This window comes from Osmerus eperlanus, chromosome 4 (genome assembly GCF_963692335.1).
Source record: "Osmerus eperlanus chromosome 4, fOsmEpe2.1, whole genome shotgun sequence".
In the NCBI taxonomy this organism is placed as follows: Eukaryota; Metazoa; Chordata; class Actinopteri; order Osmeriformes; family Osmeridae; genus Osmerus; species Osmerus eperlanus.
In genome coordinates this window covers 4356744-4428832 of record NC_085021.1, presented here as the reverse complement: position 1 = coordinate 4428832, position 72089 = coordinate 4356744, and the positions used below count along the sequence as shown (strand labels likewise).

Sequence of the window (72089 nt, the reverse complement as noted above, 5' to 3'; positions counted from 1 at the left end):
CGACTTCTTTGTATGGTGAGCTTGTAGTGGGACATCAAAAGTATGGTTTGGAGTCTGTTAGCACGAACAGTTTAACTTATTTTTTTAAATAAAAGTTTATAGCCTGTTCTCCTATTCTAAAATTGCCGCGGGGCAGTTACACGACAGTAAACAAAAGCTGCAAGACACCCAATGCAACTGCCACGAGACACTTGCGTACCACTATCACCAGAACAGTAACTGTCATGTACCAGTGGAGGCGCTGTCACGTACCACTAGCTACTGTCATGTACCAGCGGAGGCACTGGCATGTACCACTAGCTACTGTCACGTACCACTAGCTCCACTGGCACGTACCACTAGGTGCCAGTAGAGGCACTGGCACGTACCACTAGCCACTGGCACGTGCCAGTGGAGGCACTGGCATGTACCACTAGCTACTGTCACGTACCACTCGCTCCACTGTCACGTACCACTCACTACAGTACAGTTTTGGTTCTAACCGCTACTGCAGTTTCTTGGGGAATGATAGGCTACATAACAGATACAGGACAAAGGCCGTGAGCAAGGGCTGGTTCCGCTTGGCTTCTAATTGGTTAAAAGGTTTTGTATCTGCGTAGGACATATGAAATGATGTGTCATGGTAAGATGTATGGACCGTAAAATCCTCTAACAAAACTTGGTTAGAAGGTCAGTAATTTAAGGGCAGGATTCCCGGTACTGTAAAGTCTGTTAACAAGTCTCGTTTCTGGTTCGAACGATATAAAAACTTAAATTAATGGTTGTAGATACGCACGTGATTAGTAAAACGTTGAAAGACACGTTAAATTGAAGTGTAAGACTCGAGCAATGTTTCCCAAGGACTAAAAACGTATTATGATAAATTACAGTCATTCAAGTGCTAAATTCATATGAATAGAGATATCTTTTAAAAAGATAATTAAAACTTAAAAGATAAACAACCTGTGAATAACAAACAAAAAAAAATAAGGAACTGACTTTGGATATTAGCTGTTCCAATTTTTTTTGGCTAAATGTGCATGCAAAAATGGGGAGCCAATCTAGTAAATAGAATATGCCATTAGTCATAAATTTTAAGACTGAGAAAGATTTACCACGGAAAGAACGCAAGGCAATGTCAAAATTATTGAAAACGGACCCACACTTGAAACAAGTTTCAAATACAAGTTTAACAGACATGTCGCCTAGGGAATGGATGCTCACTAAAGTCGGATTCTTTTATGTTGAACCATATTTGACTAATCTGTTTAAATAGACAGACGGACGAATAGCGTTTGAGGGCACGCTTGATAAACACCAGTTGCAGATTGCTCTAAAATATCTTATTGATAATCTGGCTGTCAGTGATTCTGATTGGGATACTGATTACATGCGCGAGGTTTATATCGCCTGGGAATTGATGGGTGATCAATGGCCAGCAAATATAGCGAGAAAGGAGAGAAGAATGAAAAAAAAGCTAAGTAAATTTACAAATTTTGCTATGGAACAAAATGAGATGTCTGCTCAGCCTGGAATGCCTATAGACAAACACACCACAGGCGCTGTCAACTCGCTGTACCCTCAAATATCCGCTTTCAACGACCCCCCCGCTTACGACGATGAGATGAATGACATTTACGACTGGTTGTTTCTGGACTCCGCGTGAATGGCGTGATCAATGTATTAACATGTGGCTTGATAATTGCAACAAGGCTTTTGATAATGCAAATAGGAAATTTAAAGGTGATAGGAGACGGATCCAGGATGAACAATTAAAATATACCAAAGAAATTTTACAGGCAGAATTCAAAAAGATATTTCACCTTTTGAAACAGAAGAAGACTATTGACGCTCATATCGATCGTTTTACTGGTGTGTTGATGGACACTTTCGTTGGTGCAGTAGAAGCATATCAACACAAGTATAATGTCAAATTGGATTCACAATCCCCAGTTTCCCCCAAAGATATAAACGGTGTAGTGACATGCATCTCAGAGAATGGTTTACTAAAATGTCAACAGGAAATTTTGGACTTGCTACAGTCTAGAACAGGTGAACATCAACGTAATGGACAAGGTACTTTTATAGGCCCGTTATTGACACTTGGAGATAAGGTTTTGGACCGCCCTTTATCTTTGTCAGAAATTTCTCGCATTGCACAGGACGCCCCAAAGCCATTTATACACCCCAAAGCTTTCATAAATTGGTATACGGCTGTTTTGATGCATTCAGGTTTACGTGGAAAAGATTCACGATACATTCTAACTACATTAATGCCAAACGTAAAATTAGAAACATTGATAGAAGCTTGTCCAACTTTATCTGTTGAATTTGACAGCCCTGGGTTACAGGAATATGACCGCGATAGTGTCAATCCATGGTTGACGCAGGCGCATAAACAAGACCACATTGCTGAAGTATCTGACTTCTTACAAAAACACGAATTCCAGGAACATGACGTGACGCAGGTACTAAATTGCAAACGTAAATCAGATGAGACCGTTTCCGCATATGCTAATCGATTTAAAAAAAACATGGAAAGATGACGCTAAACTAGACATTAACGACGCTGAAGATACTTTTTTTGTTAGCATGTTCTTGAATGGATTAGATACTAGATCAGCCTACACTTTTTCATTAAGTTTTCATTAAGTCCAGTGAGATTGATGAGAAAGATACGGGAATTGGAGGCAGTTGTATTGTTTAATGTTCAATCGTCTCGATTTCAGGCAGTACAATTGGACCTACCCTTGACTAATAATAATGAAGCGGTATATCAAAATTCTGGGGATCAGAGGAATGTACGTTTTAACATGGACAATTCCACCCCAAATAGAGGCTGTTCCAACTTCAATAGGAATGGACAAAGACCATTCCGAGGAAATAAGAGCACGTGTCGATACTGCCGCAGACAAGGTCATCGGTTCAGAGATTGTCTCTTAAGAATGCAGGTGAAGAGAGAGGTGTTCATGCTCAAAGAGAAACTCGCCCCTCCCTACCATAGAATGCTACTCCTCAGAGGCCGACCATGGTACCGCAAGACACACAGCAGAAAGAATCATCAGCCAATTTGATGTAGGATAAGTGATGCTGTGTATCGATGGATCTGGACAATGTAAAATGTATCATTAATGCTCCACAATTTCATGTTTCAGATACACCATCTGAAATACCACAATTAAGTTTGAGTATTGCAGGAAAACGAATTCCTTTTTTGGTTGACACCGGAGCCACCATATCCTGCTTAAGGAAAACAGATATTGACTGTCCTTTGAGTAAAAATACTGTCCAGTCCGTCGGCATCAGCGGTAAGCCGCAGATAGATCCTATTTCACTCCCATTACAAATTGATATAGATGATTATAAATTACAACATTCTTTCATTGTAAGCGCAACTTCTCCTATGGCGTTATTGGGAAGAGACTTGTTGAGTAAATTGAATGCAACCATCTTATGTTTGCAGGATGGGATCGAGGTCCACATACCCCCGAATAAGGCTTATCAACTATTCTCCAGTACTAGACAGATGAGCCACATAGCTAAATCTATTTTAGGGGATGTTGATTTTGTGAAAACGTTATCCACCATTAGTGGTTTTAAGAAATTGGCCTCTTGTAATGTAGCTGCAGCTGCTAGGATTGTTAATTTGAAATCAGTAGATTTTCCTTTTTCAGATAAACTTATAGATCCTGAAGTTTTACAAAAAGTTCCAAGGAACATCTTTATCTCACCACATGGGATTCTGTTATTGTGGAAGACTGTTTCTAATAACATTGAGCCCTTTGTGTGTGCAGTTAGGAATGATTTTTCAGATGTCCCTCAGTTGATGGATATGTATAAACAATATTTAGTGAAATCCCCTGATACTGAGGAATCCTATAAGAGTTTTGTCATCTGGACGTATGGCTTGGAACATACGCATTTCTTCATAAAAAAATTACAAACTGACATGAAACCACAGATTCGTAATGATGGTACTTTTAAAATATAATTATGTGCACCATCTGTGTTACGTGAGGTGCCTTCCACTTTATGGGCACTACACGCAAATCATGTGAGACTATTGGATGTACCACCTTATGAAGCTAAGGTTAACATGAGTAAATATCCGGTTTACATCAAACAATATCCTTTATCCAAAGAAAAAGAAGAGGGGATTAAACGTGTTATTGACAGTTTATTACAGCAGGGCGTTATATGTAAAGCTCAGTCCCCAAATAACACTCCTATTAATCCAATCTTGAAACCAGGCACTAACAAGTATCGTTTTACACAGGATTTGAGGAAGATTAATGAAGCAGTCATCCCTATTTCACCTATAGTACCTGATATTAATTCAATACTAACAGCATTACCAGCTGACTCTAAATGGTACAGAGTTGTCGATCTCTCATCGGCATATTTCTCAATTCCAATACATAAAAACACCCAACCATTATTTGCATTCACCTTTCAACAACAACAGTATATTTGGACACGCCTTCCAATGGGTTATGTTGACTCAGCAGCAGTTTATAGTGCAATGGTTAATAGGCATCTGGCACAATTATCACTCCCATGTAACTCGACCTTATTGCAATATGTGGACGACATTTTAGTGGCGGCAAGAAATGAGACAGAATGTGTCTCAGATTCGACAGCTCTGCTGAAACATTTGGCAGCAGGTGGACACCGGGCCTCACTTGCTAAACTCCAATTCTGTCAAGAATCAGTAAACTACCTGGGATACATCTTAAAGGATGGCTGTCGATTTTTGTCACAGGAAAGAGTGAACAGCATTAAGGACATTGTACGACCAAGGAACAAAACTTAGATGTTGTCTTTCCTAGGACTGGTGAACTATTGTAGAAATTGGATAGCTGAGTATGCAGTCCATGACGCAGAATTGCGCAAAGCCACACTCAAAGACTCTCCTGAAGTCATTCAATGGAATGAGGAAATGAAACATGCCTTCCGTCATATCAAATATCTCTTGTGTACTGCTCCTGCACTGGGATTACCTGACTACAAACTGACTTTTCATATGTACGTTGCAGACAACGGTGAAATAGTATCCGCAGTTCTGGGACAGGAACATGGAAATGAAGTTAGGCCAGTAGCCTATTACGGTAAAATGTTGCCACTTATCGTCAAGGGCATGGTTCCTTGTTTAAGAGCCGTTGCATCCGCTGCTTTAATGGTGGAAAAGGCACAAACAATAGTTCTTGGACACCCCATAATATTACACACTTCACATACCGTGAACATTATGTTAGTGAATATTACGACACAACATATGACGAGTCAAAGACGTAGTAATTATGAACACATTTTGACAGGAACTCAAAATTTGATTATTTCCACGGCCACACACACTAATCCAGCTTTGCATCTCAAAGCTTTATTGCATGGAACAGAACCAGAGGATGTAGCTCCTCATGATTGCATGGATATTATTAATTCTACATCCAGTGTAAGGACAGACTTGCAACAAACAGCTTTGGAACATAGTGATTTTGTCCTATTTTGTGACGGTTCAGCAATGCGCCCAGATGATAAAACTATTCTTTCCGGATATTCCATAGTGGATAATTTAGGAAATTGTATTGAAGCCCATATATTACCTGTTTCTTCAGCTCAAGCAGCAGAATTAGTAGCGTTAACTAGATCTTGTTTATATGCCAAAGATAAATCGGTTACCACATATACCGACTCCAAATATGTATTTTCAGTGGCACATGATTTCAGTAAGATTTGGGAAAACAGAGGTTTTGTAACTACTGCAGGAAGACCCATACAACATGCAGATTTAGTAAGAGGACTATTAGATGCTATGATGTTGCCAACTAACCTTGCCATAGTAAAATGTGCGGGTCATTCAAAGGCAGATTCTGATATTGCCAAAGGTAATAATTTAGCCGACAAGCATGCAAAAGATGCAGCGTTAAATGCTTCCTTCCCACCGTGGATGAATCATTCTTTCATGAATATTCAAATTTCAAATCCTCCGTTTACCATTGATGATTTGATATTGTTTCAGAATCAGGCAATGCCATCTGAAGTTCTACTTAGGGAGAAGAAGGGATGCGCAAAGCACAACGATGGTTTATGGAAAACTGTAGATGATAGAATAGCATTACCAAAAATTGCGTATGAATCCTTAATATCCTATGTACATGGCGTTACCCATGTGGGGTATAAGAGTATCATGCACTATATTTCACAATTGTTCTTTACAATTGGACTAGAACAACAAGTTAGAGATTTTGTTAAAACATGCTTAATCTGTGCTCGTTGTAATCCACACGTCAATCCAGCTAAAAGAGATAATTTGCCGAAACCTGAAGGTCCATTCCAACAATTACAGATAGATTTTACTCACATGCCCAAGTGTCGAGGATTTTCGTATCTTTTAGTGATAGTGGATCGATTTTCAAAATGGCCAGAAGCATTTGCGACAAGAAAAGAAAACGCTCAAACAGTAGTAAGGTTTTCCATCGTTATATTGTTACTAGCTAGCTTTCGATGTGTCAATCCCACTGTTGTGTGTGACTATAAACTATGACAGTGACACCCGAAGTGCGTTCCTTATATCCAGTTCAGGCCTATTCCATAATTTTGTTTGATTGCTGTCACGGCAGAAAATCCCGCTTGATGTTGGAAATGGAAGCAGGGTTTTCAGTGCTTTAGTGGCGATCTCAGGATAGCCTTCATCCAAAACACCGATAGAGTTGTTGTCTCAAACAGGCTTCATTGAGTGGTAACTATCACTTGTCATGTGTCAAGAGGAAGAGCATGATACCGTTCAATAAAGCCCACAAACTTGCTAAAAAATGAGTAAACACACGTCTTTGCGGAGCTTTTTTGCTCAGGGGAAAAGGCCCGCAGAGAAGGAGAGAATCAGGTCATTTTTCAGAATAAAACGTCTTTCAGACTCAATTAAAAGGAAATAATGTTATTAATTCTTTTTTGTGCGGCCCGGTACGAAATGACCCACGGACCGGTACCGGTCCGCGGACCGGTGGGCACCGGTTGGGGAACGCTGCTCTAAAGACCCGGCAATTCAATCAATTTCCCGGCACATTTGCAATGTAATGCAATGCAGATGTGCACACCGCCCCCTACCGAACAAGATGGATAGCTCGGTCAGCAGGGAGCTGAAGAAGAGCGGCTACTGACGTCACTCTGCTGCGCCGCTCAGAATGCTTTTTCGTTCATTTTGCATTTCTGCAAATGCATTTGAATTTGAATTGTGGTCACGATTTTGCAGCCACGTTCTTAAAATGAAAATGCATTTCTGGAAATGCATTTGAATTTGAATTGTGGTCACGATTTTGCAGCCACGTTCTTAAAATGAAAATGCATTTCTGGAAATGCATTTTAATTTGCAAATTTTACTATTTCTAGAAAATTTGTCTATTTCTTTTTCATTTTAATTAAGTGAAAGATTCAGCACTCTTGAAGAAGAAAATTAAAATGCAAATAGGATGATTGATTACTAATTTCATTTATGAGTCAAATAATGCAGCCACATTCTTGAATTTTGGTAACGATTTGCTTCCATATTAGAGTGGAGGGCAGCTTCGGATGTCCTTGAAAAAATATTTCTAGTTTGCCAGCATTGCCACAATTTTCGCTCTTCATGCTTCATTTTTGGATCAATAGATAGCTAATTTTGTGCTGGTCGTAGACAGTTGTCTGTTGAATTCAACAGACGTACACATTTGTTCAGAGCCCCACGAAAGCGAGACAAAGTCCAACTCTCGCCCCATAGAGACCAATGCAAATCTGGTGACAAAATCGTCAGAGAAAGCAAAAAGAACAAGATTTTGAAACTGCCGGTAGAGTCGTATTTCTGACCGCACAGAAATATAAAGGGCATCTCTGGTTTCGAGTCTTGGGTCTCGGAAAATATCCTTATTTTTGGGATTGGACGTATAGTTTTGCGTCTAGGTCAACTTGTTGGAGGTGTGGATGCTAGGTAAATGTTCGTTTTTCTCTCTGCCTAGCTCGTTAGCCATCACAGCTGCGCCATCACCGTGGCAACCAAACAAACACGCACCAGGAAAGCAAAAGGAACACGTTTTCGAAACTGCAGGTAGAGTCGTATTTCTGACTGCACAGACATATAAAGAATATCTCTGGTTTAGGCAGAGTCTTGGGTCTCGGAAAATATCCTTATTTTTTTAATAGGACGTATAGTTTTGCGTCTAGGTTAACTTGTTTGAGGTGTGGATTCTAGCTACATTAGTTATTCTCTCTGCCCAGCTCGTTAGCGATCACAGCTGCTCCATCGCTCTGGCAACCAAACAAACACGCACCAGGAAAGCTGAAGGAACACGTTTTTGAAACTGCAGGTAGAGTCGTATTTCTGACTGCACAGACATATAAAGAATATCTCTGGTTTCGGCAGTCTTGGGTCTCGGAAAATATCCTTATTTTTGGGATTGGACGTACAGTTTTGCGTCTAGGTTAACTTGTTTGAGGTGTGGATTCTAGCTACATTTCTCTTATTCTCTGCCCTCAGCGCGTTAGCAATCATAGCTACACCATCACCGTGGCGGCAGTGTCACTGTGTGACAGACACGCACCACTCAGTCTCTCACACAGGTGATTGGTGCGTTTACTTGACCATGAGAAACCCGATTACTAGCAATTGTCGGTTTATGCCAATAATACGATTACTCCGTTTACATGTGTAATTGGGTGTGCTTTGCCTTCGGCAAGGGCATTGTGCTTTGATTTGACAATGATCGCTACCAGTGAGCTTTTTATGAATGAGCGATTTCCCCCTAAATAAATGCTCAACACTTCAACGGGGGCTTATTACTTGAAAGATGAATTATTTACTGTGTCGTCTCAGTTACACTATCAGGGGTGGGAAATACTGTGATTTGCTAAAGTAGGCAAATGGCTAGTAGAACATAACATTTCATAATAATTTCAGTAAATCAAGCAGCGCTGCAAGACCCAGTGAAATGTTGTATATCCTACAGCTAGCATTGGCTTACTCAACTTCGGTAGACCATCCTCAGTATTTGCAAGCTAGCTAAACTTAGCATATACTATATCTAAAATAATTTTGTAGACATAACAATGGATTTAGTTACTAAATGTTGGTGTTAACTTTTTATTTTTTCTAAAATGGTCCTAATCTCTATGACAAGTTTTTCCCTTCTCGTCATTGTAGTATGACCCTCTGGATGCCCCGTACCTGGGGCTGTATAAATGTATCAGTGGGTTGTCATGGAAGCAGTTCAGTAAATATGCCAGCAGACTAAAGACATGCCGTTGTCCGTATCCATTTGTAATGCAAATTACCACAGTGATATCTTCAGGCATTTAGCCTACTCATTCATTCATTAATAAAGAACCCCCTTTGAAGATTATTCTAACAACAACGTTACCGGCAGTAGCTATCTCAGATGGAATCGCGATTCAAACAGTAGCCTACCATCTGGTACTGTAACTGAAATATGCCCCCAATAACGTAAATAAGCTTGACATTAAATTAGCTGCACGGTCTGTAGAGATCTTGGGAGGAAGCCCCTTTTTTGTGTTTTGCTAATGCAGAATTCGGTCAAATGAAATCGATAGACGTAATGAGTGGCACATAACGTGAAATAACATTGGATTTTATTTTGTTTGAGTTTTAATAACTTGTCCAGTCGGGCAATTAGCCTAAATTAATATTCCAGACTTGCCCTACAAAAAAAATCCACTCGTCTCGGACAAGCCTTAATGTCGAGCCCTGTAGCTACATGGCTAGACTGTTGATACAGATCAGAAACCATCATATCTTGGACACCCAAAATCAGCGAATCTCACAGGCAAATCAATTACATATGAAGGCCTTTATATATGGCTACAAACTTCTGCCCGGCGTCTAGCTGGCTACTTGTTACTAAGTAACAACTTTGTTGCACGAGCATTCTTTCTTAGCTACAAACTTCTGCCCGGCGTCTAGCTGGCTAATTGTTACTCAGTAACAACTTTGTTGCAGGAACAGTCTTTGTACATTGCGAGCTAACAGTGTCCGGTAGGCTACTTCGCTATAAATAATGATGTCGCTATAAATAATTATGTTAAACCGAGACCACTCAGCCCTAAAAGAAAATGTAAGGTAAAAGAAACAAAAGAAAGGTTTGAGGTTAGGCTACTTAAATAAAATAGGCTAATGTAATAAGAAAACTGCTAACCCAGATAACACAGTTACGTTGCCCTTACGTTGCTGCAACGTCACTCGATGACCAAACATACGTTGCCGCAACGTCTTTGGCGACGTTGCGGGACCGTGCATCTGTGGGACGCCAGAACGTAACCGCAACGTAATCTTGTGACGTTGCCAGTCCGTAACCGCGACCTCCTAGCAACGTCATTTTCCGACGTTGCCAGTCTGTAACCGCGACCTCCTAGCAACGTCATTTTCCGACGTTGCCAGTCCGTAACCGCGACCTCCTAGCAACGTCATTTTCCGACGTTGCCAGTCTGTAACCGCGACCTCCTAGCAACGTCATTTTCCGACGTTGCCAGTCCGTAACCGCGACCTCCTAGCAACGTAATTTTGTGACGTTGCCAGTCCGTAACTGCAACGTTAACTAAGTAACCTATATTTCTCAATTCTACTGCTTATATTGGGGCGGTTCATATGCAGACCTCATTTGCCCAAAATGCTACTTGTTCTTGTATAATAGGCTACATGGTAGCCAACTTTAGGAGGTTTGTGTGATGTGTAGCCTAACTCCAGCTAATCATAAACAAGGCAGCATTTCCATGTAACATTGTCATTTTATTTCAAACAAAGTGCCAAACAGTGAATTAAAATCTTCTGCCAGTCCCCGCTACAGGTCCTGTCTGTAGGCCCTGACAATGAAGCACAAAATAAGTTAGTGTTCTATCAACATAATTGCACGTGTAAAAAGGCGCTATACAAGTCATAAAAAAATCACATCTAAAATAATATACATCATCAAAAAAACATGTGATTCTAGATTTGTGTCACATAGCCATGTGAAAGGTTGGATATGGAAGCTGCAATCATGATTCATTCACCTGGCTTGTTTTGAACGGGCTGCCGGGTTGTGTTTGAGTGTCTCCTCTATGAGGAGCTCCACAGCTTTCTCTCCCAGTCCCGTCTTCCACTTCATCACAGCGTCTGGAATTAGAAGTCATGAACTTATTATCAGCACCAATGTGAACGTTGAACGCTGCGTGTAAGCCATAGTTCATGGCATCTCCAAACACTTACCACTCTCTTTCGCAACTCCAGCACCTTAAGGCGCTCCTCGCTTAAGGCATCTTGGAGTTCAGCCTGTGTTTGGGCCACCAGTAGGTCCATCACTGGCACTGGCAGTGTGTCTGCCCTGTAGTCGCCTGAATAGGAGAGCCTCTCGCTGGTTCTCCTCCAATGTCTCCATCTTCCGGAGCATAACCTGTAATGTGTCTGTCATTAAAAACAAGTAAAACAAGTTTACAAGAGTTAGCATGATTGGCAAACACTGTGGTTCTTCTAGATTAGCTGTAACATTTATGTAAATAACAAATGTTACCTTGAATGGTTGTATACAAAGCATATATTTTTTTGAGTGTCTTATATTTGCACTTGCCTGGCTGCCAGCTGTTTTCCTGGGCCCCCAATTGGTTCACCTCCACCAGACCAGAGTTGACATCTAGGGGTATGGAATCTGGTGATGCAAAAGTTTTAAGTCATGCTTTTGCTTCAAAACATAGCATTTAGGTTGCCATGGCTCATACAATTATTGTCACTGTTTTAAACGGTCATTCATTACTTTACCATCATTTCCCAGGGACACAGTGCTAGGCCGTGTGACGGTGGTAGGATAATCTGTACAGAAATGAAAATGGAATGTAGTTTATGTACATAGTTATAGCATATTGATATAAAAGGAGTAGCATTGCACATATGTGATCGTTCGAAAGCAGGGCCCCACATCGTAGCGTCGCACATGTGTGATTCTGAACATTCCAACCGACTGTTTTCCGATAGACAAAAACTATATGACAAACGCTATAATATGGCTTCAAAATTTACAATTAGTAGGCTAACACGTAACACTAGCAGGTAGTAGCATTGCTACGAGTATTATGCTAGGTTGCTAGGTAACGGAAGCTAATTAAAGCAACCTAGCTGCCGTTTTGGAAAAATAACTGGTGGAAGCGTCGGAAATATTTAAAACTCACGCATCTAAAAGGTTAAAACGAATAAACTTATCCCAAAAAAGATGTCATGTACAAATTGGAAAAATTAGTGACATGATACTTTTATAGACGCCATTGCTGTGATTAAAACGTGATCAGCCACGCTAGCTCCACAGTCTTTGAAAATTCCGGGCTAAATAAACTATTTTGGGACAAGGTTTTTTAACAGTTCTGAACGTTTATTGTCACTGATTCTTTTGTGGGTGATTTGTGAGAAGCTAAACTTTGAAAACATGTAGGCCTATGCATTTTCAGTATTTCAACATAACTTTCTGGAGGGTTTAACCTCTACTGTACTGTAGCTATCGAAATCCTAACGTAAACAATGTGAATCTGATAGCACATAAACAGGCTAAATGGCCTACATTTCAAACATATACGTATAAGTATGCCCCATCAAATTTCTTAAAATATGTTTATATATTTCTGTAAAGAAACTCACCTTTGAAGTAGCTAATTTCCAGTTGAAATCCAATGCGTACAAGACGGTGTTGAACCCCTGCAAAATCTCTTCTGAAACCCCAATTTGAGCGATGCGTTGAAATGGGCATGCGCAAAGTTGTTGCTCAGGGGCAGACTGAGGGGCAGGTTTGCTAAGGAAGAATTGTAATATTCTGTGATGACTTGTCTTTGGAAATGAAACTCTTAAGAGTCGCTTACCTTTTGGTCACATTTAACAATTTTGTATCACAAAAATTATTGGAGAACAAATTTGCATTGTGTGTCATACAGCTTTGGTGTGCTATACAAAGAATGTTTGCTTAATCATGTTACACATCACACATTGATTGCTTTTGTACATGTTAATAGTAAAGAATGAAAGACTAAATTATATTCCAGATTCAGTCTTATTTATTAAAGCTATGTTTCTGCATATGAGAAAATTGATGACCAATGACATGCTGGGGCTGAGCTGCACATGAATTACATGCATTGTCTACATTTATACGTGCTGGGTGCAACATTTAATATTGTGTGTGATTGAAATTCATGTAGACTATGGGTACATTGCAAAAGTGTCAGAACTGAGAGCAGTCCAGTGTGATCTCTCCATCTCTGGATAAACCACTATATGCACTCGAGATCCGTTGTCCTGCGACCAAAGAGCGACTTAGCCGCAACTTAACCCATGGTACCAAAATTAATGTATCCAGCCGACCAAGGTACAATGTCTCGGCAACGTTGTCCACGGGACCAAAAAATAACGTAACCAGCCGACCAACGACGTCGCGGCAACGTTGTCCACGGGTCTAAAAATAAGGTAATTAGCCGACCAATGTACAACGTCGCGGCAACGTTGTCCATGGGACCAAAAAATAACGTAACCAGCCGACCAAGGTACGACGTCGCGGCAACGTTGTCCAGGGGACCAAAAAATAACGTAACCAGCCGACCAAGGTACGACGTCGCGGCAACGTTGTCCAGGGGACCAACAAATAACGTAACCAGCCGACCAAGGTACGACGTCGCGGCAACGTTGTCCAGGGGACCAACAAATAACGTAACCAGCCGACCAAGGTACGACGTCGCGGCAACGTTGCCCACGGGTCTAAAAATAACGTAACCAGCCGACCAAGGTACAACGTCGCGGCAACGTTGTCCAGGGGACCAAAAAATAACGTAACCAGCCGACCAAGGTACGACGTCGCGGCAACGTTGCCCACGGGTCTAAAAATAACGTAACCAGCCGACCAAGGTACGACGTCGCGGCAACGTTGTCCAGGGGACCAAAAAATAACGTAACCAGCCGACCAAGGTACGACGTCGCGGCAACGTTGTCCAGGGGACCAACAAATAACGTAACCAGCCGACCAAGGTACAACGTCGTGGCAACGTTGTCCATGGGACCAACTGGCAACATTCCCTTTATAACGTAGCTACGACGTTGCCAGAAGGTAACGTCGCGGGTTACCAACTGAGCACTTACTGGCAACGTTGCCGCAACGTCATGTGTTAGCTGGGAAATCATTCTCTAACTATAGGCTCCTCTATATCTTGCATAATGAAACATAACGTTTTTTAAGTAGCCTAATCAAAAAGCCTGCGCTTGCCCTCATTGGGTGTGCTTTGCCTTCGGCAAGGGCCCAACCTTTGTTCTCTCACATATATATTATTTATTATTGTTTATTTTCGCCCCCCTAAGGATCAGTCAATATTTGGACTACATACACAACGGCGGTGTCAAAAGGTTCGTCTTGGTAGCGATTGCGTTGGTTGTATTTTTATTTACGTTCCGTTGCATGGTTTAAGTAGAAATTGCGTTTTTGTGGTGAAAAGTGAAGCTAACGGTGGCTAATTTGCTAGCCACAGTCACTGACGTTACTAACGTCACGAAAACACGCGTGACTACCTGTAGCAGAACATTCGTTTCACGTCTGTTAACTTGGGGGATAGCTAGGCTAACTATAGCTTTACTGCAAGGCAGCTGCAGAAACGCCACAAGCAAAGAGGCCAGGGTGATAACTATTTACTCATTTTACTTTGTGATGTGAAACACAATTATGAAATGTAATGTACAATATTAGCTGATATTATTAAGGAAGTAGGCCCACATCTACTTTTGGAAACGGTAGTCTACTATTTCACTGAAGCATTAGCATCATGACATTAGCCTCTGTTGCCCGGGCAACACATACTACAGTGGTCTATGATGCATCTGTTTTCAATCTTTAAAATAAACATTCCTCACAAATACATTTTCGTTGTAGGATTTATTATTACATTACAAGTAAACGATTTGTGGGTGAAATTATCATTACCTGTGGTTTCAAACCAGTGTTGCTCACTGCAACGCTGTAGCCTACGCGAGACACTACAAAAACATCTACACAGCTGTAGGAAGTCAAACGGCGACAGAACATGTTCGGCACTCCCCTTACTTAAATCAAAAGTCTATCTAACTGCTAACCTTAACTTCATTGCCACAGCCTAAACTTTGTCAATCTGTTCATGAAAATAATTAATTTCAGCCTAAACCGTACAACGGAACGTTAAATCCAATTCAACCAACGCAATCGCTACCAAGACAAACACAGCAGTAGTCTACTGTACTGAAGTAGTACAATTTTCCGGGGCAGCTTCTCCACACAGGGCTATATCGCACTTTGCATTGTTACTGACAATGATCGCTACCAGTGAGCTTTTTATGAATGAGCGATTTTCCACTAAATAAATGTCAAGCTTATTTACGTTTTTGGGGGCATATTTTCAGTTAGAAGATGGTACTGTTTGAATCGCGATTCCATCTTCTACTGCCGGTAACGTCGTAGAATAATCTTCAAAGGGGGTTCTTTATTCATGAATGAATGCAATATGAGTAGGCTAAATGCCTTAAAATATCACGAGAAGGGAAAAACTTAAAAGGACGTTTACGTCATAGAGATTAGGTCACTTTTTACACCGGTCTGCCAAATTTATTCGTTTTGATTCAACGATGAGGATGCCTTTTGCAGGGGAAATGAGAAGATCTATTTCATTCTACACTTCACTCGTATTTTCAGTTGTAAATGAGCAGCAAAAAAAAAATGCTTTTAAATCTATGTAATCTTTATAAATAATAAGTATGCATTTTTATATAAAATATACAGAAATATCAGTTTTAAAAATGTCATTCAAAAACGGACCCCTGTGCAACCGACGCAAGCAAGCACACCCTACAATTTCCCCAGAAATTGTACCCTCTCTAGTTAGTTATGCGATTACTCAATAAACGCGTCTACATGATTCTTTTTATTAATCGTTGTATGCTCCACGGACAAAACTTGCACCATCATCCTTCTGCAACAAAGTGTCGCTGTGTCTTCCTGTATCGGCCCTACTGCTGTATGTTTCATTCAATCAACACATTGAATCCTACAAAAGCCGAGTAACGCACTCGATGGTAGGCTACATCTGCTACTGCTATTACTATCCCAACTATAATTTCAGCTGTTAAAACTATAATATTCTTGTTACGACTAGCTAGCCTACTTCTTCTGTTTAACAGTTCAGTTTTCAGCTTCTCCCGCATTGTAGGCTATTTAAGCTCTTAGCTTTGTTAGATGATGCAGTTCAGCTTCCACACTGCCTCTTTTGTGTGACTCACACATTTCTGAAATTAATTTCAGCTTTCGGGTATTTTCTCATTTCTGTATTTTCAACAAAAAAAAATATTTCAGCATTCCAACGCATTTTCTACAGGAAATGCACTTTCTCTCAAATCTCAATGAAACACTGACACTTTCTCTTTCTCTCTTATACATACACAAACCACAAACTGATATACATTTCATTAAATGAGTGATGAATGAAACTATTAGTTTTGGCATCTTCTGAAGCGTGTTGGCGACATACAGAGCAGTACATTATCAGATTTGTCTCGGCGTAAACTAACCAATCGCGGGACTCCCCATTGTCTGCTTTTCTCCATCGTTCTTTAAAAAAAAACGTTTTTTAACTTTCGCCTCTTTGTCAACTGGTTTCTCAGCGGACCTCTTAACGCCTGCGATGTAACGCCACATTTTTTTCAAGTGTCCGGGTGAAACAGTAGGCTATGCTATTTTTTTTTACCCGCCACGGTGGCCGGTAGGTGAAGCGAGTTTAGCCACAACACAAAATCACCTGCATTTGGCTGGTGGCGGGTGCTAATTTCCATCCCTGTTTTCCACGCTGGCGAGAACTGAAAGATTTAAAAACTTTAAAAAGAAATGTAACCAATACTAACATGCTGATACTAAGGTTAGCCATGTTAATGTTCAATATGATAGTGTTGTGTGGGTTCTTACTTGTGAATGCGGTAGCCTACTCTGAAAAAACAATGCTGCTCTCTCAAAAGCTCTCTCTTGTATACAAAAACAGAATGGAGCTGAAAAAGTATGCAGAAAGTTTTAGATATCCAGCTATGCAAAATCGGTCGAGCATTAGACACAAAGTGGGTCGCTTTAAGTTTTAGAACCGTAGCAGCATTTTAAAACATCAGCAGAGGATCGATCCCACAATGGTATTAAATAAAAAACATACAAAGGGACTTGCGAAGTACTTATCTTCCCAATGCGTTTGTGAACAACCTTGGCATCATGTGCAATGCATTGCAAGAGTAATCCCAACTTTCAACCGATCTTCAAAGAAGAGAAAGTAGCATTATTACTAGTGCTGTCAGTTAAACGCGCTATTAACGGCGTTAACGCAAACCCATTTTAAAGGGGTGATTGACTGGGTTTTATGGGTATTTCACACTGTTCCTTAAGGTCTCTGAATAGGGTATGTAACATTGGTTGGGCTGAAAATGGCCCGGGTGATGTTCTATGCCCCCTGATACATCCTCTGAAATTTTCCTGGGAAAAAACGCTAGGTTTTCTCCTTTTATGGTATGCTAATGAATATATAGGTCAGCTGTGCGCTGATTGGTTGGTTTACAACAAGTGAAGCTGTTGAGCAAAGACGCAACACGGCCAACACTCACTGAAACAACGAAGGTGGAGACTTGAAATAAAAACGTATAAATGAATCGATTGTGTCTACACAACACTGTTTTCAACAGACTGTTTGTCTATAACATAGCTCTAGCGTAGCGTGCAAGCAAACAGGATCGACTTAGGTGGGTAACGTTAGCACTAGCTATAGCTTACCAAACAAACTATCGTGATTCAACTCAGCTTCAGTTAGCTCTAGCTATCTTGCTGAAAAATAGATCTGAACAAACATGCATCTTGAATTGTAGATTTACATGACAACACGGGTTATTTATTTGAATGAAACACAGTCAGGAACAAGAAATAACGTTAGCCCCATTGCCAATAAACTAAATCATCACACATTCTACCGATGCTAGATACAGGCAGGATACGTTAGCATTACTAATAACTGTTAGCGACAACCTCACACAGCTTGCGGTTGTGATGAACCTAAGGTCGGAACAGCACCTCTTTTCAGCAACAGCTTCATAGCAAATCCTGCTTTACATTGTCCCAGATTTTCAAAACTCTCCTCGGTGACATGGTCCGAGCAAATTAATACTTAAGCGTCGTACTTAATAGGGATATTCCCATAGATAAACATCAGCCATGCCTGTCTAGTGTCTTGTTCTTTGGGAAGATAGTGAAAAGTGTCAGGATTCCCGGTACAGCCTGGAACATGAAGGATTTAAATTATTTGTGTCTATTCCAATATGTAATGATGGTATTCAATGACACAAGTCTGTGTTCTAGAAAGAGTTGTCTGGAGTCGCAGAGGTCCGATAATATCAGATTTAATGCAGCAGTTGGAAATCAACAAGTACAGAGCTCTGGGGTTGTCTACGTTTTTCCTACCCGCAACAGAGTTTGGGTTGGTTCACGAAGTCCAACTGGCTATCTGTCCCTGCCTCAGCATATATTATACAGTGCAATTAAAACAGAAAGATGAAAAGAGGGTTGAGCTTGTTCTCTCGTGCATCAGAGAGTTGTTCTTGCCGACGCATTCCACCTGCTCGGGTGCCGTCTCAGCCCGGTTTCAAGGTTGCTTCTGAAATGGAGAGATTATATTGCTATATTCACTAGTGCACAGTGCCCGTGATGCATTCGGTGAAGATGCCACAAATATTAATAACTGGGATTATAGATAGTCCCAGCTAACACATGACGTTGCGGCAACGTTGTAGCAACGTCCCAGACAGCATTTACATCTGTGCCAGATCCATTTTCAAATCAGCAAATTTGGCAGCAGTCGCACTCACTATGCAGATCTGCACCAAATTTGCGCCAGACCTCTGTAGCAATTCTGGCTGTGACATTCCGTCCGGCGGTTGCAGCGCCGATCCACGGGAGCTGCGCAGACCAGACGCGCCACAACTAACGGAACGCTTTTCCCACCGCATAAACCTGCCACTCTGACTGCAGAGTGGAAGACCGCAGGCTGCACCGTCTTTGTGATTGTTGGTAAGTGCATTATTAGTAGGCCTAAGTAAAAATGTAAAAGGAAACTGGTGTTGATGTCATGTTAGTCTGTTAAATATTTATATTAAACATAAAAGTTTACAAACTTAGTTTACACCACATTATTCTGACAACCTCAGACGTACGTGCTAGGTTCTTTTAAACATCCACAACTACTGTGAACATAAGGCCAAATCAGTTATCTTTGCTTATTATTTACCAACATTGCTGAATATCATGTCCATTTTGTGTTAGCTGCAACATCGTAGCCATGTTAGCGCTAGCCACTATACACACTCTTTTTTCTCTGTAGCTAGCCTAGCTGCTAGTACTACACTGCGGTGATCGCTGCTAGCTACTGCTAGCACCCACTTCTCGTCCAAATACATTAACTAGTTCGGACGTCAGTACCATATCCAAAGTCTCACTGTATTATACACATAATCTTCAACATCAACACACAATGAAATTTAAATGAACCGGTGTATATTCCCGTAACAGATGTTTTTTTTATGCTGTAATGTTCTTTTTTGCCTGTTTAAAATAAAAATAAAACGTTTGAAAATTACAAATTGCGTGGGTATTTGTTTGGCCCTTAATTGTCTGATAGCCTAAGTATGAATCACAGACCAGGGCCAGATGAGCCCTTGATGTCAGTCGCGGATGTGGGCCAGATCCGCACCACACGTCATGGCATTAATAACTGTACTGGGCCACTTCTGGCCCAGATCTGTCTCTGATCCGTAATTCCAACCTGTTCCGGTATTGGGCCGTTGGAAAGGATGAGCCCGGTCCAGGTCCGTTTAGCGGATCTGCGCCAAATGCTAATGAAGACCTGGTCCAAATCTGGCCCAAACACATTTTGCTGTCTGGGGTTATAAAGGGAATGTTGGCATGGACAACGTTGCCACGACGTCGTACCTTGGTCGGCTGGTTACGTTATTTTTAGACCCGTGGACAACGTTGCCGCGACGTCGTACCTCAGTCGGCACCTCAGTCGGCTGGTTACGTTATTTTTTGGTCCCATGGACAACGTTGCCGCGACGTTGTACCTTGGTTGGCTGGTTATCTTATTTTTTGGTCCCGTGGACAACGTTGCCGTGACGTACCTTGGTCGGCTGGATACATGAATTTTGGTACCATGGGTTAAGTTGCCGTTAAGTCGCTCTTTGGTCGCAGGACAACGGATCTCAAGTGCAATATAGTGGTTTATCCAGAGATCGAGAGATCACACTGGACTGCTCTCAGTTCTGACACTTTTGCAATGTAGCCAGTCTACATGAATTTCAATCACACACAATATTAAATGTTGCACCCAGCATGTATAAATGTAGACAAGGCATGTAATTCATGTGCAGCTCAGCCCCAGCATGTCATTGGTCATCAATTTTCTCATATGCATAAACATAGCTTTAATAAATAAAAGACTGAATTTGGAATAGCTATAATTAGCTATAATTCTTTACTATAAACATGTACAAAAGCAATCATGTAAAAAATCAATTGTGTGATGTGTAACATGATTAAGCAAACATTCTTTGTATAGCACACCAAAGCTGTATGACACACAATGCAAATTTGTGCTCCAATAATTTTTTTATACAAAATTGTTAAATGAGACCAAAAGGTAAGCGACTCTTAAGAGTTTCATTTCCAAAGACAAGTCATCACAGAATATTACAATTCTTCCTTAGCAAACCTGCCCCTCAGTCTGCCCCTGAGCAACAACTTTGCGCATGCCCATTTCAACGCATCGCTGAAACTGGGGTTTCAGAAGAGCATTGGATTTCAACTGGAAATTAGATACTTCAAAGGTGAGTTTCTTTACAGAAATAGTTTTAAATATATAAACATATTTTCAGATATTGGATGGGGCATGCTATTACTTATATGTTTGAAATTGAGGCTATTAAGCCTGTTTATGTGCTATCAGATTCACATTGTTTACGTTAGGATTTCGCTAGCTAGAGGTTAAACCCTCCAGAAAGTTATCTTGAAATACTTAAAATGCATAGGCCTACCATGTTATAAGGGATGGGCGAAAAATGCCTTGTGAAGCTTTGGTGGTTACTTCCTGATTGTGCCGGCCCAAAGAGCCGAACTACCGGCGCATTGAAAATGAAAAGCGTCATCTAGCAGCTGTTTAGACTGGCTGAATAAGGCGTAGTGGTTGTCTCCTTCTTTGATCTGATATTAGTGCTCACACATAAAATGTTGTGATACATCTGTAGGCCGCTAGAATTGTGTCATTTTCTCACAATAAAAGTTAAAGAATATCTTCCGAGGTGCCCTGCACTGCACAACGGTCTTTATATGATACGGTCTTTATATCAATTAAACTAGTGTGGTGGCTAGCTTTTTAGCCGAACAGGTGCAAAGGATGAACGCAGGGAGTCTGTCCAAGTTTTCAGATGCAACGACAAGATTTTATTGATCAAAGTCAGAAAGGCAGCATACGTTAGGTCTCTCTGAGCACAAGATAGAGAGCCTGCTTAACATTTGAATACAGACAGCATTTATAGCATCGACACCCCTTATCATAATGACAGTTTCGCCCTGTCCTCCCAAACCACTAAAATGTCAGTTTGCCCTGCCCTTGGTTCTCGTGGATGCCCCTTGTTATCTCTTGTAAGCGTTATGTCAATATGTTATGTTCTTCGTTGTAACTGCTGACTCATGCTTATCTTGACTCAGCTGACCCCCCCTTACTGTCCCTGTTTCTCTGCTGAGAGACCAAATGTCAAGACAAAGCTTGCTTGACCTGTGGTTATCCACTTACGCCTAAACTTGAGGTGTCTTATCCAGTTTTCGGCCTACGACACTAGATTACACATATTTTTTCTTATTCTTAACATGTGTTATGTACATCAATGTTACAGCTAATCTAGAAGAACCACAGTGTATGCCAATCATGCAAACTCTTGTAAACTTGTCCTTAATTACAGACACATTACAGGTTATGCTCCGGAAGATGGAGACATTGGAGGAGAACCAGCGAGAGGCTCTCCTATTCAGGCGACTACAGGGCAGACACACGGAAGAGGTGCCAGTGATGGACCTATAGGTGGCCCAAACACAGGCTGAACTCCAAGACCTTGAGGAGCACCTTAAGGTGCTGGAGTTCCGAAAGAGAGTGGTGGGTGTTTGGAGATGTCATGAACTATGGCTTATACGCAGCGTTCAACGTTCAAATTGGTGCTGACAATAAGTTCATGACTTCTAATTGCAGAAGCTGTGATGAAGTGGAAGACGGGACTGGGAGAGAAGGCTGTGGAGCTCCTCATAGCGGAGACACTCAAACACGCCCCGCAAGCCCATTCAAAACAAGCCAGGTGAATGAATCCACATCCAACCTTTCACATGGCTATGTGACAAAAAACTAGAATCCCATAATATTTTATTGATGATGTATATTATTTTACATGTGATTTTTTATGACTTGTATATAGTCCCTTTCACACGTGCAATTATGTTGATAGAACACTAACTTATTTTGTGCTTCACTGTCAGGGCCAACAGACAGGACCTGTAGCGGGGACTGGCAGAAGATTTTAATTCACTGTTTGGTACTTTGTTTGAAATAAAATGACTGAATGTTAAATGGAAATGCTGCCTTGTTTATGATTAGCTTGAGTTAGGCTACACATCACACATAGTCCTCCTAAAGATGGCTACCATGTAGCCTATTATACAAGAACAAGTAGCATTTTGGGCAAATGAGGTCTGCATATGAACCGCCCCAATATAAGCAGTAGAATTGAAAAATCTAGGTTACTTAATTAACGTTGCAGTTACGGACTGGCAACGTCACAAAATTACGTTGCTAGGAGGTCGCGGTTACGGACTGGCAACGTCACAAAACAACGTTGCTAGGAGGTCGCGGTTACAGACTGGCAACGTCGGAAAATGACGTTGCTAGGAGGTCGCGGTTACAGACTGGCAACGTCGGAAAATAACGTTGCCACAACGTCGCGGTTACAGACTGGCAACGTGATTTTGTGACGTTGCCGTTACCTCATGGCGTTTTTCACTTCCCACGTTGCCGCAACGTCGCACGAATGTTTGGTCATCGAATGACGTTGCGGCAACGGAAGGGCAACGTAACTGTGTTATCTGGGGTGCCGTGCCCGTGATGCAGCTATTGATTACAGTACTAGAATTGTACTATAATGTATTATACATTCTTTAAACACTGCATTTACGGTGCTCCATTTTCAATATCTTGAAAACTTATGAACTATCTTATTAATTCCTGTGGAAGTACCGAGCAGCGCGCAGTTAGCTAAAGAAAGTGTCGGAGATCTACGCGACCTCCGTTTATGTTCCTGGACCAGAAAACGGTCCAGTACGGTGGCCGACATGTGCAAACGCGCTGCAAATTAAGAAAACACTTGCAAATAGACAAAACACAAGCAAATTAAGAAAACATCTTCATTTGACAACACATGCGCAGCATTCAGAAAACACGCTGCAAATACACACAACACAACCCAATACATAAACAAGCTGCAAAAACGAAAGCACGCAAACCAAAAACGCTGCAGTACATAAACGCGTTGCTAAAACGAAAGCACGCAAACCAAAAACGCTGCATCCAGTTGTCACAACGGAAGTTCTCCAGGCCTCTAGGGGGAGCGCTAAGTGGGACAGCTTGATTTTTGGCCCCAATGAATGAATTTATGAATGAGCACTGTAATTAATGTATTGTGTGTTAGTGTTTAATGTATTTCAAACTGTCATAATTCAAAAAAGCTGAATCATTTGGGAATAGCTGAATGTCTTGTGAACATTTTAAAGGTTGCATGGTGTCTCTAGCTGAAAGTATGCTGAAGTAGTTACGTTTGAAAGAGGAGGACGCTTTTTAATGATTTGAAAGGATTGAAGGATTGAAACAATAGTGAACAGCATTCTCACAATAATAATATATATGTGAGAGAACAAAGGTTGAGCCCTTGCCGAAGGCAAAGCACACCCAATAAGCTAAAATATAGTAAACCTCCTAATATACAAATAATATACAATATTCAATACAGTATCCACCTTATTCAAGCCAGCTAGTAAAAAATTTAGGAGTCACAATGGACCCAGACCTTTCGTTTGAGTACCATATTAAGCAAATTACTAGAACTGCATTTTTCCATCTACGTAATATTGCCAAAATACGAAAATTTCTCTCAAAGGATGATGCCGAAAAACTAATACATGCATTTGTTACGTCCCGATTGGACTATTGCAATGTGTTGTTCTCTGGCCTCCCAATTACCCACCTAAAAAATTTACAGCGGGTGCAAAATGCTGCTGCTAGACTATTGACCAGAACAAGAAAGTTTGATCACATAACATCTACTCTTGTCTCTCTACACTGGCTCCCTATCCAAGCCAGAGCTGACTTCAAAGTTCTACTACTAACCTACAAATCTCTGCATGGATTGGCACCACTGTACCTCTCCGGTCTCCTTGCACCCTATTGCCCCGCAAGGACACTTAGATCTCAAGATGCCGGCTATCTGGTGGTTCCCAAAATTAAGAAAAAAACAGCTGGAGGTAGGGCGTTCTCATATAGAGGGCCTCTTCTCTGGAATAAACTACCTGTCTCAATTAGGGAGTCTGATACTGTTTCGACGTTTAAAATTAGGTTAAAAACGTTATTGTTTAGTCAATTCTACGACTGTTAAAGGTAAGTATGTTACTAGTTGGAGGCAACGGGGGACGGGTTGTTTCCATCCTTATTTTTTAAGTATAACTTATTTTAGAGTTCTCTTCCCCTGGAACAGATTTCATGTTCCAAATGAGGGGGGCTGTCACTGTCTTGGTGTGTGGGGTTGCATCAAATTCCCCTTTTTTGCTCTGTTAAATTGCTGCACCAGTCCACACTTGACCGGTGGGGATCTCATTCTATTATGACTGTAACTGTTAGCTGCTCCTGGCATTCTCTAATCCCTGCTCTCCTCTCTCTGTCCCCCCCCACACACATCCCTTGTGGTGTGGGGGGTTTGAGTTGTCAGCACCTGCCTGGTCGTCGGTCAGCCAACGCTGGACCTGGTCGCGAGTCTCCCGGTCCTGTCCTACATCTATAAAGTTGAATAATGGATTTTGGTGTTTTAAAAACCCATCGACACTGTATGACTATGTTTAGCCTGTGTTCTGCTCCTCTCTCCCACCAACCGTCTCTGGAGGAGGGGATCCCTCTCTGAATTGCTCCTCCCAAGGTTTCTTCCATTTTTTTTCTCCTGTTGAGAGTTTTTTGGGAGTTTTTCCTTGTCTTCCTTGAGGGTTTAGGTTGGTTGAGGGGCAGTTCTATGGGCATATGTGAAGCCCTCTGTGACATGCTTGCGTGTAAAAAGGGCTATACAAATAAATTTGATTTGATTTTATTCCTAGCTCCCATGATCCATTTCCTAGATTATGGGCGCGACTTCCGGAGCCGGCGATTGTCATGGTAACGCTCATAAACTAATTTGATTGCGAAATAAAACATGTGGGAACACAGCCTGTTACACCTCAAACGGGACAATTTGACCATACATCTGCCCTCTACAATCGAGGGATGGGAGGACGACCTGAAAAAGTGGCCTCAAATAACTTACACTAACATATTTAGCTACTTTATCAACTCTGTTGCTACGGACGGTGAAGCGATGAACAACATGAAAAGCTCTGAGTCTTATCAGTACCTCCACAGCAGTAAAGTTGGTCGCGTTTTAATAAAGGAGGTGGGACACAACCTTGTCTACCTTAAAGCAGACATAGAGCCTAGTCAGAGCCTTAAAGTCCCTCATCACCGGTCCTGGGTTTTAGTTTCGTCGTCAGGTGAAATACAAACGGCAGGGTGCTCATGTGTTGCTGGACCAGGGCGATCTTGCAGCCATGCAGGTGCAATACTTTGGAAGGTAAAGTGTTGATTCTTTTGATAGTTTAATTTTTTTCCCACTTTTTAATGTATTTTGTAATATTAGTTTGCAACTGACAACTATTTTATAATAGACAATTTTCTAATTTAGGTTGAGAATGCAGTCAGACAGGGAAAGACAGGGATATCATGCACTGATGTGCAGAGGAAGTGGAATGCAGGCACAAGGAAGAATGTAGAACAGAAAAAGGTGAAGCATATAAATTTCAAACGTCACAAACCAGACCACCTTCATCCAGGCTCATCAACATCAGCATCAAGTGTGTCATCTATAGAAGGCTGCCCCAAACTTTTCAAGGATCACACAGAATTTAAAAGTTATGTCAGTTCCTCTGTGATGGCCCCACTATTCCAGCTACAGACGGATGGTCTCCTTCAGCGGTGTTACAGATTAGATATAGAGAATAATGAGTCTACTCAGAGCCAGTGTGATTTACAGATACCACATACAGAATACGGCACAACACTAACCTGTAAGAAATGTCTCACTTTTTATGAGACCTATGTACAACTAAGTCCTGCTCAGGCGGAGAAGTTGACCGAAGAGACCCAGGTACAGAGTGCATCACAACTGTGGCATGATGCAAGGAAGCTGCGACTGACAGCGAGCACAGCAAAGAGAGTCCCCAAAAGGGGCACTACTAACCCACAAAAATTCTTAAATGAACACTTGCATCCCATCTTTACTGGCAATACTGCAACTAGATATGGAAAAGAAAATTAGCACATAGCCATGCAGCACATGGAGGCTCAAGGGCACACCGTGGAGAGGAAAGGCCTGGTAGTTTGTCCTGACCATCCCTTGTTTGGAGCAAGCCCAGATGGAATTTTGGACTCAGCACAGCTCCTTGAGATTAAGTGTCCCCAAAAGAGTCATGTGTCACTTGCCGAGTTTCTTGGTCGGCCAAATGGTGACATCAGATGCTTAAGTGATGGAATTCTTCCCAATGGGCAAAGTGGATACTACCTCCAGGTGGGTACACACATATTGTTACTTATGTGTGCACTAATGCAACAGATATTTGTGAACGTTCATTAAAACATTAATGAGCCAGTAAGACTTTTTTTTTCATTTATTCTTCCAGACCCAGCTGACAATGATGTGCCTGGGGCTACAGAGCTGCAAACTTGTTATCTGGACATCAACTGAGCACCTGGAGTTGGACATTTCATTTGACAAAGACTATGCAGATGCACACATTAAACACCTCCAGAAGTTTTATTTTTCACACATGCTTCCAAGATTAGTAGATGATTTTGTTACAAAAAAGCTGAAGCTCTGCCCCAAATACCTGAGTCTGTTGGAAATACAGTAAGCACATAACAGGTCTTGTACACACAACAAACACCTAGAGCGCTGTAGAAAATCAGTAGTAGAAAAGTTCAACAATCAATAAATACAATATACTGTAACACACAGGTATGCTCCAATATGGTTACCATGGACGACGAGCTCTCTCTCACGGCCCACATTGCTGCGGTCTCCCGGTTGTGTAGATTCACCCTCTACAACATCCGGAAGATCAGGAGATACCTGTCTGAGCACTCCACCCAGCTGCTAGTCCAAGCACTTGTCCTCTCCAAGTTGGACTATTGCAACTCGCTGCTCGCTGGTCTCCCAGCATGTGCAACCCGCCCTCTTCAGAGGATTCAGAACGCAGCGGCCCGCCTGGTCTACAATCTACCCAGACGCTCCCATGTTACCCCGCTCCTCATCTCTCTCCACTGGCTACCTATCATGGCCCGTATCAGATTCAAGACCCTGGTATTGACCTTCCGAGCAGTGAACATCAAGTCTCTCCTGCAGCCTTACACCCCCACCCGTCACCTACGGTCTTCTTCAGACAACCGCCTGGTGGTCCCACCGCTCAAGACCGCCCGGTCCCAACACAAGCTCTTCTCCTGTCTGGCCCCCCAGTGGTGGAATCGACTCCCCACCTCCATCAGAGACACTGACTGTCTCTCCACCTTCAAGAAAAGGCTCAAGACGCACTTGTTCCGGGAGTACAACGGTACTTAGGAATGGTTCGCTTGACCCGATGTTAGTTTCCTCAAGGATCACAATGACTCTTGCTCAGAGACTTGTTGCTCTTGTGGTTAGTGGTAACTGATTTAAAATTGTTTGTACTCGCTGTGATATATTGTTTTTTATTATTGTTGCTTGTCTTTTTTTCCACAGGTACACTTGCACTTATAGCAGTTCATGTTGTTTAATTGTAACTTGTTTAACTACATGCTCTTATGGTTCTTCCCTTTGGCACTTACTTTGGTTGTTCACAATGTGTGCTTCATGTTTTGGCTACTCGCAATGTTTTGTGGCTATCTCGTTGTTATGATCAGTGACCTATGCACTTTGTAAAGCTCTCTCTTGGAAGTCGCTTTGGATAAAAGCGTCTGCTAAATGAATAAATGTAAATGTAAATATGGGGAGGAGTGTCCTCAATCACACCAGGTTCATTTAATAAAACACATAGGAAGGCAGTTTGAAAAGAAGTTATACATTAACTATATCAAAAGACATCTGTATTATTATATAGAAAAGTATATTACATGTGATCAAAAGTTAGATAATACATTTTATCAAAAAACATACACTAATGAAAACACTTGTTTTATATGCATTTTTGTTTAAGCTTTCTATGCTTTATTTCTAGAGTAAAGGAATTTACAGCACTTTACCTGTTATGTATAGAGTTATGTATTAGAGGTACGACGATTGTAGCCGTACCTAAGTACAGTTCTTGAATTGTTAAATTAATGAAGTGTGTGTTGAAATTACATGTCTTCTTACTTTTCACTTGAAATAAGCTCACCTCTTAAATTCACTATACCCGCACAGATCTTGATTATTTTATCAATTTTTGGGACCAAGTTGATTGGCACTGTTTGAGAAAGAATCTTGTACACCTTCAGACGCCTAATTGCACGTTCAACATGAATGCGGGCGTGAGCAATGCGCCGTGTATGAGTGACCTCCTCATTGGTGAGCTGGCAACCTTTGCGTGTAAATGCTGGAATGATTAAGTTCACTCTACGCTCCTCCAGCAAGTCCCTTACTGTGAAACCACGATCACCCATCACCTCATCTCCAGCACGCAAATAGTCCAGAAACCCTGAGTTCTGTGTTATGTACCTGTCACTACATTTGCCACCATAAGCATCTGAAATGAACATGATTATTCCAGAGGGAGAAATCGCCACTAAATATTTCACAGTGTTGTTGGCATAGTAGTGACTGTGTGATTCACTTCTACTGTTCAGATTTTTGGCTTTCTGTAAGACAGTCTCTGTGCAGTCAATTACACAGGTTATGTTTGGAAAGCGTTCTTTAAAAGCTTGGGGCACCGTTGCTCTGATTGTTTCACGAGGCAACCACATAACAAGATCATTGGTGTGTTCAGATATTATGTCTATCCAAATTCCAACTGTCTTGCTGACCTGACCTTGTGACGTTTTAAATCGTCGTGCTAAATCAGCCATGACAAAATTTTGTCTTAGCTTCATTAAGGTCATTAGGATTTGGTCCACATCAGGCATGGATGAAGAAGTCGGAGCAAATGGTTGTAGGCAGGATACAAGGGTAAAAACTCAGTGAGTGGAATCCCTGTATACAAGAGGGAGTCTGCATCACTTTCCAAAATGCAATCAGCAACAGGATGAGGTCATTCTGGGGGTGATGTAGTACTCATTCTGCACGTGATGGTAGGCCTTTTTGAATAGACGTGGTCCTCCATCTCTGGGTCTGACCACTGTGTTTGGGCATCACAGGAGGGCTTTGATGTAGAGCACGGCTCTACATCAAACATGTATCGCTGACATTCGGGCTGTCATTCGGGCCTATACAAAGAGTCCAAATACATCCCTGATAAACTGAAAGTGATAAACTCAATGAGTTATTTGTTGCTATCAATAGCATCCCTATATCAAGTGCTGAGTGTGAATGTGGATTTTCAAAAATGATAATTAATTTCGATCCCGAATCATACTTCTCTGCCTGTCTTTGTAAAATAACCCATTGGGATCTGACAAGTAGTAGGTTATAACATGTTAGGACAGTGGCCCCCTAAAATGTGAATAGGATAGCTTAAGTTTTAGGATATCATTTTGAACTAAGTCCTGAAAAGTATTATTTTTTTCTCATACAATTTTATAACCTGTTATGTGTGTTTATGCTTTCCTCACACTTCGCACCTCCCTGTGAAATTATCTCTCACTGGGGCGCGGTCCCATGGGTGGGGCTCTTTATAGGTAAGAGAACACATGTTAGACTACCAGGCGGAGACCAGACTGTGTAGTAACGCGGAACGGACCTTTCTACGACTGCAGAAAGTGTGGGTGATTTTTTGTTGTACTATTGTGTCCAACGAATTGTTGCCTACCGACCAATTGGTAAGATGACGCTGGAGCCGTTGCGTTCGGCAAGGTCCATTGGTAATGTAGAGGACACATCGCTCGCACTGCCTTCGGATAGTAAGCTTCGCTCTGGGCAACAACGGGTGCTGGATCAAGTTCATACCATTAAGAGGAGCAAGTCGAAACAAGGGAAGAACGGATCACTCTCACCAGCAAGTAAGATATACTGATAGCCTGTTGACTGTGCGCTAAGGTGCGTCATTTGAAAAACTTGCGCAGTTCAAATAGGCCCCTTTACTTTAGAAAAAATCTATTTCCCGGTATCGGTTCGCCTTCTGTATTGGGCAATATCAAAATGAAGAAGTTATTGTATGAGTAACATAAAGAAAGACAACGTTGGAAAGCTGGACAGTATTGTTATCGTCCCAGATTGCTTGGCGCTCTTGGGATTTTCCCTACAGTGCACTGCAAATATCCAACTTGAAGTCAGGGTAGGCAAGTTGCGCGAAGCTAGCTATTTTAGCTCCCTTCAAAGCCACTCCCACAAAACTACAGTAAGGAGCATTGAGTGGAGGGGCAGAGGGCGCGCAGGTAGGTAGGTAGACCGTCCAATCAATAGTCAGGGTACCCCAAAGATTGGTCGTGTTTATTACAGTATTGCACGCCCACAGATGTCGGAATGATTTCATATTACCGTCAAACCTTTATATATATTGGTTGCTATCAAGACGTGAAGTTACTTTGGCAAATATTACAAAAAGTGCTGTACAAATGCATGTCTCATGTAGACCATAAAACCTCAAATCTATGTATGAAGACTTTTGAAATGCATGTTTAATCGATTTTCTTATTAGCGACATCCTGTTTTCTGGGGTTTGCATGTGACAGACAAATAGATGGAAATAGATAAAAGTACAACGAAAACAAAGTAGTATGCGTAGCATTACGTTGCAACCTCAAATTTGCACTTGTTGCAGAACATGACAACTATTACCTGAGGGACTTGCATATATTAGATTGTAGTTTGGCATGCTTGCACTTACTTTAAGACTGGTGTAGGAGTGTGTAGGTATGTTTCTAAAATTACAATTAGTGTTAAAATAATGTATAGTGCACTCTTTCTCCCCTGTATACAAGAGGGAGTCTGCATCACTTTCCAAAATGCAATCAGCAACAGGATGAGGTCATTCTGGGGGTGATGTAGTACTCATTCTGCACGTGATGGTAGGCCTTTTTGAATAGATGTGGTCCTCCATCTCTGGGTCTGACCACTGTGTTTGGGCATCACAGGAGGGCTTTGATGTAGAGCACGGCTCCTCATCCCGATCCATCTCCTCAGGCTCATCTGAGGGTAACAATACAGTTCACAATTATTTGGGTATGAGACATTAGCACTATTATTGTTTGATTGTGCTGCTAAGACTATTTAGTTTTGATGACATGAAGCCTATTTAGCCTACAAACACTACAATGCTGTGTCATCTCTACACCTCAAATCATAGCCTACCTGATCTTCTCCTGGCACAGCTGTAAATCCTTCTGAGAACCCGACGTCTCTTCTGTGGAGGTCTTTCGTAGCCCAACCATAAAGTCGGATACGGGTTTTCCTCCGTCGGGTGTTTGTCCACAAAATTAAATGAGCATACATACAGTGTTTTGGGTGGTCTCTTCAGGGCTAAGTTTTTCAGCCACATTATTTTTTGTTCCTCATCTGTTGGCAGGCGATGGAAACTGTACAGTTTGTCACAACAACAATCCATTTTGGTTGTGGGTGTGTGTTCAACACACTGTCGTTGAAGCCACATATTAAGTTTCGTCTGGTTGTTTGTACAACCGCGAACAGCGCAACAGGTACCAGAGCTCCGCAATGACATTTTATAACACAACCAAGTTTTAATTCAATTATAGTTTAGAGAAAGAAACATTGTTGATGGCTGGTTGGGACTAACGTAACATTAGCTTTACTAGCAAACCGCAACTTCCGCTAGCTCACCGGAAGTTGCACCCATAATCATTTCTACAGTAGACCCCCTGAGGATAAGGTGGATACTAAACCTCTAATACACATAAGTTCCACTTTGTGCCTTACTTCTGAATGAACCTCAGAAGCGTATACTGCCCCCATCAGTTCTGGAAGAGGCACAGCACCGATGCTGCTAACACTGGCGTCGTCACTTACGGTGCCTACGGTGCTTCAAAAAATGGGCATCATCAGTGTTTTGTCATTTTAGAACCGGAATGTGTCGGTAGTATCGGTTCTCGTGACATCCCTATTAAGAAATATATTGAGGAGTTGAAGGTGCTTTACGCACAGTAGGCTACTGGCCAGAGAAGACTGGTGCAATGCAGGCCTTTTGGAGAGACAGAAGTTGAATTGTTGACATTCGGGCTGTCATTCGGGCCTATACAAAGAGTCCAAATACATCCCTGATAAACTGAAAGTGATAAACTCAATGAGTTATTTGTTGCTATCAATAGCATCCCTATATCAAGTGCTGAGTGTGAATGTGGATTTTCAAAAATGATAATTAATTTCGATCCCGAATCATACTTCTCTGCCTGTCTTTGTAAAATAACCCATTGGGATCTGACAAGTAGTAGGTTATAACATGTTAGGACAGTGGCCCCCTAAAATGTGAATAGGATAGCTTAAGTTTTAGGATATCATTTTGAACTAAGTCCTGAAAAGTATTATTTTTTTCTCATACAATTTTATAACCTGTTATGTGTGTTTATGCTTTCCTCACACTTCGCACCTCCCTGTGAAATTATCTCTCACTGGGGCGCGGTCCCATGGGTGGGGCTCTTTATAGGTAAGAGAACACATGTTAGACTACCAGGCGGAGACCAGACTGTGTAGTAACGCGGAACGGACATTTCTACGACTGCAGAAAGTGTGGGTGATTTTTTGTTGTACTATTGTGTCCAACGAATTGTTGCCTACCGACCAATTGGTAAGATGACGCTGGAGCCGTTGCGTTCGGCAAGGTCCATTGGTAATGTAGAGGACACATCGCTCGCACTGCCTTCGGATAGTAAGCTTCGCTCTGGGCAACAACGGGTGCTGGATCAAGTTCATACCATTAAGAGGAGCAAGTCGAAACAAGGGAAGAACGGATCACTCTCACCAGCAAGTAAGATATACTGATAGCCTGTTGACTGTGCGCTAAGGTGCGTCATTTGAAAAACTTGCGCAGTTCAAATAGGCCCCTTTACTTTAGAAAAAATCTATTTCCCGGTATCGGTTCGCCTTCTGTATTGGGCAATATCAAAATGAAGAAGTTATTGTATGAGTAACATAAAGAAAGACAACGTTGGAAAGCTGGACAGTATTGTTATCGTCCCAGATTGCTTGGCGCTCTTGGGATTTTCCCTACAGTGCACTGCAAATATCCAACTTGAAGTCAGGGTAGGCAAGTTGCGCGAAGCTAGCTATTTTAGCTCCCTTCAAAGCCACTCCCACAAAACTACAGTAAGGAGCATTGAGTGGAGGGGCAGAGGGCGCGCAGGTAGGTAGGTAGACCGTCCAATCAATAGTCAGGGTACCCCAAAGATTGGTCGTGTTTATTACAGTATTGCACGCCCACAGATGTCGGAATGATTTCATATTACCGTCAAACCTTTATATATATTGGTTGCTATCAAGACGTGAAGTTACTTTGGCAAATATTACAAAAAGTGCTGTACAAATGCATGTCTCATGTAGACCATAAAACCTCAAATCTATGTATGAAGACTTTTGAAATGCATGTTTAATCGATTTTCTTATTAGCGACATCCTGTTTTCTGGGGTTTGCATGTGACAGACAAATAGATGGAAATAGATAAAAGTACAACGAAAACAAAGTAGTATGCGTAGCATTACGTTGCAACCTCAAATTTGCACTTGTTGCAGAACATGACAACTATTACCTGAGGGACTTGCATATATTAGATTGTAGTTTGGCATGCTTGCACTTACTTTAAGACTGGTGTAGGAGTGTGTAGGTATGTTTCTAAAATTACAATTAGTGTTAAAATAATGTATAGTGCACTCTTTCTCCCCTGTATACAAGAGGGAGTCTGCATCACTTTCCAAAATGCAATCAGCAACAGGATGAGGTCATTCTGGGGGTGATGTAGTACTCATTCTGCACGTGATGGTAGGCCTTTTTGAATAGATGTGGTCCTCCATCTCTGGGTCTGACCACTGTGTTTGGGCATCACAGGAGGGCTTTGATGTAGAGCACGGCTCCTCATCCCGATCCATCTCCTCAGGCTCATCTGAGGGTAACAATACAGTTCACAATTATTTGGGTATGAGACATTAGCACTATTATTGTTTGATTGTGCTGCTAAGACTATTTAGTTTTGATGACATGAAGCCTATTTAGCCTACAAACACTACAATGCTGTGTCATCTCTACACCTCAAATCATAGCCTACCTGATCTTCTCCTGGCACAGCTGTAAATCCTTCTGAGAACCCGACGTCTCTTCTGTGGAGGTCTTTCGTAGCCCAACCATAAAGTCGGATACGGGTTTTCCTCCGTCGGGTGTTTGTCCACAAAATTAAATGAGCATACATACAGTGTTTTGGGTGGTCTCTTCAGGGCTAAGTTTTTCAGCCACATTATTTTTTGTTCCTCATCTGTTGGCAGGCGATGGAAACTGTACAGTTTGTCACAACAACAATCCATTTTGGTTGTGGGTGTGTGTTCAACACACTGTCGTTGAAGCCACATATTAAGTTTCGTCTGGTTGTTTGTACAACCGCGAACAGCGCAACAGGTACCAGAGCTCCGCAATGACATTTTATAACACAACCAAGTTTTAATTCAATTATAGTTTAGAGAAAGAAACATTGTTGATGGCTGGTTGGGACTAACGTAACATTAGCTTTACTAGCAAACCGCAACTTCCGCTAGCTCACCGGAAGTTGCACCCATAATCATTTCTACAGTAGACCCCCTGAGGATAAGGTGGATACTAAACCTCTAATACACATAAGTTCCACTTTGTGCCTTACTTCTGAATGAACCTCAGAAGCGTATACTGCCCCCATCAGTTCTGGAAGAGGCACAGCACCGATGCTGCTAACACTGGCGTCGTCACTTACGGTGCCTACGGTGCTTCAAAAAATGGGCATCATCAGTGTTTTGTCATTTTAGAACCGGAATGTGTCGGTAGTATCGGTTCTCGTGACATCCCTATTAAGAAATATATTGAGGAGTTGAAGGTGCTTTACGCACAGTAGGCTACTGGCCAGAGAAGACTGGTGCAATGCAGGCCTTTTGGAGAGACAGAAGTTGAATTGTTGACATTCGGGCTGTCATTCGGGCCTATACAAAGAGTCCAAATACATCCCTGATAAACTGAAAGTGATAAACTCAATGAGTTATTTGTTGCTATCAATAGCATCCCTATATCAAGTGCTGAGTGTGAATGTGGATTTTCAAAAATGATAATTAATTTCGATCCCGAATCATACTTCTCTGCCTGTCTTTGTAAAATAACCCATTGGGATCTGACAAGTAGTAGGTTATAACATGTTAGGACAGTGGCCCCCTAAAATGTGAATAGGATAGCTTAAGTTTTAGGATATCATTTTGAACTAAGTCCTGAAAAGTATTATTTTTTTCTCATACAATTTTATAACCTGTTATGTGTGTTTATGCTTTCCTCACACTTCGCACCTCCCTGTGAAATTATCTCTCACTGGGGCGCGGTCCCATGGGTGGGGCTCTTTATAGGTAAGAGAACACATGTTAGACTACCAGGCGGAGACCAGACTGTGTAGTAACGCGGAACGGACATTTCTACGACTGCAGAAAGTGTGGGTGATTTTTTGTTGTACTATTGTGTCCAACGAATTGTTGCCTACCGACCAATTGGTAAGATGACGCTGGAGCCGTTGCGTTCGGCAAGGTCCATTGGTAATGTAGAGGACACATCGCTCGCACTGCCTTCGGATAGTAAGCTTCGCTCTGGGCAACAACGGGTGCTGGATCAAGTTCATACCATTAAGAGGAGCAAGTCGAAACAAGGGAAGAACGGATCACTCTCACCAGCAAGTAAGATATACTGATAGCCTGTTGACTGTGCGCTAAGGTGCGTCATTTGAAAAACTTGCGCAGTTCAAATAGGCCCCTTTACTTTAGAAAAAATCTATTTCCCGGTATCGGTTCGCCTTCTGTATTGGGCAATATCAAAATGAAGAAGTTATTGTATGAGTAACATAAAGAAAGACAACGTTGGAAAGCTGGACAGTATTGTTATCGTCCCAGATTGCTTGGCGCTCTTGGGATTTTCCCTACAGTGCACTGCAAATATCCAACTTGAAGTCAGGGTAGGCAAGTTGCGCGAAGCTAGCTATTTTAGCTCCCTTCAAAGCCACTCCCACAAAACTACAGTAAGGAGCATTGAGTGGAGGGGCAGAGGGCGCGCAGGTAGGTAGGTAGACCGTCCAATCAATAGTCAGGGTACCCCAAAGATTGGTCGTGTTTATTACAGTATTGCACGCCCACAGATGTCGGAATGATTTCATATTACCGTCAAACCTTTATATATATTGGTTGCTATCAAGACGTGAAGTTACTTTGGCAAATATTACAAAAAGTGCTGTACAAATGCATGTCTCATGTAGACCATAAAACCTCAAATTTATGTATGAAGACTTTTGAAATGCATGTTTAATCGATTTTCTTATTAGCGACATCCTGTTTTCTGGGGTTTGCATGTGACAGACAAATAGATGGAAATAGATAAAAGTACAATGAAAACAAAGTAGTATGCGTAGCATTACGTTGCAACCTCAAATTTGCACTTGTTGCAGAACATGACAACTATTACCTGAGGGACTTGCATATATTAGATTGTAGTTTGGCATGCTTGCACTTACTTTAAGACTGGTGTAGGAGTGTGTAGGTATGTTTCTAAAATTACAATTAGTGTTAAAATAATGTATAGTGCACTCTTTCTCCCCTGCATCGTTCTGTGTTATTAGGAGCACAGTATCTGCTAAAGACGCAGTAACCAGACAGACCAATGCCCTAGTGTGATTAAATAGAGCCCAGGTGCTTCGTGTTCTCACTGAGTCATTCCTACAGACACAATTTATGACGGACTGATTTAGTTATTGCAGGACATGCAGATTGACAAACCGATTCAGTAAACTAAAGTGACTGCCTGTCTGTCCCATTCAATTGGAGACTGTTTGGTTGTGTCTAATTCTCACCATGACTACAGTGTCCATGTGGGTGGGACATAGGATATGTTTATTGTGTCAACATATATTATACCATACTTTAACTTACCTACCCAAGGCTATAAAGGGTGCCATACTTCAAAATAATAGTTGATGGATTAGGAATGGTACAAATAGTTGTTTTTCCTTAAGTATTTCATAAAGCACGACCCCTCTCTCCCCTCCTCTTCTTCCTCTCCAGGTCCTCAGAGTTTGTCTATGTTTGCAGAGTTTGGTTCCTTCAAGTTCTCTCCCTCAAAAGCCAATGGCACTTTCAGCAGGAGCAACTCTTCTGGAAAAGGAGCCAGCAACAAAGCGGTAAACCAAATCACCAACTATCCTTCATTCATGTTAAGCCAAAGCCGTACTTGCCAGGCCAAGTTCAGGACTTTCCATTGAGTGACTGTATATTGCTTTGCTCCATGGTATTTCCTGATATATCTATTTGTGTTCTTTAAGTCACCAGTCATGTTTTTTTTTATAATGAATGTATTGAATTGAAATGAATTTTGAAAATGCTTGTCAGGATGGGAAGGGTAAAAGTCAACTGTTGTGATTGTGGTAGCTTTGTGTATCCAAGACCTAAATCTGGGTCAGGTGAATCAAGCATGAAATGCATGAAATGTTAGTTTCCATATAGGTCTCTTTGAGCAGAACCCTAGTGTATGTTTTCTTCACACAGCACCACCATTTAGTTTAACCCCCCTTTTGAACAAATTTAAGGAAACATCTCAACAAGCACAACATTATCTAATACCTGCCCACACTTGATTTGGAGGAGGTTGATTGGCTATACTGGATTTGTTGCCAGACAAATACAGGATAAGGCAGGGTCAAGTCTGAAATGCGGATTATCCACTGTTGAGGAGAGTGATCTCATTTTGCTGGTTGACCTGACTCCCTGTCATAGAGCTGAGGTATTTCTATAGAGAGTGATGATTGCAGGGATTCTGCTACTGGAGTAGTGCCTCAGTGTGTCCTTAATCTGCTGTGCTCAATGCTTGCTGCAATACAGAAATTTCCAATAGGGATGGGAATCTTTTGGTACCTCACGATTCGATTCTTGGGGTCACGATTCGCTAAAAAATCGATTCACGATTTTTTTAGTTTAAAAATAAAAATGACATTAAAAAATAAAATAAAAACACATTTTTACATTTGTGAATCGCTAAAAGACTGAATGGTGATTCAAATGTGAATCGATTTTTTCCCCCACCCCTCATTTCCATATTTACTATTTAAACTGATAAGCCACCAAATGCATTAACATATTGGGTCTATTTTGTGGCTACCCATGCTTTCCAGCCCAGGGTTCTTAGCATTGGGGGGATGGAAATCTTGATCAAAAATGACTGATTCAAAAGTTAAAAAAATGTTTGTTCCTTCTCAGACGTAAGAGAACATGTTTCTAGTTATTTTGACATAACAAGCTTCTTTCAGATGACGTTTTACATGTAGTACCAGGTGAAACAGGAACTTGCCAATGTAGAGGATGCAGAGTTGTCAACGAAGACCTCAAATGATACAAAGAGATCACACACAACAGACAGAGACAAGCAGGTTGATGTAGATAATCCAGGGTGATAAACTGTGTGAATTTCAGACTTGTCCATACCGACATTGATGATAGGATACAGTCAGGATATCAGTAATGGGAAGCTATTTGTTCTATCTCTGCTCATGAGATATGAAACAGCTTTCTCTCACACTCACACACTTCAATGTTTTCAGTACAATCAAACAACTGGTTGCAGTGTATCCTCATTTGTTTAAAATTAAAGTTTGTATAAACATTGACAAATCAGTGTAGGGGAAGGAATGGCTTTTTTTGATACTATATATTTTCTTTTCTTGAAATGAGTCTTTTTCAATTTCCAAGGCCTGCATTGCTTGCTAACATCCCTGAGAAGTAACGTTGAAGTAGCACCAGGTTTTAGACAGACTGGTCTAACAGGTGCTGTGTAGACTTGTCAGAACTCACAGAGCTTCATTGTGGGAACTTATGTTCTACCTGTGGCCAAGTATTGTCTTACAATAACATTCAGTTTAAGTTCAAGTCAGACTAAGAGTGTTGTTAAATTAAATGAAGAGGCTGAATTAGAATATTTTAAGTCTGTTTTTCTGAAGGAAAGGTCTTTTTTGTCATAGGAAATAAGTGTCTTGAAAAACTACACTTTTATGCATTTTATCTTTATTAGTATTATCAAATATGTCTGCTAATGTATTGTTGGTTTAGTTATTGAGAGGCTGTAAGTGAAATCTGTGGTGACTTTTGATGGGCATGTAAGCCAGCTTATAACATACCATACATAATGTCAAGGGTAAAATGAGAGGAGCTCTGGTTTGGTGTGTATTTGGTCTCTCTTGTTTGAACAAAGAACTTGTTACTCACCTCTGCAGTGTATTCTCAACGTTTGTTCTTGTTGAATGAACGAATACTTTGTGGAAAAGAATTTCCCCCAAGCAGCAAAACGACAAGCATATAAGTATGAGCTGACCTAATGTGTACATTATAGCCTACATTGTATTTTTTTTTTACTTGCAATATTACGTTGATGCAATAAACACCTTAAGATTTGTGCAAGTTTCCCTTTCCCTGTTGACCTCTTCAACTCTATAACCGTGACCTTGGAAAGAAAAGCTGTGTATGGGTGTTTGAGGACCCTACACCACCATAATAGCCCCTGTTCTTCTCTGTAGGTGAACGTACAGAAGAGCCGTTCTCTGTCTGTGGGGCGAAAACACTTCACCAGCTCCAGCCAATGGGAGCAACAAATGCATTCCAAAATCTGGCCCCAGTCACCCAATGGGCTCAAGCCGAGTCGCAGTGACCCCGCCTTGGGCCTCGCCCCTGTGCCTGCCCCAGTACCCCAGGTAACCAACATATGGTCTGATATTGAAAGCAATATTTTGAAAGACGCTTAAATGTTTTATTATTCTTTTTCTAATGTCTGTTATCCCAGCAACGAGCAAAGGGTCTAAATGCAACCCTCCAGAATCGCAACATCTCCATCACCAGTGGCAACAGCTTCCTGGTCAGCAGCCAATCGCGCATTATCCAGCCACCCTCTGTCCTATCGCATCATGAGACAAAGACCTCACTCACAGAAGTCACCAGGGCCACCAAGACTGAGCAGCAGTCAGAGTGAGTGTCTAGATTTTATAAATGGAGTTGCATATCTAACAATTTTCTGGGGATTTTACCTAAGCTCAAGACCAGGTCAAATAAAATGAGCAAATACTGTCATTCAGTAAATGTCAGAAAAAACTTTTTAATAAAATACGAAATTATTTTCAAATGATTTCAAGTAAATGGTCAATGTTTGTATCTCCTCTCTCCTCATTCCAATCGCCTTCCCTGTCTTTGCTCTCCCTTCTCTCTCCATTTGTCTTTCAACTGGCCCTTTATATCCACCCCCCCATTTATCTTAATGAATTTCCATCTCTTTCTATGCCTCTGCAGAGTGGACGCTACAGTCAGTATGGCAGATATGACTCTGAAGGAGGCTGTGGAGTTCCTGGCCAGCCCAGAGGAGAACTATCAGCAGTGTGGAGCCTCCTTCATCCAACACACCACCTTCAAGGAGGACCGCTCCAAACAAGAGGTTGGAGCACATATATACAGTATATGTGTGTATGTATACATACATAGAGACAAACACTATAAACACACACACAGACTTATACTCAGGGACAGCTGGTATAAATGGGCTAACAGGTTTAAGCCCTCCTTATCGTTTACAATAAAGTTAAGAAAACTATTGTTAAAAAACCTTACAACAGACTGTTTAAAATGTTGGTGGAACCTAGAGCAGCAACACCAAATAGTCACACAAAAAAGGCTTATTTTTTCCAGGCCAAACGCATCAGCTACCATTCATCTTCAGTGTGTGTGACAGGTTTTGAGGCATGCCCCCTTGATTGGCTGATTGTTTGGGCTAAATTAATTCAGCCCACAGGAAACTGACTTTTTGACCAATGACAGCGGACGTATGACAGTACGGTCAGGTGCTAGTGGCTACTGTGTGATAGACTATCATAGATTGGGGAGCGTGATCGTTGACATTAGCAACATTTTGAATGAGGTGGATTATTTACTTTTTCATCGTTTTTTTGGAAGAAAAATTAAAGCAACTATAGAGCTGGCTAAGATTTTTCTTTTCTGTTGTTGTTGTATCTTGGTATCTCAGATGTAATTCTGTATTTGCTGCAGTGTGAACTATTGATGAATGTATATAGCCTACACTTTTTCAGCCCTCCCACCCAATGTCACTGTCTATACATAAGCATAGTCTTAATAGGACCCTGATTTTCTTCTATAGTTCAATTATTTAACAGTTGAATTCTATATTGGATGCTGCTATGATCTAAGAATATTCAACTTAATCCTTTCTTACAAAGGGTGTGTGGCTCACATTATTTGGCCGTCTGCTTGCCTAACATTTAGAAGACACTGTAGTTTTTAGTTATTGTGCCCTCAGGCAAAAGGGAGAAGTACACCAGCTAGGCCTTTAAATATGCTTGCTGTCTCTCCCCTTCCCCATCCCAGGTGCTGAAGCTTGGCGGAATCCCCCCCCTGGTTGCCCTCCTGAGCAGTTCGCACCCAGCTGTCAGCCAGAGCGCCTCTGCAGCCCTCAGGAACCTGGTGTTCAGGGACCAGGCGAACAAGCTGGAGGTACAGGCCTGTGGGGGAATAGACCACGCCTTGCAGCTGCTCAAGGAGACTGACTCCACGGAGACCCAAAAACAACTCACTGGTAAGAAACACACAAACACACACCCAGACGTGTTTAGGGATGCACATGCCATGTATAAACACATGTATGCATGTACACAGGTTTACATGTCAATTCTAATTCATGTTATAGCTATATACCTTTTCTGGTTCTTACTCTCCTGCTATTGTGGTTTCTTCCTTCCCTCTCTCTCTTTCTTTATACATTTTGTCTCTCTCTTTCTCTCTGCCTACCTGCCCCCTTACTCTCATTGACCCCCACCCTCCCCCCATACCTATGCAGGTCTGCTGTGGAACCTGTCCAGCGCAGACGAGCTGAAGGGCGAGCTGATAGACCGCGCCTTGCCTGTTCTGACCGAGAGCGTGGTGGTCCCCTTCACCTGCTGGTCGGAGAGCAGCGTCAATCACAACATCCACCCGGATGTCTTCTACAGTGCCACTGGTTGCCTACGGTAATGCCCTGGTCACTCACCTCACTGAGTTGTACCGACCAGGTTGAAAATTAGCACCCTGGGTTTGTTTGTGTTGGAACTAGAAGATTACTGCCCTTTGTGCTGCTACCAAAGTAAGCGGACTCTTCAAAACAACACCTTGATATTTTGTTATTGCTGAAATATCAGTGAGGCACCTAAACAGCATTTGATAATCCTCCAGAAGAGTAGTTGTGGTTTGCTTTTATGTTATCTGTGTGTTTTATGTCTGTTTATGTGCAGCAACCTTAGCTGTGCCCGGATGGAAGAGAGACAGGCAATGCGGGTGTGTCCTGGCCTCATTAACTCTCTCATGAGTTACGTCCAGTCTTGCATTGCTGAAGACAACCCAGATGACAAGGTACTGAACTGGACTGAAATGCACGGCATGCCACTGTCAGTGAACTAAACCAGAAATTCAGGCAAAGTTGTGCTTCAGTCACAGTCCACTACAGACTAAACATTTATTACATACAATGTTTAATTAGTCAGGGTAAGGAGGTATGTAGGCCGAGTTGAAAGCCTCCATGTGACAAAGTACTCTCCAAGAGATGAGAAGAATGTAGTGTAAATGTGTTCACATGTACTACCAGTGTTGTGCCTGAACGCGTTCATTGAACGACAGTTCATGAACTCGTTTATAATTTTGGTGAACGTGAACTGAACGTACTGTATTACTGCCTGATGAACGATACTGTGAACGCGTTCATTCTGGTGTCTGTGAACGGCACGTTCACTCTTTTTAATTTCGTTCAATAAGGTGCCAGATTTCTAGAGACTTCCAAGCGAAAAACACACCGTTGACAGTACTGTATCCAGGGTTGCCCAACCAGTCAATCGCTGCGTGTGCTTTCTTCTACTGTCTATGCCTGGCAAGTGTGAGAGCGCCGAAGTTGCGTAGAGGCCGAGAGCGGTATTGCAGACAGAGATTTCAATCTGGCAACGGCAGCCACCAGTGTCGCATCGCCGCACCGTCTGTGGTTCTATATTGGCTGTTACTAGTTCATTTTTTGGAGCTGTGAACTTAGTTCAAAATTTGGAATTATGAACTATGAACTGAACTAGTTCATTTTAAAATTTGTGAACTATGAACTGAACTAGTTCATGTAGAAAGTGAACTTTCCCAACACTGTGTACTACTATGTCACTATGGTAACCCAAATTCAACCTCCTCTCATTCTCTTCTCTCTCTCCCTCTCTTTTTCAGTCAGTGGAGAACTGTGCGTGTATCCTACATAATCTGACCTTCCAGCTAGAGAAGGAGGTCCCCCAGTGCTTCTCCAAGTTCATCTCCTCAACAGAGCAGCCCTCAGGGGGACAAAAGAGCCCCACCATTGGCTGCTTCAGCCCCAAGAGTAGCAAAATCAACAGAGAGGTGAGCAGCCCACAAATACTTTCACATTGGCTCAGTGTAGCTCAGAATGGCTGGTTTGGATGCTTTCATTATCCTCCTCTGTCTCCACAGGATAGTTTCAGTTACCCTGTGCCTGCGGAGGAGAGCGAGCCTGAAGGCGTGTCCTGGCTGTGTCACTCCAAGGCCATGAAGATGTACCTGTCTCTGCTCGGCTCCGCCCAGAAGGAAGCTACACTGGAGGCTTGCTGCGGAGCCCTGCAGAACCTCACTGCCAACAAGGGGCTGGTGAGAGAAATCGAGAGAAAGGGATGGATGGAGGGACTAATGGGGAGAGGGAAAGGTGTAGGGAGAGAGACATGGAATGTTTGAATGAGTAACTAGGAGACAGGCTGGCTAGCTGGCAGATTTTATATTTTCTACATTGACCCTTCTCTATTCTCTGTTTAGGTGTCAAGTGTGATGAGCCAGACCCTGGTTCAGAAGCTTGGTGCTCTAGGCTATGTATCCCCCCTGATCCAGTCTCCCAACCCCAGCCTGCAGAAGTCAGCCATGTCTCTAGTGGGCAACATCTCTCGCACTGCCAGCCTGCAAAGCACCATGGGTAAGATTGCAGCCTGTAAAATAGAGTATTTGTCTATCTGCAATTAACTGCAACTGCAAGCGACAGGTATATTTGCGTACTTCACTATTTTCAAAATAATAGTTATCACTTTTATTTTACTCAATTTTAACGAGTGTTTAACACTGCTACAAGAAAATAATAATATAATGGGACAGTTGATCAGAAGATTAAGGTCTTTGGAAAGATGGTACCTGTTTGCACAACAGAATGAAACACACTGACACATGAGCTATATTTCAGAGGTAAGAGAATGTTTGTTGTTATTATTTAGGATATTAGTTCTCTATTACTTCAGTTTTATTTTTCTTCTCAAGTAAAAATAAATAAATAAACAACAATTGGTAAATTATTCAATGACAAGAAACACAAAAAATAAATAAAATAGTAATTCCCCAAATTAATGAAACTTGAAAAAATATTTAACATGAAAATGTGAAATAATTGTCCTCCCTGATTACCCTACGTTTTAGCTAATTATACTTATTAGTTTGGTTTTTCTGCTTTTAAAATATCTATGGGTTTATCACTATCTTATCACTATATTATATTAATTTGATTACGGGACTATTATTCTGGAAAACGGGATTTACTTTTGGATATTTTGACTGTAATCTATATGAGGAGTACACTGTAAAAAAAACTAGTAAAAAAATAGGAACAATCTGGCAGCTAGGACGCCAGATTAAACCCATTAAATTGCAGTAAAATTGCAGTTTTTTATTAACATTAATTAACCGTAAAATAATAGATTTTTTCCTGTACCAAATTTACAAGATATATCTGTAATATTACATTACAGGCTGTTCTTTGCCGGTAAATATGACTTTTATTAATTGAACTTCTCTGTAAAAAAACAGCATTTTCAATAAATAAAAAAATTAAATAAAGCCAAAATAAGATATAACGATTTAACATTTTCATTCAAAACAAGTCGTGTGCACAACATACAGCATCCAGATGCTGTAATCAGCATCAGATACTACAGATATTACCGGCGCTTCAGATTTAACTGTAGCGCCGGCTAGCTGTGCAAATTGGAGAGGAATATTGCTCGCCGCACGTTAGGTTTATTAGACAGGTTAGATCGTCATCTAACTGGACAACATTCACACTCAGGGTGAACACTTAATGTATCCAAACTACAGACCATCACATTACACATATCAAAACAGAACGAACACAACAACAAAACAAACAATGCTTATCTAACTAAGCTTAAACCTTTAGCTTTTCAGCTTGCCGCGGGGCATTCTGGGTAACAGGAGCGTTGCCGCTACACAAATATCTAATCAACTTTCCTACTCTGGAGTCTTTACATTTATTCATTTTCGCTTTTATCGCTTTTATCCAAAGCGACTTCCAAGAGAGAGCTTTCCTAAAAGTGCATTGGTCAATGATCATGAACGAGATAGCCCCAAAAAGGCTTTTGCAGGCTTTTGTAGTCTTTGATATTGACTGGTGCATGCTGGGATCTCATGACGTCAACTACCCGAGCTCAGTTCACAATTCAAGGTTCCTATGTCTAAACCAAAAATTATGTGATTTGTCCGTGGGATGAAAGTAAATATCTGCAAAACAACTGTTAAATTACCTAGTTTTGATAAAGTGAAAGTAAGTGTTTTAGCAGAACATTTTGGTGAAAATGTTATTAATATTTGTAATTAATTAATATTTGTTAAGACAGTTTAGTGTATTTTTAAGTAACAACATTTGGCTGTAATGTTCATGTAAAACTATAAATTTACAGTTTGCCATTGTCTTTCTATCTGTATTTCCTGTCATTCAGAAATACAGAAAAAAACAGTATAATTTACAGAAAAAGTGCGGTAATTTCATCTTTTTTTTTTACAGTGTAGGGCTGTCCCCACTCAGTCGACTAGTCGATTGTGTCCCGCTTGTGTCACCATTGCTGAATTAAAGAAATGTTCTACAGAAATTGTAGATTATATTATTTAAGACAAATAAAGCAACTCAAAAAATATATAATAAAAAGGTGTTACTGTTTTCCCTTTCGTTAATCTGCGTTTTGTTTAGTTTTTTGCACACAGCACATGAGCACAATTGTAGCTGTTAGCCTAAACTCTGCCATACTTTGTCTACAGTTGGTGTTAATCCTTTAAGCTAAATGGCAAAGAAATCTGTGGTATGGAAGCATTTGATCAGTACCGGATGACTCAAAACATGTTGAATGCACATTCTGCCAACAACGGTTTACATTCCATAGTTCAATGTTGAATATGATGTACCACTTGAAAACCGTAAGTTGACCTACTTCGCTAATGCATGCTAACATGCGCTGGGTTGAAAAATGTACATGTTGTTAACATCTACAAAATTAGTATGCAACAAAATCTTTCTCTGTTGCACCGTTCCCCACTCGTCTTCTACGTAAGTTCGTATGTTGCACTTTTTCAGGCAGTGAATGTCGCCATCTGTGGCTCTGAAAAAGTCTGCAGTATGCAGTATGCACCTGTAGCAGGGTTTTCTCGGTTAAGATGTAAAGGTTAAAGTGTAAATGTAAAGTGAAAATAACAAAACCAGTCAGTATGATGACTGGAGCGAATATCATTCACGTCTTACTAAAACAGCGGCCACGCGAAAGGGAATGAGGAAACTGTTTCCTACAAAAAAATGCAATACAATGCGGGTCACGTGAAAAAAGGATCCAAAGACTCGTAGAAAGACCGAGTCGGGAAATGAACGAATCGTTCGTTTCCTCTAGCTACCACTACAGAGCCTATGCAGGTCATGTGAAAAATGATCCAAATACTCGTACCCGAAGACCGAGTGAAATGAACGAATGATTTGGACGAGCCTATGCAACAGTCCCGATGCGCGGCCACGAGAAAATGAACGAATCACTCTTTGAGAGGACTCGTTACTCCCGAGTCCTTGTAAGGATTCGTTCAAAATGAACGAATCGTTCACGAACGACACATCGCTAACTGCTTCAAATTGAAAACGGAGACCATCTTTTGATTAAAGACAAGTTCCTTAACCTCTGTTGTCAATATCGCCAATAAAAAGTAAATACTCTTCAGTTACGAAGCATTTGTTTGTAGCTAGATAATGAATGATAGTTATTAGACCATATGTGACCTGGTTTCGCCGTTCTATTAGCAGCCATGATGACAGTAGCGTCACTAGAATGGCCATAACTAACAAAAGATCAAATATCGATTCTACATTGCCCACATAATTACGTATATTTCATTCCAAGACTCTGCCGAAACCATAGATATCCTTTATGTGTCTGTGCGGTCAGAAATACAACTCCTTTGGCAGTTTCAAAAACATTCATGGTGCGTGTCTGTTTGGTTGCCACGGTGATGGCGCAGCTGTGATAGCTAACGAGCTAGGCAGAGAGAAAAACGAACATTTACCTAGCATCCACACCTCAAACAAGTTGACCTAGACGCAAAACTACACGTCCAATCAATAAAATTAGGATATTTTCCGAGACCCAAAACTCTGCCGAAACTAGAGATGTCAGAAATATGTCTCTACCGGCAGTTTCGAAATCGTCTTCCTTCTTGCTTTCTCTGACGGATTTTACCCACCTCTCCATTGAAGTTAGTGACAGAATTTGAAAGGCTGAGCTCTTTAATAGTTACATTGGCTGAAAGAGGACACATTTTCCTACATTTTAAGGTATAACTTGTTTCTGTAAGTTAAACTATATGAAAGTTAGAGGAATTTGTTTGACAATTTAGTTGAATATCAGAAAAAGAGCAAGCAGCACTCTGCTTGCTGCTCCTTCATAAAAATCAAGGAGCAAACATTTTAATGTATTTCAAACTGTCATAATTCAAAATTGGCTGAATATTTGAAAAAGCTGAATCACTTGGGAATAGCTGAATGTCTTGTGAACATTTTAAAGGTTGAATGGTGTCTCTAGCTGAAAGTATGCTGAAGTAGTTACGTTTGAAAGAGGAGGAAGCTTTTTAATGATTTGAAAGGATTTACCATTACTTTTAATGGGAGAATAATTTGCACAAAAACCTTAATATCTTAAAAAGTATAAAAGTGAGAAATACCAAAAGACATAGCACACATCTCCTGAAGGAGCTGAACGTTTTGATACAAAAATTGTAGGAATCGGTGAAAGTATGCAGGACTAGTCAGGGCTCAACATTAACATTTTTTGGCACTGAAACTTACTGGCCCCAAGACAATTTTTACTGGCCCCCCCTCCAAAAGTTGTAGCCTAATTTATCATTGTTACAACAAAACCAAAGACTTATAAGTTGTGTTATTCTGTTAACATGTTTAACCATTTATTAAACATCCTGGATATAAAAAGAACAAAAATGAAATCACATTTCTAGTGATAAAAAATAAAAAGGTAATAGTCAGCAAAACAATTGACTTTTAACCTTAAACGTGACGTGCTCTCTTCCCTGCTGACAGCCATCTCTCTGCACAACTGAAACCTCTGGTCCCTCAATGCTAATATATAAAAGCTTCCATAGCATTTCATCAGTATGATACTAAGTACCCAAGTCGACACCATTCTTCTGCTGCAGTTCAATAGCCTGGGGGAACGAGGCGAACGGCTGGCCCGTCTTAATTACGTGATATGCCGTTGTTATAAATCGTGCAATAACACGATGGGCATCTACATTTAAATTCCTGACCAGCATAGTCAACGGCCTGGAAGATGGATTGTCAACCATCCGCTTAGCTGTCACGCAAACCTGGTGCTGTCTGCTACTGCTAGCATGGCTGGTCAGGTATTGTTTTCGAAAATTGTCGGTGCCTCTAAAATGTAAAAATATCCACTGCTTTTGTCTGCTTTAGACAGGAACATACGACAAACGACACAGTGCATCTTCGTTCCATAAAAAAAGTTGCTTCCATTTCAGCTCGTAGCTCTACTTTGCTGCCATCTTCACTTTATTGTCTCGCGCCAGTTGTTAAAAAATGTATACAGATTAGAGAATTACAATTTGACAACCACTCGTCACTCCTCAACTCTTGATTTGCCAACTGTGCGCCCCACGAGCTGCAAAGTTATTTATGCATTTAGCAGATAGCAAAACATATGAAGGATGTTAACTTTTACAATGCAAATTTTTTTTTCAATCAATAATTTGCAGTGGCCTGATCGGGCCAGTGAGTTGCTAGTTTAACTGTCCCGACGTTACTTTTTACTGGCCCCGGGCCATCGTTATTGTCGAGCCCTGCTAGTTAAAGGACAAAAAACGGCGGAAGAACTAAGAAGTTGGAACAAATACCAGAGAAATTACGGGTTAGTCTTGAGTTGAAACTATAGGCTAGGCCCAGTATTAGGGCCTAACCTATATTATACTGAGAGCGGAATACACAATGGCTTGTGGAGAGCCCGTGGGGAGGGGAAGGGAGAGAGATAGGTTTCTTTAGAACAGGGGTGTCCAAAGTCCGGCCTGCGAGCCAATCGTGGCACGCGGTCAGATTTCATACGGCCCGCAGCTTCGGTCTTATAATGTACTATCTATGGCCCGCCAGCACTGTTAAATGAAATAAATAATAAAACTTTCAAATGCAATTCCTCCTTCAACCGCTAGGGTATTGGACTTTTACTTTGGCATTGTTCAAATGTTCGTCTCGCGAGAACAAGGCAACAGTGTGATAGTTAGTACAGCTTTACTGTTGCACACACTTGTCCAACCTACTTTCAAACACACGTTGCCGCGAACCGTTCTCCGATCATTTCTACCATGGCAAGTAAAAAGATGAAAGTTGACACAGGGCCGCCGCTTTCAGGAGAAATGGGAATTACAATATTTCTTCACTGACACTCGAGGCAATTGTGTTTGCCTAATTTGTCAAGAGACGGTTGCCTTGTTTAAGGAATTCAATGTAAAGAGACACTACCAGACAAAACATGCTAATGCATTTGACAAGCTAACGGCGAGTGACCGTTCTGAAAAAGTGAAGCAACTCAAAGCTGCTCTGGCTTCACAACAGCGATTCTTCACGCGGGCCAATGATTCAAATGAAAACATTACCAAAGCAAGCTACGAAGTGGCCATGTTAACCCTTGTGCTGCCTTCGGGTCACATGACCCAAAGGTTCATAACGAACCATCGTTGTGTTTACCCAATTTTACCCAATACAAAAACAAATTAAAATAATTTTCTTTTAACCTTTGCAATGTGGGGGGTCTGAGACAGCCCAACGGTTAAAAGAAAATGCTTCACTTTGTCTTTGTATGCGGTAAATCTGTCGCAATACGACGTTGGGTCACAATGACTGATGGGTCAGAATGACCCGAAGATAACACAAGGGTTAATAGCTAAACATGGCAAACCTTTTACAGAGGGTACGTTTATCAAAGACTGTGTTATGACAATGGTGGAGAACATTTGCCCCGAGAAGAAGCAAGAATTTATGAACGTTTGCCTGGCTCGTAACACTGTGGCACGGAGAATTGAGGACATATCGTCAGATATTCATAGACAATTGGGGGACAGGGGAGTGACTTTTGATTATTTTTCATTAGCCTGCGATGAAAGCACAGATGCATCTGACACGGCACAGCTACTGATTTTTTTAAGAGGAGTTGATGACGACATGAACGTAACAGAGGAGCTGCTTGACCTCCAAAGCCTCAAAGGCCAAACAAGAGGAACGGATTTATTCGCTGCTGTTTGTGCAGCTGTTGAGGATATGAAACTACCATGGAGTTAAATTTGTGGGATTATTACCGATGGTGCGCCTGCCATGACTGGTGAACGAAGTGGATTGTCCACACTGATCTGCACATCAAGGCCTTTTGAAGCAAGCTGCAACTTTTCCGAAGACACTTGTCACAATCAGAACCCTGCACTGCACATTTCCCAGCTTTGAAAGAGGTCATTGACAGTTTTCCACAGGACAACATCGGTGCGCAAATGGAGAGGTATGCAACAGACGTCATATCTCTTTCTGTGGAATTAAACAAACGCTTTTGGGATTTTGCAGCTATTGAAAAGGAGATGTTGCTTTTCTCTTCTCCCCTCTCCGTGGACCCTGATGATGCTCCGCCACCGCTGCAGCTGGAGCTCATTGAGCTGCAGTGTGACGACGAGTGGCGCGGCAGACACCAGCAGCTTTCTCTTGTTGACTTTTACCGGCAGCTGGATAAAGGCAGGTTTCCAGAAATGCGAACACTTGCAAAGAAAATGCTGAGCTTATTCGGCTCCACATATTTGTGTGAGCAGACATTCTCTGTCATGAATTTAAACAAGAGCCGATTGAGGTCAAAACTAAGTGACTCCCACTTACGCATTTTACGCATATCAACCAGTGCCGTCAAACCCGACCTGGCCTGTTTACTGAAATCCAGATCTCAGTATCACCCTTCTCATTAGTGTCAGCAAGTTATCTGTTTCTTGATCAATCTGAAATTATGTGTGTTTTGAACAGTAACATCTGTCACTATTAACAGTGAAAATTCAAAAGCACAGTTAATATATGCACTTGGACTTATGGCACTTATTTTATTAAACTCTTGAATACGATTTGGCTATAACTTTTGATGTTATGTACCTGTGTGACACAAACTATTACTGTCTGAATGATCTTCTGAATTTTGCTCTCTTTTACATGTTTTAACAGACAACAGACAGCATTACCTATTACTCCTGTTTAAAATGAAGTTCATGAAAGTTAAAGGTATTTCATGTAGTTTGTTCAATGTTATCTGACTCCAGATATGAATGAAAAGGCAGAATTGTGTTTTTACAGTTGTTCACGTGCCTGCCTGAGTGGCTTATATTTGGTTACATTGCCATTTGAAAAATAAAGATAATTGTGACAATGAAAATTGTGTATTATTTGCATGTAACTTTTATAGTTAAAAAATGACCGAAGGGACGATTGGCCCCCGAGCATCTTCACATTATCAAATCTGGCCCTCTTTGAAAAAGGTTTGGACACCCCTGCTTTAGAACAATGGTGGACAGTCTATGGTAACTAATCCTAGCGAAAGTTAGGTTAAATCATTTGTAAACTAAATCAAACGGACAAATTAAATCACAACATGCCAATGTCACAAGTAAGAAATGTAGCAATATCGCAGTTACTGTTGTCGGTTTGAAGAAGAAGAGTCAAAGTTCCGTTATCGTCGTCAAACGAATAGAGCAAAGGAATCTTTCATCAAAGTTCCTGGTGGTCTAGTGAGTTGCTGATTGTTAAGGATCGGTCAGACGTGTCGCAAACCCTTCTGGTGAATCCTTACGAAAAAGCAAGGTTTGCTTGTGCGTCAGGGTTTTATAATCCAAGCGAAAGGGGGGTATCCTTTTGAAGGTGAACTCTTTGATTGGTCAGTTATTTCCACTGGGCGTCGTCCTGAGATTAGCATATAGGTGTGAAATGGCTGGTAACTCTAAACAGCAAATGTTTACTCCTCGACAGGTCTGCAAACGCCTTTGTAAACCGAGATTTGTTAAAACGTTTGTTAACCGAGACAAATCGAGGCGACAAAGCGTTTGCTGACCTGTCGAGGAGTAAACATTTGGTTTCTTATATACTACAACAATACGTGGGAAGATCACAAATCAAACAGGTCGAATCTGGAGCAGACGCCATGCTGTCAGAGCATTCAGCTGCACTTGCACTGGTGACGTCACTACATCTCCAAGGCAACATATCAACAACATCAATTCGTCTTCTGTCTGCTTCAGATACTTCTTTAAAACGGGAAGCGATTGCTGGGCGTTTGCGGACCTGTGCAAAAACCATATTTGGTTGTTTTCGTTTTTTTTTTGGCAATTTAGGCTACTTTGTTGCCGAGCAGATGCCACGTTGTTAAGGTCAATGGCTACATCTCCAAGGCAACCGCTTGTTGCTAGGTCCGTAAAAACGTTTATTTACCTCTGCGAACTTTCAGGAGGTATATAAACGGATTTATTAACTTGACTTTATTGACTTTTGAGAACGTCTTCTGGACCAATAGGAACAGCGTATTGGTCCAATTATTACACTAGTATATAAGAAATTCAGTTATTTAAAATGTTCATGGATTGCTTATATTTATACAAAATATACATTCATAAATGGTTTTGTTAGTATGGTACAATTATTTGGATCAAAAATTGACTAACGTAACTCTTCCTGAAGGGAAGTTATAATCAGACATCAATTAAAACAACATTTTAAATAATAAGAAAAGCACACATTATAACACATCAACTACTGTCATTGAAATAGTGTCCATGAGCCATATAGTCCTTGGGGAATGTTCTTATAAATCAAAGAAAAGTTAGTTTTGTCAGACTCCATTGTCTCCATACATGGTCAACCAATGGTCAAATGTTTGTTTTACCATATTAAACAAACAATATTTGTAATTTGTAGTACATTGTAAGAGATAAGAAATAATAACCAATCAGGCATTTTTTATTATATCTGCATTCGGTAACAACAGGACTGGTTACACGAGGCTTATTATTAGTAATTGCTCATTTTATAGCAGCTGAATCTGGAATGTCCAGCAGCTACACTGAGTCAGATTCGGAAAATGTTTGTACATTTATGTTTGTCTAGTTGTCAATCACCCTTCTTAACCCTTGTGCTACCTTCGGGTCATTGTGACCCACCGTCGTGTTGCGATGCCCATTCCTACCCCTTGTGCTACCTTCGGGTCATTGTGACCCATCGTCGTGTTGCGATGCCCATTCCTACCCCTTGTGCTACCTTCGGGTCATTGTGACCCACCGTCGTGTTGCGATACCTATTCCTACCCCTTGTGCTACCTTCGGGTCATTGTGACCCACCGCAGTGTCTGCGTTGTCAAAGTGTGTATATCACGTTATATCACTAGTTAACACTAGGTGGAGCTACCTTCGGGTCATTGTGACCCACCGCAGTGTCTGCGTTGTCAAAGTGTGTATATCACGTTATATCACTAGTTAACACTAGGTGGAGCTACCTTCGGGTCATTGTGACCCACCGTCGTGTTGCGATACCTATTCCTACCCCTTGTGCTACCTTCGGGTCATTGTGACCCACCGTCGTGTTGCGATGCCTATTCTTACCCCTTGTGCTACCTTCGGGTCATTGTGACCCACCGTCGTGTTGCGATGCCCATTCCTACCCCTTGTGCTACCTTCGGGTCATTGTGACCCACCGTCGTGTTGCGATGCCTATTCCTACCCCTTGTGCTACCTTCGGGTCATTGTGACCCACCGTCGTGTTGCGATGCCCATTCCTACCCCTTGTGCTACCTTCGGGTCATTGTGACCCACCGTCGTGTAGCGATACCGTTACCTTATAAAAATAAAATAAAATAATTATTATTTTTGTATTAACCCTGCCACCGCCGTCTCGGTGCGACTCTTCCTAATATAAAAACATAGATACGTAGGGGAGGGGTATATCACATAATATCAACAGTTAAAACTAGGAGGCACACTCGCGCTGCCCTCAGGTCATTGTGACCCACCGCAGTGTCTGCGTTGTCAAAGTGTGTATATCACGTTATATCACTAGTTAACACTAGGTGGAGCTACCTTCGGGTCATTGTGACCCACCGTCGTGTCTGCGTTGTCAATTGTGAACCCGCCGCCCGCCCCAGAAGTTTATATATCAGGTTATATCACTAGTTAACACTAGGTGGAGCTGTCCGCGGGTCGTTGTGACCCACCGCAGTGTCTGCGTTGTCAATTACGGCGGTCGAATTAGGTAGGCGTCATTGGGCTCTCTCAACTTGACGAGGTTTGATCCACGCCTCCAACATCTCCCCTGAGTCTAATGACGCCTTTACGATTCGACGATTGGCGATCCCTCTCGGCGGGAGAATTGGCCTGGCGTCAGAGAAAACCGCGGTCGGACCCTTCTGCCAAGTTTGCAGGTAGGACGGCCTCGGCGAGCAGACGGGGCGACGTGACGTCTGGCGTCAGAGAAAACCGCGGCCGGACCTCTCTCACCACTTAGTTTTTTATTTTATTTTATTTTGTTTATTTATTTATTTATTTATTTTTTTTGGTCCAACCAGAGAACCAGAGAAAACCGCGGCCGGACCTCTCTCACCACTTTATTTATATATATTTTTTATTTTTTATTTTTTTTATTTTTTTATTTTTTTGTCCAACCAGAGAACCAGAGAAAACCGCCGTCGGACCCTTCTGCCAAGTTGCAAGCAGACGGGCCACGTGACGTCTGGCTTCAGAGAAACCGCGGTCGGACCCGTCTGCCGAGCGGCCGTGCGGCTGCGGCCCCTTTGGAATCAGACTGGCCACGTCGACCGACATTAAATTGATAAGGTCGGAAGGGCGGGAGACAAATGGTAACCGCGGCCGGACCCGTCTGCCGAGCGGCCGTGCGGCTGCGGCCCCCTTTGGAATCAGACTGGCCACGTCGACCTAGATTAAATTGATAAGGTCGGAAGGGCGGGAGACAGATGAAATGGACGCCTCTCTCCGACCTTGTCTCGTCCACTTTATTTATTTATTTAATTTTATATTATATTATTTATTTTTATTTAAAAAAATTTTGGGGTCCAACCGCGCGCGCGCGCCGCCTTTTACGATTCGACGATTCTTGATCGCTCTTTGGCGGTCGAATTAGGGAGGCGTCCTTAGAATAATTTGTCCATGCAATCACGTAAGCTGTAGACAAGTGCTACTAACACACATTCCGTGGGGGTCAGGACAGCTTCTGTCTAGGGTAACGCAGCTATGGCTCGGGATTTCAGTGCGCTGCAAGTTCTACAGCAGATGTTTGCCAACATCGAGCAAAGTGAGTCTGAAGAGGAGGCCGAGGATGTGTCAGAAGATGACGGGGAAGAGTGTGCAGAGAATGTGGCAGAAGAGGAGGAGGAAGAAGAAGACGGGCAAGAGTACGCGGAGCATGTGTCAGAAGAGGAAGACGGGCAAGAGTATGACGCAGTCAACCACGACGACGACGGTGCCGTCGCCGCCGACCAAGCCCCTCAAATCGACAGAGATACTTTCTTGTCGAAAAACGGCCAAATTGAATGGCGTTCGATTGCGTATCGGAGGAATCCGAGGCTGCTGTCGCAACGTGACAGTACGGAGAGGACCCCCAGAGGACCCACAGCTTACGCCGTTTCCCACGCTCACGACATCGTCTCCGCATTTTTACTCTTTGTCACGCCACAAATCGAAAGAGTAATCTTGGACGTGACAAATCGGGAAGGTTATCTGAAACGCGGAGAGGAGTGGAAAGCCATGGACGCCACTGACCTACGTGCCTACATAGGGCTGCTAATCCTGGCAGGGGTGTACAAGTCCCGAGGCGAAGCGGCCGCCAGTCTATGGGACGCGCAAAGCGGCAGAGCGATTTTCCGCGCTACCATGCAGCTGAAACTCTTCTACACCTATTCGACGTCGATACGATTTGACGACCGTGGGACACGAGCGGCGAGACGCGCGACGGACAAGTTGGCGGCGATAAGAGAGGTCTGGGATATGTGGGTAGAGAGATTACCACGCCTCTACGACCCAGGGCCCGAAGTGACCGTGGACGAACAACTTCTCGCGTTCAGAGGACGGTGTCCTTTCAAGCAGTACATGCCAAGCAAACCGGCGAAATACGGCATCAAGTCGTGGGTGGCGTGCGATGCAAAATCAAGCTACACTTGGAAGATGCAAGTCTACACCGGGAAGCAGATGGACGGAGTCCCGGAGAGGAACCAGGGGATGCGCGTCGTGCTCGACGTGACAGAGGGCCTGAAGGATCGCAATGTGACGTGTGACAATTTCTTCACCTCTTACGAACTCGGACGAGAGCTCATGGCGACGAGAAACATGACCGTGGTTGGCACCGTGCGAAAGAACAGGGCCGAGCTGCCGTCCGAGCTGCTGACGACGAAGACGCGACGGGTGCTGTCGTCGCAGTTCGCCTTCACTCCAACCACCACTCTGGTTTCCTACCTCGCAAAGAAAAATAAGAACGTTTTACTCATGAGCACACGCCACACAGACGCTGAAATCAGTGACAGAAACGACGGCAAACCGACCATCGTCCTGGATTATAATTTGAACAAAGGCGGAGTCGACAATCTGGATAAGGTCATCACGGCCTACAGCTGTAAAAGGAAGACGGCCCGCTGGCCCCTCGTCATCTTCAGCAACATCGTTGACGTCTCCTCCTACAACGCCTTTGTGATATGGAGAGAGGTCAACCCCAACTGGATGCCGCGTAAGCGCAACAAGAGAAGGTTTTTCCTCGAGCAACTCGGAAGGGCCCTCGTGACTCCGCTGATCGAAAGAAGACGATGTCTGCCCCGCACTGGAGCTGCTGCCGCGGTTGTGAAAGATCTACGGATGGCCAGCTGTCGCGATCCGCCTCCTCAACGGCGACCCGAAGAGGATGGCGCAGCGGCAGCAGCAGCAGCCGCCACCGCCGCCTCCTCATCGGCAGGACCGACGTCGCCGGTCCCTGCCAGTAAGAGGAAGAGATGTCAAGTCTGCCCGGTGAAGAAGGACCGTAAAACGTTCACCGTTTGTCGCGGGTGTAAGAGGCCTGTCTGCAAATCCTGTTCGCATGTATACTGCCCCACATGCCCCACCGAGCTGGGCTTCGGCCAAGGAGAGGTTCCCGTTGACCCTGGACGACCCACGGGAGTGTGTGCAGAAGACTGAACAACTCAGTCGAGTGCAGAAGAGGGCTTTGCTCAAGCCACAGCGCTGCTAACGCTACTACCAACACATGCATGGGATGTATAGATGATGTATCAGGACGGCGGGCTGGAGGTTCTATCCCTAGTGCTGTCTGCGGGTCGTTGTGAAGCACGGTGTCATGCGTGGTGTGACAACTTTTCATGATACAAAAATAAAGTGAAACATTTGATTTTATTCCTCGCGTTGTCTTCCTAGTCTATGACGCCACTCTCGTGCCGTTTCGGGGTCGTGGTGAAGCAAACTGACGTTGTGACAACTTTTTCATAATAAAAAATAAATAAAGTGAACCCTTTTATTTCTAGCCTTGTCTGCCTAGCCTATTAGTACACTCTCGCGCTGTATCCTAGTCTGCGCTGTGACTCACCATACCTAGTCTTTTACGCCACCCTCGTGCTGACAACCTTTTGTAATACAAAAATAGTGAAGTGAAACATTATCCGTCTAAATAAAAATGAAATCATATTTGCCCTGACTGTGAAGCGAACCCAGGCCACGGAGCTGAAAGCCCCACAGTCTTGCCACTAGACCACCAGAGAGATACTTGTTTATTGCGCTGTCTCTGCCTTTTTGTTAGACACGGCAACGTCTGTGTTGTCTATTACGAGACCCCGCACTGTCTCCGGTTCCTTGTGACCCACAGCGGTCTTCTGACAACTTTTCATAATACAAAAAATAAGTCAAACCTTTCATTCCCACGCTGTGGGTCACAACGACCCCCGAGACAGCGCGAAGGGGGGGGCGTAATATACAACGCTGTGGGTCACAACGACCCCCGAGACAGCGCGAAGGTGGCGTAATATACAACGCTGTGGGTCACAACGACCCCCGAGACAGCGCGAAGGGGGGGGCGTAATATACAACGCTGTGGGTCACAACGACCCCCGAGACAGCGCGAAGGTGGCGTAATATACAACGCTGTGGGTCACAACGACCCCCGAGACAGCGCGAAGGTGGCGTAATATGCAACGCTGTGGGTCACAATGACCCCTGAGACATCGCGAAGGTGGCGTAATATGCAACGCTGTGGGTCACAATGACCCCCGAGACAGCGCGAAGGTGGCGTAATATGCAACGCTGTGGGTCACAACGACCCCCCGAGACAGCGCGAAGGTGGCGTAATAGACAACGCTGTGGGTCACAACGACCCCCCGAGACAGCGCGAAGGTGGCGTAATATGCAACGCTGTGGGTCACAACGACCCCCGAGACAGCGCGAAGGTGGCGTAATAGACAACGCTGTGGGTCACAACGACCCCCCGAGACAGCGCGAAGGTGGCGTAATATGCAACGCTGTGGGTCACAACGACCCCCGAGACAGCGCGAAGGTGGCGTAATAGACAACGCTGTGGGTCACAACGACCCCCCGAGACAGCGCGATGGTGGCGTAATAGACAACGCTGTGGGTCACAACGACCCCCCGAGACAGCGCGAAGGTGGCGTAATATGCAACGCTGTGGGTCACAACGACCCCCGAGACAGCGCGAAGGTGGCGTAATAGACAACGCTGTGGGTCACAACGACCCCCCGAGACAGCGCGAAGGTGGCGTAATATGCAACGCTGTGGGTCACAACGACCCCCGAGACAGCGCGAAGGTGGCGTAATAGACAACGCTGTGGGTCACAACGACCCCCCGAGACAGCGCGATGGTGGCGTAATAGACAACGCTGTGGGTCACAACGACCCCCCGAGACAGCGCGATGGTGGCGTAATATACAACGCTGTGGGTCACAATGACCCGGAGACAGCGCGAAGGATAGGTTCCGGCTGCATAGACAATGAGGAGAGCGTGAGGGTTAAGTATGTATTTCTTTCAGATTATCTCTTAAAACAGTGAGGTAAAACATCACACAAAATGAAAAACATTGGGACATTTATAGAAGAAAAAAAAAGTTTGACATTTAGATTAGTCCATTTTCAGAAGTGTTCAGTCGAGTCTTGGTCGACCAAAGACAATCTTAATCAGGGACAGTCCTAATGAGGAGATTATTGATTAGATTTATTTTTTACAGAGTACAAGTATAAATACAACAAATATAACAATACACAAATCAAGTAAAATCAGCTCCTGGAAAATGTTCAATTCGTAGATGGCGACAGCATAAGGGAAACTTTTTTCTTTGTAAATCAATGCCTGACAAAACAACGGGAGAAGAAATATATTGTGTGACAACAGAGTATCTTGAACAGGGGGCGTTGAATTGGAAGGACTGTCACAGTTTATGTACTGATGGGGCCGCTTCCATGATGGGAAGTACGAAGAGCTTCATTAGCAGAGTCAGAGCGCAAAACCTACATGTGAAAGCCACTCACTGCTTTTTACATAGGGAGGCACAGGTAGCAAAGACAGAGCAGTAGATAATTTCTAGTTTATAGTTAATTTCATCAAGGCACGCCGACTTAAGAGCCGTCAATTTTCGATTTTATGCGAGCAAATGGAGCGGAACATCAGAGCTTGTTATTACATACGGCCGTTCGATGGCTATCACGCAGCAAGGTTTTGGCACGACTCTGGGGTAACAGTTAAAAACGTTACTCAGTCATGAGAATTCAGGATATGCAGAGTGAAGTCCTTTTCATTTTTGGGGGGGCGGCACAACATTTTAAAACTTTTCTAAGGGTGCCATGACTGGAAAAAGGTTGGGAAACACTTAACTTGCCTACTCTCTATTTACTCACAAAACTATAACAGAAATAACTCTCTTTTTCTTTCTTTCTTTTCAGTAAATGTAATTCTCTATCTTTCTTCTCGTCTCTTGTTCAGTTCAGTTTTTGGTAGCCTCTCTTTCTCTCCGCGCGAGAGAGTGCGAGACCCTTACTTTCCCGCCTGCAATCCGAAATATGCAAATTTACCCACTGCAATATTATCACAATTGAATCATCACAACACAAAAACATAAAATAACTAGAGAGGGTACAATTTCTGTGGAAATTGTAGGGTGTGCTCGCTTGCGTCGGTTGCAGGTAAGTGCTCAAGCCTTCGGCGAGAGCACAACCTTTGTTCTCTCACATATATATTTATTGTGAGACATTCTCACTATTGTTTTTCAACTTCTTAGTTCTTCCGCCGTGTTTTGGCCTTTAACTCGTTCTGCATACTTTAACCGATTCCTACAACTTTTGTATCAAAACGTTCAGCTCCTTCAGGAGATGATGGCTATGACTTTTGGTATTTCTCACTTTTATACTTTTTAAGACATTAAGGTTTTTGTGCAAATTATTCTCCCATTAAAAGTAATGGTAAATCCTTTCAAATCATTAAAAAGCTTCCTCCTCTTTCAAACGTAACTACTTCAGCTTACTTTCAGCTAGAGACACCATTCAACCTTTAAAATGTTCACAAGACATTCAGCTATTCCCAAATGATTCAGCTTTTTCAAATGTTCAGCCAATTTTGAATTATGACAGTTTGAAATACATTAAAATGTTTGCTCCTTCTTGATTTTTATGAATGAGCAGCTCTTTTTCTGATATTCAACTAATTTGTCAAACAAATTCCTCTAACGTTCATATAGTTTAACTTACAGAAACAAGTTATACCTTAAAATGTAGGAAAAATTGTCCTCTTTCAGCCAATGTAACTACCAAAGAGCTCACATATACAGATTTTCAGCTATGAGCCTTGAAGCGAGAGCAGCCTTTCAAATTCTCTCACTAACTTCAATGGAGAGGTGAGTAAAATCAGTCAGAGAAAGCAAGAAGGAACAAGATTTTGAAACTGCCGATAGAGTCGTATTTCTGACCGCACAGACATATAAAGGACATCTCTGGTTTCGGCAGAGTCTTGGGTCTCGGAAAATATCCTTATATTTTGGATTGGACGTATAGTTTTGCGTCTAGGTCAACTTGTTTGAGGTGTGGACGCTAGGTAAATGTTCGTTTTTCTCTCTGCCTAGCTCGTTAGCTATCACAGCTGCGCCATCACCGTGGCAACCAAACAAACAAGCACCAGGAAAGCAAAAGGAACACGTTTTTGAAACTGCAGGTAGAGTCGTATTTCTGACTGCACAGACATATAAAGAATATCTCTGGTTTCGGCAGAGTCTTGGGTCTCGGAAAATATCCTTATATTTTGGATTGGACGTACAGTTTTGCGTCTAGGTTATCTTGTTTGAGGTGTGGATTCTAGCTACATTTCTCTTATTCTCTGCCCTCAGCGCGTTAGCAATCATAGCTGCACCATCACCGTAACGACAGACACGCACCACTCAGTCTCTCACACAGGTGATTGGTACGTTTACTTGACCATGAGAAACACGATTACTAGCAATTGTCGGTTTATGCCAATAATACGATTACTCCGTTTACATGTGTAATTAGTTATGCGATTACTCAATAAACGCGTCTACATGATTCTTTTTTATTAATCGTTGTATGCTCCACGGACAAAACTTGCACCATCATCCTTCTGCAACAAAGTGTCGCCGTGTCTTCCTGTATCGGCTCTACTGCTGTATGTTTCATTCCATCAACACATTGAATCCTACTAAGAAAGCCGAGTAAACGCACTCAATGGTAGGCTACATCTGCTACTGCTATTACTATCCCAACTATAATTTCAGCTGTTAAAACGATAATATTCTTGTTCCGACTAGCTAGCCTACTTCTTCTGTTTAACAGTTCAGCTTTCAGCTTCTCCCGCATTGTAGGCTATTTTAGCTCTTAGCTTTGTTAAGATGATGCAGTTCAGCTTCCACACTGCCTCTTTTGTGTCACTCACACATTTTTGAAATTCATTTCAGCTTGCGGGTATTTTCTCATTTCTCACTTTTATACTTTTTAAAATATAAAGGTTTTTGTGCAAATTATTCTCCCTTTAAAAGTAATGGTAAATCCTTTCAAATCATTGTTGGAATGCTGCTCCAGCCCCTTTCAAAAATACCTTTCGGTTGCTTTGAAGCTTCAGCTTATAACTTTCTACTAAATTTTCACTATTTTCAGCTTTTTTAGCATGGTCAGCTATCCCCATTCAGGTTTTCAGCATTCTCACTGCTGTTTCGCAGGAACAGCCTTTTCTAGTTATTATTTATTTTTGCCCCCCTAAATCTTTGTCAATATTTGGCCTACATAGACAACCTAGGTGTCAAAAGTTTCGTCTTGGTAGCGATTGAGTTGCTTGTATTTTTATTTACTTTCCGTTGCATGGTTTAGGCTGAAGTTAAGTTTTTGTGGCGAAAAGTGAAGCTAACGGTGGCTAATTTGTTAGCCACAGTTACTAACGTCACTACGTCACTAACGTCACGAAAACACGCGTGACTACCTGTAGCAGAACATTCGTTTCGCATCTGTTAACTTGGGGGATAGCTAGGCTAACTATAGCTTTACTGCAAGGCAGCTGCAGAAACGCCACAAGCAAAGAGGCCAGGGTGATAACTATTTACTCATTTTACTTTGTGATGTGAAACACAATTGTGAAATGTAATGTACAATATTAGCTGATATTATTAAGGAAGTAGGCCCACATCTACTTTCGGAAACGGTAGCTACTAGTAGTCTACTATTTCACTGAAGCATTAGCATGACATTAGCCTCTGTTGCCTGGGCAACACATAGCTACTACAGTGGTCTATGATGCATCTGTTTTCAATCGTTAAAATAAACATTCCTCACAAATACATTTTTGTTGTAGGATTTATTATGACATTACATTACAAGTAAACGATTTGTTGGTGAAATTATCATTACCTGTGGTTTCAAACCAGTGTTGCTCACTGCAATGCTGTAGCTTACGCGAGACACACTACAAAAACATCTACACAGCTGTTTAGGAAGTCAAACGGCGACAGAACATGTTCGGCACTCCCCTTACTTAAATCAAAAGTCTTTCAATAGGTGAAACTATCTGACTACTAACCTGAACTTCATTGCCACAGCCTAAACTTTGTCAATCTGTTCATGAAAATAATTAATTTCAGCCTAAACCGTACAACGGAACGTTCAATCGAATTCAACCAACGCAATCGCTACCAAGACGAACACAGCAGTAGTCTAGTGTACTGTAGTAGAATTTACCGGGGCAGCTTCTCCACACAGGTCTATATCGCATTTTGCGTTGTTACTGACAATGATCGCTACCAGTGAGCTTTTTATGAATGAGCGATTTTCCACTAAATAAATGTCAAGCTTATTTACGTTTTTGGGGGCATTTTTTCAGTTAGCAGATGGTAATGTTTGAATCGCGATTCCATCTTCTACTGCCGGTAACGTCGTAGAATAATCTTCAAAGGGGGTTCTTTATTAATGAATGAATACAATATGAGTAGGCTAAATGCCTGAAAATATCACGAGAAGGGAAAACTTAAAAGGACGTTTAAGTCATAGAGATTAGGTCAATTTTTACACCGGTCTGCCAAATTTATTCGTTGATTCAGCTATGAGGCTGCCTCTTGCAGGGGAAATGAGAAGACATCATACTTCATTCTACACTTAACTCGTATTTTGAGTTGTAAATGAGCAGCAAAAAAAAGATGCTTTTAAATCTATGTAATCTTTATAAATAATAAGTAGGCCCTATGCATTTTTATATAAAATATACAGAAATATCAGTTGTAAAAATGTCATCAAAAAACGGACCCCTGTGCAACCGACGCAAGCAAGCACACCCTACAATTTCCCCAGAAATTGTACCCTCTCTAGTTCAAAATAAGTTTGCTACGAGCAAGCTAGTTGCGGTGGCTAGCCAAACTTCACTGAGTGAGGGGATTGTTTTTAAGCGCCGGAAATGAGCATGTTTCTTTTGACATAAAGTTTAGGCTGTGGCACTGAAGCCAGCGACACACCACACAAGCTTGAGTTTAAATACATTCTTTAATGTGACATTACTTACTGTACATGCAGATCTTGATTTGCTTAAATGTACATGTATGATGCTGCTAGTACACCACGGCACGATACGATACTCGCTGTGCAACAGCACATCTATGCATGTTGTATCCATGCGTCGTTGCTAACGTGTGCTGACGTGGTGACGTAGATAGCACTGAGTACCCTTCGTCGACTAAAGGCACTTTTTTGCCACAAAAACGTTGTAACCTCCTAAACCGTGCAACGGAACGTACATAAAAATACAAGCAACGCAATCGAGACCAAGACAAACATTTTGACACAGGCGTTGTCTATGTAGTCCAAATATTGACTGATCCTTAGGGGGGCGAAAATAAACAATAATAAATAAATATATATGTGAGAGAACAATGGTTGTGCTCGCCGAAGGCGTGAGCACACCCAAATATGTAGCCTACATAGTGCCACAGTATTAACCTGGGACTAAATTACACTGCCATCATTTTTCCCATTCAACAAATTAACAAAAGCTTTTGTATGTCACTTTTGTGAAGATAACACGTTCATAAATATTTTCTTTTAAATTGAATTAATTTGTGCCCTGTAACCCTGGGTTACATAATACTTATTTGTATCACTGTGCATTTTAGTTTAATATTAGAGTTAGTTTCATAAATTACATGTAGTGGTAGTTAATGTAACTTAAATGTAAGTAAACAAGTATTCATCAGTCAAGTTCTTAGCTCTGACCAGATGCATCCAACTGACATGGATTTGCTTCTTGTTTTTTGTCCAGCTAAACAACTTCTCCCTGACCTGGTCACCCTCCTATCCTCTGGCAGCAAGAATATGGGCAACAATGATGACCTAATGGCCACCACGTCTCATACCGCCCGCAGTCTGCTATTAGCAGACCCTGAGATCGGCAAGAAAGTTGTTACTACAGACCTGGTGACGTCACTCTGTGACCTCAGTGAGAACGGGTAAGACATCCATCAAAACGTCCTCAGCAATTGTATACATTTACATGTAGTCATTTAGCAGACTTATCAAGAGCGACTTACAGTAAGTACAGGGACATTCCCCGAGGCAAGTAGGGTAAGTGCCTTTTCCAAGGACACAACCATCAATTCTCACGGCCAGAATCGAACCGGCAACCGTCTGATTAATAGCCAGATCCCCTAACCGCTCAGCCATCTGACCCTGTATACAACTCATGTAACACATAAAAAACAGGTTCCCCCTCTGCCAGATGATCTTTCAGTACATTATCACATATATATTTAGTCTGTTCTCTCCTCTGTCTCTTTCTCTATCTGCCTCTCTCATTCTCTGTCTCTCTCAGGTCTTTTCCCAAGGCTAGCAAAGCAGCCTCCCTCTTGTTATACAGCCTCTGGAATGAAAAGACTATGCAAGGGCTGCTGAAAAAGGTACACATGCAGGGGTGTTTCTTTCCATTGCATTCATTAATCCTTATTCTCAGCTCCCTGCCTCACCTGGCCTCCAAGTACAAAGGAAGGAAAGGAATCCTGGAATACAGGTTCTCAATGAAACCGAAACAAAGGCGATAGATGAGAAGGCATTTTCAATACGATGTAGAGAGTTCTATAATCAATCAGATGAGACAGACTGACAAAACATGCAAAGCACAGTGGTACCAAATAGTTTATCAATATTTTGTATATTTAGGTTAAACATACTGTATGTATGATACGCCACCAAAAGAGAAAATAAGATTTAGGAAACATAAGGGACATTTAAATTAACAAGGTATAATTGTGTGGTTTGTGTGTGTTACAGCTTGGAATGAACAAGTCTGTGTTTGTCAATGACACAACTACTGCGGTCCACAAGTCAGTGCAGGTCGTAGACTGAGGTAAGTGTTCACATACATCTTTGAACTGTCATAGAATGAAACCGAAGTAAACAATAAATAAATGAACAAATAAGTTCCAAATCATAGATTAAAACAATCAACAGTACATTGAACAAAAACGTTTCAGTAGTATAATAGTTTTTGGTTCATGTTGGAATTGTTTCATATTTCATATGAGATAAAGGTGTTTGAGAGGTTGTCTCATTTGTGAGCACTAAAACACAAATAGCCTATTTGGATTTCTTGTTCTCACCAGTGCTTTATATTTATGAAATCGATGGTCAGCCTGTTGAAAGCATACAGCTTTTTTTCTGTATTTCAATGCATACATTGGGAACAGAGACACCTTTGCCCTGCTGGTGTCATTCACCATGTTTCAATCTTAGTATGTATTTCAACAATTTTATTAGAAATGTATCCATGTGACTTACTCCATTTGATTAAATGTTTCTGCAGGTGTTTAAATAAATTCTGATACTTTAATGTTAATGGCATAGAAGACCCTTCTAGCCTTTTCTGTTAATTCCTATGAAGATTATAGGTGGTGGATGTTAAGTTGTGATCTTTCTTTGGTAACACAAAAACTGCCTTCTTGCTGTTTTATAATAACCTATACCGCTAATACTTCAAATTCATTTGATTACATAGCAGTTCCTACAATGTTTTACCACAGGCATCTGTGTAGCTACATGGTAGTTAACTTAAGTGTTGTAATATGTATTGTGCATCACTGGAATTCATTTTTCAGTAAACTGGTGTCTGCCTTCCTGGCACTGGGAAATGTTTTTTGTAACATAATATATTTCTCACACATACTTTCTGTGTGCATATGTGCTTGTTTCTGCATGCCTGTTTGTGTCTGTGTGCATGTCTGCATGTGTGTTTGTGACTGCATGTGACTAGCAGATTAGTCCCTGCAAGCTGGGACACTGCTGTGGACACCTTTTCTGAGACAAGATGATACCGGAGAAGCTTTTACAGAATAATAACAGTCGTTCTTCAGTTAATGTCACAGGAAAATATACTTAAATAGGCTATGTGTTCAGTTAATAACTTACTTTACTCAAAAGTAAGTACTTACTTGTTGTATCAAACAGCTTAACACAGTTTAACAGTTTAAGGTGATCATATTTGTATTTGTTAAAAAATTGACCTTAAGGCTGTGTTTGTGTATGTCTGTGTGGAGCTTGCTAGTGTGTGAGGGATGGGAGGCATGTGTGTGGATTGACAGTCAAATTTTCAGTGTTAAGATAACCGATGAGGAATGTAATCCCGGAGAGGGAGTTTGTTGGTTGGCTGGAGATACTCTAAAACTCAATTTAGTTTAGAGTACGTTTGGGTTTATATACTTATTGAAACAGTGGAATTGTGCGTTTGAAGTCAAATTTCACTTGCACATGATGACAGTTGATATAACCTGCAATAATTTAAAAGTATGTTTTGCTTTGTGAATGTTTTGATGTTCCACACTGCTTTGCAACATGTTTTGTTGTTACGAAATTGATTTAACACAAATGTTATCTAAAATAGTAATCCTGTTATGAAACAGGATTATATGTTAAAGAATATGTTAATGTCTTCTGAAAGGCAAGAGCCTGCTCTCTATTTAAACATAAAATAAAAAAAGATTACAAAATGATGAACCCCCACAGTCATTGTTCACATTTATCCACTGCTATTAGTGATTTTGATGCAGCTCCATTTGTTATTAAGCTTTATGGAACATTTTGACATTTGTAGTCTGCCTAATCTGTCAACTTTACCAATGCCACTACTAGGACCACATAATTTCCATGGTACGCAAAACATGGACGTAATCGCGGGGTAATAAATAAATCTGCAGAAAACCATGAACATTTTATATTTTTATTGCATTGGTCTGAGATAAGTATGAATAATAGGGTACAATTTTATGGAGACAGATATGTCTCAAAAGTATTCGTAAATGCAATTACCATGATCCACAAATGTTTCACGATTTACAAATGTGTTTTGCGATCCACAAAAACAAAATTCTTACTCGTGATTTGTAAGATGGCATTTACATAAATGTGCTATGATTTGTACACATAGATGTCCATTCGTAAATATATCGTTTGTAATTTCTTAACATACTTAACATTTTGTGTGTGCATTTCTCATGGTCTGTCACTTGTAAATCTACAATTCGCGTGTGAAGTGTTGAATCTGCATTTGTGGATCGCCCAATACACGCGTGCAATCCTTCTTCCAATGATGTAATTTTGAGACATTCTTTTCGGTCTTTTGCGATCCACACACAAATAGCTTTTTGATCCACAAACACAAGCCCCCCCCCTCCTCCCTTTAGACAGTGACATCCGATAGGGGGCAGTGTAGTTCTCTGCATTGATTGCTGTGTAGTAGGCCTACATTCAGGGAGTTCGCTCCGTTAGGGCGCTATCTAGCTATGGCTGGACAAGAAGGATCGCCTGCTGATGGTGTGTCTTCGACAGTAAGTAAAAATCCCTTGAAATTGCCTTACTTGCTTAACAGTGAGATAGCAAGCCAGCTAGCTAATAAAATGTGTAGTATGGTAATGTTTTTTATGAGCAGTTACAATCACTTCTCTTAGAAAAGTTACACATTTTATTGACACACCATCAGCAGATGATCCTTCTTGTCCAGCCATAGCTAGATAGCGCCCTAACGGAGCGAAATCCCTGAATGTTGGCACAGCCATCAATGCAGAGAACACAGCCATCACAGCAAAGAACAACACTGCCCCCTATCAGATGTTACTGTCTAAAAGGGGGCGGGGGGGGGGGGGGGGGGGGCTTGTGTTTGTGGCTCAAAAAGCTATTTGTGTGTGGATCGCAAAAGACCGAAAAGAATGTCTCAAAATTACGTCATTGGAAGAAGGATTGCACGCGTGTATTGGGCGATCCACAAATGCAGATTCAACACTTCATACGCGAATTGTAGTGACAGATCATGAGAAATGCACACACGAAATGTTAAGTATTTTAAGAAATTACAAAAGGTATATTTACGAATATATATTTACGGACATCTATGTGTACAAATCATAACACATTTATGTAAATGCAAACTTACAAATCACAAGTAAGAATTTTGTTTTTGTGGATCGCAAAACACATTTGTAAATCTTGAAACATTTGTGGATCATGGTACTTGCATTTACGAATACTTTTGAGACATATCTCTCTCCATACAATTTCTGGGGAAATTGTAGGGTGTGCTTGCTTTCGTCGGTTGCACAGGGGTCCGTTTTTGAATGACATTTTTACAACTGATATTTCTGTATATTTTATATAAAAATGCATACTTATTATTTATAAAGATTACATAGATTTAAAAGCTTCTTTTTTGCTGCTCATTTACAACTGAAAATACGAGTGAAGTGTAGAATGAAATAGATGTCTTCTCATTTCCCCTGCAAGAGGCAGCCTCATCGTTGAATCAAAACGAATAAATATGGCAGACCGGTCTAAAAATTGACCTAATCTCTATGACTTAAACGTCATTTTAAGTTTTTCCCTTCTCATGATATTTTTAGGCATTTAGCCTACTCATTGCATTCATTCATTAATAAAGAACCCCCTTTGAAGATTATTCTACGACGTTACCCGGCAGTAGAAAATGGAATCGCGATTCAAACAGTACCATCTGCTAACTGAAAATATGCCCCCCAAAACGTAAATAAGCTTGACATTTATTTAGTGGAAAATCGCTCATTCATAAAAAGCTCACTGGTAGCGATCATTGTCAGTAACAACGCCAAGTGCGATATAGCCCTGTGTGGAGAAGCTGCCCCGGTAAATTGTACTACTACAGTACAGTACTAGACTACTGCTGTGTTCGTCTTGGTAGCGATTGCGTTGGTTGAATTGGATTTAACGTTCCGTTGTACGGTTTAGGCTGAAATTAATTATTTTCATGAACAGATGGACAACGTTTAGGCTGTGGCAATGAAGTTCAGGTTAGTAGTTAGATAGACTTTTGATTTAAGTAAGGGGAGTGCCGAACATGTTCTGTTGCCGTTTGACTTTCTAAACAGCTGTGTAGATGTTTTTGTAGTGTCTCGCGTAGGCTACAGCGTTGCAGTGAGCTACACTGGTTTGAAACGACAGGTAATGATAATTTCACCCACAAATCGTTTACTTGTAATCTAATGTCATAATAAATCCTACAACGAAAACGTATTTGTGAGGAATGTTTATTTTAACGATTGAAAACAGATGCATCATAGACCACTGTTATGTGTTGCCCGGGCAACAGAGGCTAATGTCATGATGCTAATACTTCAGTGAAATAGTAAACTACTGTTTCCGAAAGTAGATGTGGGCCTACTTCCTTAATAATATCATCTTATATTGTACATTACACATCACAATTGTGTGTCATATCACAAAGTAAAATGAGTAAATAGTTATCACCCTGGCCTCTTTGCTTGTGGCGTTTCTGCAGCTGCCTTGCAGTAAAGTAGTTAGCTTAGCTATCTCCCAGAAGTTAACGAGCTGCTAAACTAATGTTCTGCTAGAGGTAGTCACGCGAGTTTTCGTGACGTTAGTGACGTAGTGACGTTAGTAACGTCAGTGACTGTGGCTAGCAAATTAGCCACCGTTAGCTTCACTTTTCGCCACAAAAACTTAACCTAAGCCTAAACCATGCAACGGAACGTAAATCCCAATAGAAGCAACTCAATCGCTACCAAGACGAAACTTTTGACACCTAGGTTGTCTATGTAGGCCAAATATTTACTGAGTTTTAGGGGGGCAAAAAGAAATAATAATAATAATATATATGTGAGAGAACAAAGGTTGTGCTCTCGCCGAAGGCTTGAGCACACCCAATAAGATTTATGTATTGTATCAATTAAATTAATTTATGTTTTTGGTGATGAAGTGTGAATCATGATGATTATCCGAAAGTTCAAATGCCTCCATATTGGAGGTTTTCAATGGCCAAAACTAAATATATAAAACTAATATAACAAAATGTATATAATTATATAATTTATGCTTAAATTAATTAATATCAAATGATATAAGAAAATAAATGAATAATTATATAATTGAATGCTTAATTGACACCAAAAATAAGTCA

The 72089-nt window shown here is 41.7% G+C and overlaps 1 protein-coding gene and 2 long non-coding RNA genes across 4 annotated transcripts; 2 read left to right on the top strand and 1 right to left on the bottom strand.

Moving 5' to 3' along the window:
• Positions 1 to 11561: 11561 nt before the first annotated feature.
• Positions 11562 to 12772, bottom strand: LOC134018327 (uncharacterized). The gene is made up of 3 exons (XR_009929923.1): positions 12620 to 12772; positions 11753 to 11803; positions 11562 to 11642 (listed from the first exon to the last, which is right to left on the bottom strand). It is a non-coding gene; the product is annotated as an uncharacterized LOC134018327 (long non-coding RNA).
• A 9262-nt stretch (positions 12773 to 22034) lies between these two features.
• LOC134018237 (uncharacterized) lies at positions 22035 to 22668 on the top strand. The gene is made up of 3 exons (XR_009929900.1): positions 22035 to 22203; positions 22297 to 22399; positions 22578 to 22668. It is a non-coding gene; the product is annotated as an uncharacterized LOC134018237 (long non-coding RNA).
• Positions 22669 to 35984: 13316 nt separating this feature from the next.
• Positions 35985 to 68640, top strand: LOC134018346 (plakophilin-1). 2 transcript variants are annotated; one of them, XM_062458249.1, is made up of 15 exons: positions 35996 to 36382; positions 37757 to 37872; positions 40255 to 40428; positions 40518 to 40699; positions 41018 to 41159; positions 42104 to 42311; positions 42573 to 42741; positions 43003 to 43120; positions 43967 to 44134; positions 44225 to 44398; positions 44561 to 44714; positions 65922 to 66108; positions 66471 to 66555; positions 66926 to 67001; positions 67908 to 68640. In XM_062458249.1, exons 1-14 carry the CDS (start codon positions 36208 to 36210, stop codon positions 66998 to 67000), a joined length of 2127 nt encoding a protein of 708 aa, XP_062314233.1. In that variant the 5' UTR covers positions 35996 to 36207; the 3' UTR covers position 67001; positions 67908 to 68640. The 2 variants fall into 2 exon arrangements, 1 of the variants encoding a protein (XP_062314233.1); XR_009929926.1 differs by lacking the exon at positions 66471 to 66555 and having other exon boundaries at positions 35985 to 36382.
• Positions 68641 to 72089: the final 3449 nt, after the last annotated feature.

Bases quoted from the DNA above. Each gene is read 5' to 3' on its own strand.
- LOC134018346 (XM_062458249.1), top strand. From the start codon at position 36,208: ATGACGCTGGAGCCGTTGCGTTCGGCAAGGTCCATTGGTAATGTAGAG. The intron at 43,121-43,966 runs GTACTGAACTGG...TCTCTTTTTCAG, and splicing joins AAGACAACCCAGATGACAAG to TCAGTGGAGAACTGTGCGTG. The intron at 66,556-66,925 runs GTACACATGCAG...TGTGTGTTACAG, and splicing joins TGCAAGGGCTGCTGAAAAAG to CTTGGAATGAACAAGTCTGT.